The 72,089-nt window shown below is 35.4% G+C and overlaps 1 protein-coding gene across 1 annotated transcript; it reads right to left on the reverse strand.

The window, feature by feature from the left end:
- Window positions 1-13,184: 13,184 nt before the first annotated feature.
- On the reverse strand, window positions 13,185-54,640 carry LOC148948137 (armadillo repeat-containing protein 1-like). The gene is made up of 5 exons (XM_089095203.1): window positions 54,510-54,640; window positions 34,550-34,716; window positions 24,760-24,973; window positions 18,145-18,327; window positions 13,185-13,749 (listed from the first exon to the last, which is right to left on the reverse strand). Exons 1-5 carry the CDS (start codon window positions 54,591-54,593, stop codon window positions 13,567-13,569), a joined length of 831 nt encoding a protein of 276 aa, XP_088951329.1. The 5' UTR covers window positions 54,594-54,640; the 3' UTR covers window positions 13,185-13,566.
- Window positions 54,641-72,089: the final 17,449 nt, after the last annotated feature.

Genomic DNA, 72,089 nt, shown 5'->3' on the forward strand with positions numbered 1-72,089 from the left:
TCCCAAATTATTTAAATGTTATATAACTCCCAAATTATAACTTCTTTGTGCTGTTCGCTCAAATAATTAATCAAATAATCAAATAATGGTTGTTCGCACTTTTCGACAGGCCCGGCCAAGTTAGAGAGTCGAGGATTGAACGCGACAACCATGACACTAGCAAGCTCCTTTGCTTTCTTGCTGAGAATACCCCTTATGCAGAAGACCCGAGCTTGCGAAACATTACCTCTAGAGTTACGGCTGATGAAAAAGTCAACGTCGACACAGCAAAATCCGTCGGACAAGAAATCAGGGATAGCATGACAGGGGAAAACGTCAACACGTACATATTCAAGAAAAAGTCTGTAGCCGTAACGCTTGCTAATAAAGCTGCACCAGTTATTGACGGACAGTCAGTTGCCGTTCATCCAGAATTCATGTTTCAGCGGCTGGTGACAGTTGCTGGAAATAGCGAAGATGATTTGGAGTCACACTTTAAGTATGAATTGTGTTCACCACCTCCGTCACTTTTTGAAGCAAACGGACTTCCACGAACAGCCGATATGCCTGCCTTCGCCGATGCGATGTGGCGTCTAGTTGCAGAGCAGCAGCTGAAAACTGAAGACTTCGTCAAAGATTCCAGTGACAAGCATATAGTTCTCGATGGTGGGGCACTGCTTCAGCGAATTCTTTGGGAAAAAAAACTCAACTTATGATAGTATCTGCCAGAAGTACGTTGACTACGTTGCACGGAAATACGGGGCGCAAAGGACGTCGCTGGTTTTCGACGGATACGATCAAGCACCTTCAATCAAAGACATCACCCATTTGAGACGGAAAGGGAAACGATCGTACCCGCAGATCAATTTTAGCAGGAATATGGTCTGTTCTACAAAGAAAGAAGTGTTCCAAAGCAACTTCAAGAATAAGCAAGCAATCATAGCCATGACCAGTGAGTACCTGACCATAGCTGGGTGTCAGGTATACCAAGCAAAAGGGGACGCTGATCTTCTCATTGTTCTAACCGCAGTTCAATCTGCTTCCCTTATCCTTTCTGTCTTTGTTAGAGACAACACAGATCTACTTATAATCCTCTATTATCACGCAGAGACAGGTAACCCGGCGATCTACTTTTACTCCGAACCTCGAGCTGAAATCTAAAAGAATAGAACTTGGGATATAAATTAAACGAAACTCAACCTTGGATCTAGTATATGTAGCAAAATCCTGCATGTCCACGCCTTCCTTGGGTGCAATTCAACTTTTCGTGTCTATGGCATTGGGAGGTCAGTGGGACAACAGCTTCTGATAAAAAACGAGTTTTAAGAATCCGCTAAAGTTTTTATGGACCCACTATCCACCAAGCACGACATTTCAGCAGCTGGGGAGAAAGCAATGATGCTTTTGTTTAAGTGTCCAGGCTCAATTTCAACCCACAATCAGATGCGTCATCTCAAATTCATCGAGAAAGTTACAGCTTCCACTCATTTCGAGTTTATTTGCAAGTTGAATCGTGGAAAACCCTGGGATGTAATCTCGACCCTGGCCAGTTCGGTTGGGTTATTCAGAATGAACTTTATCGCCCTATTTTTGGTTAACTCCCAGCTGCCTCCATCTTTCTCCTTGGAGTTTTCTACTTAACTACGAAGCTGACAGCTTAAATATGCGATGGAATTGCAAAAAAAATGGCATGAAATGCATCTGAGCCAGTGGACCTTGCAAGGAAACCTGTTTTGCGAACTGCGTTACAATTGAGTTTCGCGGAGCTGATGATCTCGAAGATATCGAAGATCTATGAATATTGATATTTCGTTTTTTTATCACATTTGTATATTATATAACTGAAAAAGTTGAGAATGCTTTAATCGTTAATTAAACCATCAAAATGGGTGATAGTTGTCATTCTACATTTTAAGACCGGTTTCTTTCAGATTCAGCACGATTTAACACTAGATGAGAAAATTCACCCTCCTCCCGCATACTTCCCCTTTAAATATTGATAACCGTTGTCTATCCTTGCAGTTGGAGATCATTTTCAGATTCAGCATACTTTATTACCCCTAAATGCATATTGTTTTTCGTGGTTTTACGCATTTCTGCAAAAGACATATTTCTCCTCCTCGTTATTTACCTCAACCCCAAAAAAACGTATTTGTGAAACAGCAAGATGAGCAAACTTTGCATATTCGGAATCAGCACATTTTTCTGAGTCGGTCAGTCAAAGAATCATTTCTATTGCAATTTGTTCCGGGTTAGGCCCTTTTTTTCACACACTTCCTGGACTAGTCTGAGGACAAATGGGAAGAGGTCCAGGAGACAAATACACAGGAGCTAACGACTCCAATTGAAGTTCTATTGTCTTCAGTTTTGGCCAGGGGCTACAGCCACAGTAGACACTCTCTGTTGACACAAATGTAGGGTCTTCAAAGTTAGAAAAAATACATTAGAAAACCATTATTTTTCTTCTAAATTTAGGAACAGATTTCTTTTTGAAACTGATTACAAATTTACAAACTTTATAAAATCCGGACACAAAACGTGCACTAATAAAGACTTTCTGGGGAATTCCTTTAATTAAAAATATGTTCCAATTTAAGTCGTTAAGATTGTTAAATCCAAACTTAATATAATTTGTGTATCCTGAAATTATTTCTTTAATAAATCTTGAAAAATCTGAATTTTTAAATCAGTCTAAAAAAAAAAAAAACTTTTCTGGTTTATTTATAAAATTCAAATTTCGGTTACATTTCTTCCATTTGGGACCAAAAAAATTACTTTCGGAAAAAATTGGATCTTTTTTTTCCATAAAGAATAATGGTTTTAGATAACGTGTATAAAAAATTTATAAAAAATATAAAAACATAAAATATAAAAACAGAGAGAAAACGATTGGTTTGCCTTTTAATAAATCCAGTTTGAATATCTCCAAAGCTTTATTACTTATAAAAACAATTTCAGTCCCTGGTCTTTTTAGTTTCTTCAGTTCTATTACTAACGATTCACTGCAGCCCTACGCCACCAGTGTTGTCACATCTGCGAATCCTCTTCTTCCATCCTAGTCTATTCCAAGCTCACCTGTTTACACGTCCCAATGTAGTTTCAATTTCCTTTAAATCCTTTTTTATGACTTCTTTTCACCTCATTCGGGGATGACCTGTGTTCTTTTTTTTTACCCAGGATGGATAGCCGAAAAGCACAATTAAAAAGCACAAAAAGCACAATCTGTCATTCATCATTTGCAAAACGGGGCATACCCATTTTAATCCGTCTTTCATTATCAAACAGTTCGTGGTAACGAACTGTAAGTAAGGAGCGATGCGGCTCAATGGTAACCGAAACCCTAAGAAATAGAGTTTTGATAACAATTAAATAAAAAAACAAGTTTTTTTAACTGAAAGTGAGGAACGACGTTAAAACTTAAAACGAGCAGAAATTATTCCGTATATGAAAGGGGCTGTCCCCTCCTCAACGCCTCGCTCTTTACGCTAAAGTTTGACAATAAAAAACTTTAGCGTAAAGAGCGAGGCGTTGAGGAGGGGACAGCCCCTTTCATATACGGAATAATTTCTGTTCGTTTTAAGTTTTAACGTCGTTCCTTACTTTTAGTTAAAAAACTTGTTTTTTTTTTAATTAATTTGTGAACGTTTTTGAATTAATGCAGGTTTTGACTTTGGCTCACCGTGCATGAATAGTTAAAACAAAAATCTATTATGGACTATGTTTTTATTTGTTGTAACGACTTTCGCGGAACTTTCATGTGCGAACGTCTTTATTTCTGTTAAATATACGTAACTTACGACTCAATTTGTGTAACGAATATCCACATTTCAATGTATTTATCACGTATGTTGAGGGATTTGACCCCTAGTCAATACCTCGCTCTTTAAGCTAAAGTTCAAATTTTGTTCAGATTCTTTAAAAATGACCGCTTAATCACAAATGCCGTTAATTAGAATAAATAGCTCTTATGAAAGTACTAAAAAAATCTTTGACTTAAAGAGCGAGGTACAGACTACGGGGTGAACCCAATCATATATGTAATATTTTCTGTTCGTTTAAAGTTTTGATGTTGCTGCTGTTGCAGCTGAAAAACTTTTTTTTTTTTAATATTTAATTTCTGATCTTTTTTTAAATAATGCTGGGAAGTCCGGCGTCCCCTTCCTAGCAATGTCCCTTCCCCCATGAAAACTTCCTTCATAGAAAGATCCTCCCACATAATCCCCGACCAACCCCCCCCCCCCACTACCAGAAAAAATCTCCCCTTATAACGTCTGTATACTTCCCAATAACCAATACTATATATTAACATTGGGTAAAGTTCATAACTTTCAGCCCTCCCCTTGGGAACTTCGGGGTATTAAGTCATCCTAAAAGACATACTTATAATATTTTCGAACATGCTGAACAAAATGGCTATCTTAAAATTTTGATCGGGTGACTTTGGGAAAAAAATGAGCGTAGGAGGGGGCCTAGTTGCCCTCCATTTTTTAGTCACTTAAAAAGGGCACTAGAGCTTTTAATTTCCATTCCAATGAGCCCTCCCACGATATTCTAGGACCACGGGGTCGATACGATCACCCCTGGGGAAAAAAAACAACAAACAAACAAATAAACACGCACCCGTGATCTTTCTTCTGGCAAAAAATGCAAAATTCCACATTTTTGTAGATAAGAGCTTGAAACCTCTACAGTAGGGTTCTCTGATACGCTGAATATGATGGTGTGATTTTCATTAAGGTTCTATAACTTTTAGGGGGTCTTTCTCCCTTTTTTCGAAAATCAGCCAAATTTTCTCAGGCTGATGAAAATTATATATTTGAAATCAGCATTAAAATCTAATTCTTTTGATGTATCTATTTGTATCAAAATACGATTTTCTAGAGTTTCGGTTACCATTGAGCCGGGTCGCTCCTTACTTACAGTTCGTTACCACGAACTGTTTGATGGATAAACTAAAAGAATCGAATTTTCATACTTATTCAAAATATGTAAAATTCGTCAAATTTAATGATACACATCAAAAGTTACGAGCCTGAGAAAATTAATAAAATTTTGGAAAAGGGGGGAAACACTCTCAAAACTTCAAGTGATCTTAACAGAATAACACCATCACATTCAAAATACCAGAGAACCCTGCTGTACATGTTTCAAGCTCCTATGTACAAAACTGCGGAACTTTACATTTTTTGCCGGAAGAAAGATCAGGGGTGCGTGTTTATTTTATTTATTTTTTTCCCAGGGGTGATTACATCGAATCAGTAATCGCAAAAAATTGAGAGAGGGATCATTTGATTGGAAATCAAAAGTTCCTGTGCCCGTTTTAAGTAACCAAAAATATTGAAAGGCAGCTAGCTCCCCTCCCACACTCTCTTTTTCCCCGGAGTCGCCAGATCAAAATTTTGAGACAGCTGTTTTTATCAGCATAGTCGAAAAATATAATAACTATGTCTTTGAGGATGAATTGACACCCACAGTCCCCAGGGGAAAGGCTGCAAACTATGAACTTTGCCCATTGTTTACATATAGCAATTATTAGAAAGTGTACAGGTTATTAGAAAGTATACAGTTATTTCAAGAGGAATTTTACAGGAGGAGGGGGGATTACATGGAAGGAACTTTCCATGGAGAAATTTTACATGGGGGAAGGGAATGTTCCTGAAAAAACGATAAGAAATTAAATAAAAAAAACAAGTTTTTTCAACTGAAAGTAAAGAGCAACATTAAAACTTAAAACGAAAAAAAATGATTATGTTTATGAGGGGGTCACCCTCTCCTCAATACCTTGCTCTTTACGCTAAAGTTTTTTTAGAACTTTTATAAGAGCTTATGATTCTAATTAAAAGGCCTTTGTGACTCAGGAGTCATTCTTAAATAACTGGAACAAAAATCAAACTGTAGCGTAAAGAGCGAGGTATTGACGAGGGGATAATATACGTAATAATTTTGTTCGTTTTAAGTTTCAATGTTGCTTCTTACTTACAGTTGAAAAAAAACATTTTTTTTATTTAATAGTCCTAGAAAGCGTTGGACATAGTCCAACGCTTGGACTATGTCCAACGACATAGGACAACGCATTGAACAACGCGTTGGACAACGCATAGTCCAAAGCGTTGGAAATAGTCCTAGAAAGTTTATTGTTGGACATACAGTCAGTGAAAGGAGCACAAATATTCACAATAAAATAATTTATTGTTAGAAACTTGTTTTAGAAATTGTTAAATATATTGATTTTACAAATTCTGCCTTGCTGTTTCAAATACCCCAAGAATCAGCACTACACTTGATCACTTTCATCACTATGGCTTCCAATATTCTAATCTTAGCTTGCAGTCACATCTTTTGATTCTTTCAAACCTTCTTCAACAACAAAATTTCTTCATTTTTCAAATTTTCTTTATTTCTTTATTTTTCAAATAAAAGAACTTTAGATTCTATAGGTTTAGTAGACATGCTTTGTCTGACTGTCTCCGGAATCAGGATTGCCACCCGGTGAAAAAACTCACTAGATTTTTAGTGATGTTGGTTGATTGAGTGATTTTCCTCAACAATCTAGTGATTTGTTTGCTTATTTAGTGATTTTTTAGACAATATAAAAAAATATTAGAAATAGTCATAAGTCACTAGGGGTGGCTACCCAGCCTGGAAGTCAAAATTTTTCCTCTGCAGTGTGATCAGGGTATAATTTTCACGAGGCCACTTAAACATAATCGTGACGGCGAATAGCACCAATTGAGGACAAACTCTAGCCTAGTAGACGTCTAAACTTAGCACTGAATTTTGAGAATGAAATTGAGGTTGCAAAAGTTTGAGGTTGCAAAAAATCGGTGCTTTTTGGCAATTAAATAAAAAAACAAGTTTTTCAACTAAAAGTAAGGAGCAACATTAAAACTTAAAACGAACAGAAATTATTATGTATATGAGGGGGTTTACCCCCTATTCAATACCTCGCTCTTTACGCTAAAGTTCGAATCACAAATCCCTGAATCACAAAGGCAGTTTCATTAGACTAGATAGCTCTTTTGAAAGTACTAAAACAACCTTTAGCGTAAAGAGCGAGGTATTGACCAGGGGGCGAATTTCTTAGTATACGTGATTCCATATATGAAAGGGACTGTCCCCTCCTCAACGCCTCGTTCTTTACAATAGAGTTTGACTCTATCTCACATATTTATTTTAAAACAATAAAAAACTTTGGTGTAAAGAGCGAGGCGTTGAGGAGAGGACATCCCCTTCCTTATACGGAATAATTTCTGTTCGTTTTAAGCTTTATTGTCGCTCCTTACTTTCAGTTAAAAACTTGTTTTTTTTATTTAATCTTGGATAGGATGTAGATAATTATGATTGGCTTCTGCCACCAAAGCTATTCTAAAAAAAGAAAAAAACAACACATGATTTGATAAAATATTTAGGTTCGAGTTCTTATATTTACGTTGTAATATTTCTTTCAAATTTTCCTTATCATAAGGCATGACGAAATTTATTCTTCTTACAAATACCAGGCCTAAAAAAAACAAAAAAACAAACAAAAAAAACACCTTTCCAGTGGCCAGAATGAAAATCCCCTTGATTGTATGAACGTTCTTCGAAATAGACTTATTCATGTTAGTATATCTCCTGTATCACGTCAATAAATACTCGCAATCACCCTCATTTTTTTAGGGGGGGGGGAGGGAATCATAGACCGGGGCCGATCCAAGAGGTGATTTTAAGGGAACGCACCCCCCCCCCTTCCCCAGAGTATCGAAATTACAATAATTACAGGGTCAGAAGGGCAAAAAATATCAATTGGCGAACAATATTTTATTCGCCCCCCCTCCATACACTAATTCTGCATCCGTCTTTGACCATAGACTATGAGTATAGCTTCATTTAGGTGCAGGCAAAATAAAACTGAGAGGGCACAAACCTCTGGGAATAAAATTCTTTCTAAAATGCCTTCCAAAACGCAAAATCACTGGAATTTGGGCCTTACAAACACGCTTTGAAGTATGCACCATAATCTAATCACACAATTAAAGCCAATAGAAGACTCACATGACTGAAGCGTCAATTTAACCCGCAAAGAAAAATACCCATGCCCGTTTATTTCCACCTATATATTATTAATTATTTCTTTTTTTGACTGTTTCCCACAATATAAATAAATTTTATTTAAGTGTCAAGTCAGTTTTGTTATGTGATCTAAACGACTATAACTTTTTACGCCATCTCCCTTAAAAGTCTTAATAAAGTATAATGCCCATCTCTCTTAAATATTAAAAAGGTCCCTCGGACACTCCAAATCTATAGCATCTGGATCATGTCCCCCCCTCCAGACATAGAACTACTACAGGATAAATAGTGCTCATCTCCTACCTCTTGCTTAAACGTGCAAGTTCGAACGTTTTCATCTACCGAATACAAGCTTCTCTTGCTTATAGATGGCGTTGACTAAATTATATTTTCAAATGGAATACCCCTCATATGTCAACTCAGATATGTCAGTACGAAATCAAAGATTTTACTCTACGATTACCATTCTGTTTACTGGGTTTACAGAATGGTAATCGTACCATGATATGTCGAGACGATGATCTCGACATGATATGTCAAGACGTTCTTGTGTGCGAACCAGCTCCCTCCTAGAAACGTAAATCAGGAGGACAAAGAAAGAACCTGTGGCAAAAATTAATGGAGGACTTTGAACCGTGGGAAGGATTCAGGAGACACGGTCGGAGATGGGAAAAAACTGGCTGAAGATCACCGGAGAAGCTGCAGCCGACAGGTCCAATTTTTAAATACGATATCCTCAAGCAATAGGCTCCCCCTCCCCTACACCCCATAAAAAAATTGAGTTGGTGTCCTTTTGTGCAGTGAAGTCAAATGCATGGTAGTTCTGGGAAATAATATAGCAGCAAGTTTTTCTCGGATGACCAACCACATTCATAGGTTCTTATTCTAGTAATGTTTTATTCGTCGATAACAAGGTAATTTGTTTCTCACACAAAGCATTTGATTCAGTTAATTCTTTTCGATTTGATTATCTCCTTAAGTTCAAAAGTATGAAAATGAGAAAATAAGCATACTATTACTTTTGGATTTCTTAAGAGTTTTTCAGTAATACCACAACCCATACCCCCCCCCCTTACGGCGACAGGTCGTCGGAAGTCACCCCAAGATCCCTTGGTACCGGGCAGGACAATTCATCGTCTGGTTCCCGCCGAAAGTAAGTAAGTGTTATATTTATAATATAAATATTATATTTATATATCATATTATTTTGTATCTGTGCAAACATTCAAATTCCTAGGGTTGAGTTTCTTAGTATCCCTTGCTAATATCCTGGGTGTAAATCAAACACCTACTTTTGACCGAAAACTAGCCTCTTAAATATATTTCTCAAAGGCCTCCAGATAAATTCTTTTTCAACCTCACACAAAGTACCCCCTTTAACTTTTAAGTCTTCATGATTTTCCAATCTTAATTTTATACAAAATCTTTTCCAGAAATTTTCCAGGGAACTTTTTGAAAAACAGGCATAGAAGAAAAAAGTGACGAAGCCTTCCCTTTAGAACAGCCATTCTAGTCCTCCCCCCCCAAAAAAGAAAGAATAGATCACAGCCTTATGGAAGACAGGGCAAAAACTGTCTAGGGAAGAAAGTCGCAATCAAACCGAACCGAAACCGTTCATTCTAGAACCGCTATCTTAAATCAGGCCTGCCCCCACGTCCATTCTGATTATCAGAATGCTTATCAAAGTTGAAAGTTTTTCTGTGAGTGATATATTGACAGCTGTTTTTATTTGACAACATGAACATTTTTTCATTTATTAAAATTACTTCAGTTTTTGGCAATTAACCAAAAACTAAAAACTCGTCAGCCTAAGGAATAAACAAACGAAAATAGCACGACTTACAAGTTCCGCTTTATTACTGACACTTTCAATACAAAACCAAGATCACAAAATTCACATGATCACATGATCACCATCAGACCTGTGTTTTGGTGGTTAAGGATGAAAACTATAAGTAAGATAAAATCGACACCCAAAGAGTATGGAAAACTTACAAGAGTGGAAAACAACCACAAGATTGACCCCTTGCCACTCCAAAGAGTGGCACTAGTGTCGAAAAAATCTCCGAGGCTGGATTCCAAGGTTACCCTAATCAGTATTAAAATATCAGAATCGTAATTTTTAATAGCCTAGATTATATATATTATATAATATATTATAAGTATATTAAATTATGATATATAATATATTTCGATTATAAAAATCGAAATATATAAAATAGAAAAATATGTGAAAATGCATGCAGATTCCAGATATTTTTATAGGATATATAATACGATTCTGCAAGGAAAGAAAATTGGGAAAAAATAACAATAATTCTATCATGAGAGGTGAGGAGGAGGTAAAGAAAAGGCTTAATTATATGAGAAAAATTGCTGCATTAGCATATTCTAAAAAAAACACTCCATTTTTTGGATAGAATTCCAATAATTATAAATTCCACAAAAATCCTCTTATTTTGAAATGTTTAACATAAAGAAAGAAAACAAAACTTAAAGCTGAAATTACTAATAATGATAAAAAAATTTTAAAATAAATGATGTATAATAAAATAATAAAAAAATAAATTATGAACTAAAAGAGTTTTACTAATAGGGAAGGAGTGGCATCAATTACGGAGAAGGGCAGGTGGCATGATCCCCCTTGACTACACCCCCTCCCCACCTTCCAAGATCTTTGAATTTTTTGACGGGGTTGTTTAATTGAAAAATGTCTTTATTGTTTTTTCATTAGGAAACTGAAAAAGCAACAAATCCCCCCCCCCCTTCCCTCCGTAGATTTTCAAAAATAAACTTTGCCTCTACCCTAAATTTTCATGAACTGACGCCACTAACAGGGAATTTTAAAGAGAAAGGGGTCGAAATGCCCAAAAATTAGCTGCTACTTACTTAACAAAACAAGCTAAGGTAAGCATGATAGTCTGATGATTGGATAAGCCCCCAATCCAAAAAAAGAGCTTTTCGGGTAGTTACTGGGCTATATGCATCGGCCAAACAACAATGGGCATTATTTGATAGACAAACAAAAATTGGTTGTTTGGCTGGCTGTAGCCAATCAACAATGGGCATTACTTGGTAGACAAAGGTCTACTATTTTCATATGATCTTGACACAAAGAAAAAACAATCAGATGAATGATAAACAAAGAGACGTCAATATATAGGAAGCACGCCAGAACTCAGCTATAATTAATAATAATTGATTATTTTTGATTAACTTCAGCCTAAAATGGAAGATAACAACAAAGTTGGCCCTGCAACTGTTATAATATATAAAAGGAGTGACTGTCCTGCACTATAGCAATATAACTTGCTGATAGTTTTGGGTTAACATAAAATAGGGACGTCCACAGGGCTGGAGGTCTTAGGCCGTAGCCATCTGAATTCCAACATTTTCTTGAATTTAAGGGCACAACTTACTCAAACTATCAAACGAATTTTTTTTTATATTCTCCCGCCTCAATTTTTTATTATTGCCCCACTCACCAAGGAAAGTCATTATTACCCTCCCCAGCCCCTAAACAAAACAAATCGGCATAATCAATTAAACATAACAGTGACACATAATCAATTACCATCAATGATTTTGAGTTCTGGAACATATCCTAAGAGATAAAATATTAACAAACCGCGCTATATTAAAACACACCTACTGTACGGCCATCTCATGGTAAAGGTTGCTGGATGCGTCCCACAAATAAAGCATAATTATTCACTGAACATTTAAGAAATAATTAATTAATGATTCTCTACTCGCTGCCTAATCTGTTACCAATAGCGGGCATTGTCCAGTCAGAAAGGGCAAATATTGTATTTTTTGTACCAATGAGGGCAAATATTGTATTTTTAGTACCAATGAGGGTTTAGGGTTTATAGCAATTGAGTCAAAGATGAGCCAATGAACTATTAATTAATAATTCAATAAATTAATGAATTAATTTTAGTGACTTAATAAAATATTAATGAATTAATTAATTTAACGAATTAAAATAATTCATTAAATTAATTATCCTTAATAAATAATTATTAATCGTTTATTCTTTGTGCAATCTGCCAATGGTACATTCTGTCGCCATGAACAGCAAATATCTTATTTCTGTACCAACAATTCCCAGGGTCATCACTGACCCATGGATTTAAAAAACACAATTTTGGGGAATTTTCATTGAAACACTCCCTTTTTTGTGTCTTTAGTAGAACAAAATGCACCCCCCTCACGAAGGCTGATCCACGATTTTTTTTTTGGGGGTGGGGGCGCAAAATAGGTTGATCCAATAAACGCGTTAGGAGCAAGTTTTTTATTACCGCAAACTTGCGTTAATTATGTAAATTACACTACTTTAGACTACGTTAGGGGGGGGGGGCGCACCCCCTCGCCCCTCACCTGCATCCCCCACTGCCCCCACCCGTAGATTTCTATTATACGATTCATAAAACAGGCTTTCGTGACTTAGATTCTGCATTCAAACTCAAAATTAGGGTAAAAACTAATGTTTTCAAAGTTCAAAATTCATCTATGGTTTCTGAAACCTTGTAAATACTAGCTGCTATTCTTGTCTCATTATTTTAAAAATTTCAAGTAAATTTATTAATTAATAATTGTGACGGAGACACACAGCCATATTTTAACATGAGACAACCCGATTCAAAAGTAAATCCAAAGAGAAACAGAAAGACTAATTGTAAAACATCTTGTTTCTCAAAAATTTTCGTTCTAGGGTCAAATAATTTCATACAGCAGAAACAGTTAGTTTTTAGAATTTGATTAATATATAACTTAAATGAAATTTGTTAACTTAATTTTTATTAATTTAATTTTAACTCAATAAAATTCATAATATTTAACTATTAATAAATTTACTATTTAAAATTAAAAATTTAACCTATAATTTTATTTTAAATTAAATTAGTGTTAAATTATAACTTACATGTTAAAGAGTTTACTTTTCGTTTTTATTAAATTTCATAGAATTTAATTAGCATTAATAATTTAAGTTGAATGAAAAAAACAAATTAGAATTCAATTAAAGGTATTAAAATTCAATGAAATTTATTAGTTAATTTTAAATTATTCAATTTAAATTATATTTTAATCAATTTAATTTAAATTTTGAACTAAATTTTAAAGAATTTAATTTCAATTTAATTAAAAAAAATTTAGTTACACTATTAATTCCACTTTAATAAAATAAAATTTAATTAAAATTCAATTGAATCAATGAAATTTCAACTAATTTTCTTGGTTAAATTTTAATCAAGTCAATTTAAATTATATTTTAATTGTTTTAAATTTTGAACCAGATTTTAAGGTAAGTTTTAAAGAATTTACTTTTCGTTCTATTTACTGGATGAAACTTTGACACAAGAGATAATTATGTTTCAAAAGAGTAGGTTCATTGCTTTCCCTTTCTGGGAATACGCTTGAAAAGAATATAAATCGGTTTACGAAAATACGTCATAGACGTAAACCATTGAAATTCAAGCAAATTTAAAAATAAATTACAGGAAAGTAATCTCGCTTTTTCGCTTTCAAAATCTACCAATAAAACGAACGTTTGACAAAGCCAGCAGCCGAGGAGAGCCAACTAAAAGCAGATTCACCGACAGGATGCCTTGTAACAGCCTTGTCACTGACTGGAGGATCGTCTTCAGGCAAATATTCGGGTAAGTTCTCGACAGTTTCTGGAGTCTCTTCCGTCTTTCCAAGATCTTTCATTACCTGAAAAAACAAAGATAATTTACATCTTTCACACCGCATTTAAAACTACCAACATGCAAAATATCTTATTGTCGAAATTATATGCCTTTTAAAATTAATTAAACGAGAAATAATTGTGTATATATGTGTTTAGAGATTTTTTCTTGAAATCGGTTACAAAGTTTTTTTCTTCTTAAAACTGGCATTTTGACATTTAAGGCCACAAGAATGATCTAAATAGGTGGCAAATTTAAGGACGAATTTGTATTTTTGTCAGGGTGGTTGTATTGAACCTATGAAGAGGTTCACATAACATCAAGTTATAATATCAAGAACTATAACATCAAGAAGAGGTTCACATTCCCTGCATTGAGAAGACAAGTAACAATGATAATCAATATATATAAGCCTGCCACGTAGGCATGGTACTATGTTATATATATATATATATATATATATATATATATATATATATATATATATATATATATATATATATATATATATATATATATATAGATATATATATAGTATATATATATATATATATATATATATATATATATATATATATATATATATATATATATATATATATATATATATATATATATATATATATATACCTCTTTAAATGGAGGGATGTTAGAGTGACTGAAAAGTATTTTTTTAAATTTTGGTTCCACCGTGAATGGTGTACCCTGTTACGGGGGGATACCCCGGAAAACCGCTGGGCAGATGTTTGATATTGGTAATTGGTTATAGAAACTTAAGGATTAATGGATATATTGATGATTTTAATTTATTTGTTTTTATCTGTAGATGCAACACTGATGTAGTTATCCGTTTTAGTATTAAAAGAGGTTACTACCACTGATTAAAAGAGGTGGGTTTATTAAAAAAAAAAAAAAAAAAAAAAATAGATATTTCGCCTTTAAATCAACAAGATGCCAAAAAAAGCAGAAATTAAATCAACCGGGAAATAGTTAATAACTGAGAATAAGTGATATATAAAAGCTTCTGTCCCGTCTTGTAGTTAAGGGGGGGGATTTCTTTTTGTTTTTGATTTTTTTTTATTGAAAATACAAAAAAAAAGAAAATCAAACAGTGGGATGCACTGCTTCCACCCCCAGTGTGAGTCTTTCGCTATCTCTGTATATTTTTTTTTTTTAGTCTTAGCAGTATAACAAATAACACATTGATTTGTGAAAATGCAATGATAATCAATTTTTTTTTGGCAACTTTAAATAATAGCTTGAACTTGCTGGTTATTATTCATATTTCAAACAAACACTAACATTCTGAAAAAGATTTTTCTGAAAAATAAAATTTATAGAAAAACTGTTTGTTTATTCTTACTTTCATTTCAGATTTGTTGCCTAACGTCGGAAGAAAGTATGTAATCTAAGACTGGGAAAAATTGGAGGCTCCCAAACTTTATATATCTTTCTTGATTTGAATATACTATCATTATAAATATCTATGATAGAAGTCCAACTTTCATTGAAGAAAAAGAGAAAAGTAAGATAAAATTGCTTAACGAAGAAGAAAATAAACGTCACAACGAAAACATAAACAAAGAAAAAAATACGTGACCAATAAGAAAATTAGTAGAATAAATCATTCAGATCATGTAATTCTCAGAGGTCCAGCCCCCTTCCTACATACATACCCCCTTCAACATCTTATCTTATCACTAAAGAAACTATGTTTCGTCTTTACTCGTATTAAATAAAAAAAACAAGTTTTTTTAAACTGAAAGTAAGGAACAACGTTAAAACTTAAAACGAACAGAAATGATTCCGTGTATGAAAGGGGCTGTCCCCTCCTCAACGCCTCCCTCTTTACGCTAAAGTTTTTTATTGTTTTAAGAAATAGAGTTTTGAGAAAGAGTCAAACTTTAGCGCAAAGAGCGATGTGTTGAGGAGGGGACAGCCCCTTTGATATACGGAATAATTTCTGTTCGTTTTAAGTTTGAATGTCACTCCTTACTTTCAGTTTAAAAAACTTGTTTTTTTATTTAATTTTTGAACGCTTTTGAATTAATGCTGGTTTTGATTTTGGCTCACCGTACATGAATAATTAAAAAAAAATTTGCATACTAATTTTACTTTTTTTTTTGGCTAAATGGGTTTCTCGAAAGTTGTTTATATTTATTTGCGAACGTTTTTATTACTAATAAATATACGTAACTTACGAATTAACTTGGGTAACAAATTTCTAAATTCGTATATTTTTATTACGTATATTAGGGGGGTACGCCCTCTATTCAATACCTAGCTCTTTACGCTAAAGTTCGAAATTTGTTCCAATTCTTTAAAAATGATCTTAATCACAAAGGCTGTTAATTAGAATAAATAGCTCTTATAAAAATACTAGAGAAACTTTAGCGTAAAGAGTGAGGTATTGACTAGGGGGCAAACCCAATCATATACGTAATAATTTCTGTTCGTTTTAAGTTTTGATGTTGCTCCTTACTTTCATTTGAAAAACTTATTTTTTTATTTAATTTCTGATCGTTTTTTTTTAAATAATGCTGGGAAATCCGGCGCACCCTTCATTGCAACGACCTTCCCCCCTGTAAACTTCCTCCATGGAAAGATCGTCCTATGTAACCCCCGACCCATCCACCCCTACTACCAGAAAAAAAGCCCCCTGAAAACGTCTGTATACTTCCCAATAACCAATACTATATGTAAAACATTGGGCGAATTTCATAACTTGTAGCCCGTCCTCCAGGCACTGAGGGGGATTAAGTCATCCACAAAGACATAGTTTTTATATTTTTCGACCATGCTAAACAAAATGGCTATCTCAAAATTTTGATTGGGTGACTTTGGAAAAAAAATGAGCGTGGGAGGGGGCCTAGTTGCCCTTCATTTTTTGGTCACTTAAAAAGGGCACTAGAACTTTTAATTTCAGTTCGATATTCTCGCGATATTCTAGGATCACTGGGTCGATACGATCACCCCTGGGGAAAAGAAAATAAAACCCAAAAAACACGCATCCATGATATTTCTTCTGACAAAAAATACAAAATTCCACATGTTTGCAGATAGGAGCTTAAAACCTCTACAGTAGGGTTCTCTGATACGCTCTGAATCTGATGGTGTGATTTTCATTAAGGTTCAATGACTTTCAGAGGCTGTTTCCCCCTTTTTTCGAAAATCAGGCAAATTTTCTCAGGCGCGTAACTTTTGATGGATAGGACTAAACTTGACATAACTTATAAATTTCAAATCAGCATAAAAATTTAATTCGCTTGATGAATCTATTGGTATCAAAATTCCTTCTTTTAGAGTTTTGGTTACTATTGAGCCGTGTCACTCCTTACTTACAGTTCGTTACCACGAACAGTTTGAAAGGTCATATCAGACATTTTCACATCTCTGAGGTGATTGCCAAAAACTTATTTTTAAGCCATTCTTAAGGAAAGAATCAGCAGGATAATGTAGATGAAGTGGATCGAAATGTGACTGAATACATTGCCGTGCTGATTCTCGCTTTGAATGCAGCTAAGAAAAAGGTTTATAACATTTATTTCATAAGTAGACAGATGTCGTATATCACCTTTAGGAGTAAACGCGACGGTATGCCCACTGTTAATAATGAATTAACTGAATTATTAATTTAATTATCAATTAGTTATGTGCTTAAATTCAAGTTATATAATTAAATTATTTTATCGTCGCTGGTCGTGTCTGTAGGTAGTACGGTATTAACAAGTAATTAATCATAAATTAAATTTATCCTTTTAATTAAATTTAATATAAATAATTGAATTATTTTATCGTCGCTTTGATGCTTAAAATTATTTCAGAAGTTTGAAAATATCAGATACGACCTTTAGGCGTAACAGCGACGGTGTGATCAACTGTTAATAATTGATTAATTGAGTTATTAATTTAATCATTAATTGATTAAATAACTAAACTTAATGAATATAATCAAGTTATAGCATCGTCGCTGGTCATGTCTAGAGGTCATGATGATAATTAATTATTTAATAATTAATGAATTATTAATTAAATTTCATACAAATAATTGAATTATTATCGTCACTATCATGCCTAAAATTACTTCAGAAGTTTGAAAATACCAGGTACGACCTTTAGGCGTAACATCGACTGTGTGATCAACTGTTAATAATTGATTAATTGAGTGATTAATTTAGTCATTAATTGATTAAATAACCAAATTTAATGAAGATAATCAAGTTATTCTATCGTCACTGGTCATGTCTAGAGGTCATGATAATAATTAATTAATTAGTTAATAATTAATGAATCATTAATTAAATTTAATATAAATAATTGAATTATTTATCGTCACGATCATGCCTAAAATTATTTCAAAACCTCGAGAATATCAGATACGCCCTTTAGGCTTAACAGCGACTATTTAATATATACAAACCTCTGTCCCGTCTTCTAACTTTACTACAAGTAGTGGGTTTTCAGCACTGATTTTAGCATGTAATTGCTCAGGCCGTATATGCTCACGAACACGGAGTGTGACACGGTGAGTCACCACATCACAGACAATTGAAATTACTCCTCTGACTCTGATTAGATCGTCTTCAATACGATTTCTATCCTCCTAAAATTAAGAAGTTTTTGAGCTTATAGTAATTCACCTTTAGTAATTCCGCTATTATTACCATATACAAGTATATATTTCTAACTTGACTTACTAAGGGTAACTTAATTGCAAAAACCCTTTCCCTTGCACCGTGCAGGATTTGAACCTGATAACCCCCGAATGGCAGGCACAACTTCTTTCACTACACCACTGCAAACAATTAAACAATTTCAAACTATTGAACAGTTATTCAAACTATCGAACAACTTACAAACTTAACTTACGTTAAACAGATAAATAGGTTAACTATTAAAAGAATAATTGTTTAGATTAAAAACCCTTTAAAAAAATTAAAATAAAAACATTTAAAATGCTATCAACCAAAAGAAAAAAAAGAGAACAGAAAAATTGCGTGGCTCAACCTCACTTAACTTGGCGTGTCACCTAAAAAAAACACTACAAAAAAACTTTAACCAAGAAAAATAAACAGCTATAATAAACAAAAAACAAAAAGAAATAAAGTCAAATAATTCTTGCTTAAAAGGAACAGAAATTACTATCAAAGAATAAATGTTACCCAAAGGAACAGGAATTATAATGAAACTAACACAAACAGGTTAAAGGCTAACGTCTCCTAAACTTTCTAAAAGCCAAAGTGGCATATGAGCTTTACTTAAAACAGTTTTACTTCGAGCAGATTGTTTTTACTCGTCATGACATCAACAAAAAAAAAGTAAGACAACCACCGCGATAACCAAATTTACTGAAAAGAATCACTGAAATTAGAACGACTGTTTAATATATAATGATATATGATATATAGTGAATATATATAACAATATATTTATGTTAGCGTATATGCTACCGTTAATGTCCGCAAATTGCTTAATGTTGACACTCACCGGTGAATGTCCGAAATAACTTTTTTTCTCCTTGGATTTAGTCAGCGTTGCCAATCAATTTTTTCAAGGTTTGATGAGAACACATTAGGTTGAATATGTTTGGTTAGAAGAGGTTAGGTTAGTTTAGGTTAGCTTATTAGCTTAAGTTAGGTTTTTAATCCATTTATGATATTTAAAACCAAATTTAACCTAATCTAACTTAACCTAACATAATCTAAGCTAACCTAACCTTTACTTTTACCATCATAGCTTGCATAAGACTGAAAAAGCTGACTGGCAAAGCTAATTGAATCGAAGCAGAGAAAAGGGAATATCTAACCTTAACTGTAACATACATAATGTATATTTAATAGATAATATTTAATGAATAGTACGAGGGCATCCAATTCAAAGCTCTTTTCGGGTTTAATGTTTGCTGAAACGACACAGTAACCCACTACTGTATATTTCATATCATTAATCCATTTTCCACAGCTTGGAGGAGGAATATATTTTCCTCTGAGGCTTATTTGGAGAGACTCATTCCAGAAAATTTGCCAAACATGCCCTAGAGACCCCGATTGACCGGCAAATTGGTGCCAAGTGATTGTTCTATCGTTTAATAAGAGTGAAATGGAGATACTTGTATTTGACTCCCTTCATTTTTTCATTTTTAAATGTCTTGATTTTTCATGTTTAATTATTTTTTTTTATTTTATTATTTAGGGGGGGGGGGTTGACCCTAGCCTGGGTTACAAACATTTGTTGTGAGGGGTACTGAGTTTGTCTAATTTTTTTTTTGCGGCTTGGTTTCAAATATATATTTTGGAATTTTGGTTTATTTTATTGGATTGTCCTACATCTTTTTTTTTAATATTGTTTTTTTTCTCTCTTCTTTGTTTTGTAATTATGATGCCCATAAACTATCTATAGTAAATATTATTACATGGATAGCTGCCATTCCAGCTTTTGTGCCGTTAAAGTTTTTTTTTTTTTTTTTTTTTTTTTTTTTTTCGTGTCTTTTTTGTGTAGCATTGACATTTTTCTTCTATTGATTTAGGGCTTAATTGAAATGTATGTATTCCCCCTCTTTTACAGGCCTAGGAGCCTTTAGGGGATTAGAAGAATGTATTCATTGCGTGATTAATTAATTACGAATAAATCTTATCTTATCTATCTTAATAGCTCACTATCCCTTTTGTTCACCTTAGTAATCAAAATCGTACCACCTCTAGTAGCACTACCTTTCCAGGTTTCCTGATTTCGTCAAACCTTAAATCAACGCGCTTGCCTATTATTCGGTTGTCATATCTGCAGATTAATCATTAGGAATATTTTGTTGCTTAACGGTTGATTTTGGTTTCTTTACTACATAAGGGGATTCAATTTCTTAAAGGATCTCCCTATCCCGTTCATTACAAAGTTTTCACGTTGAGTGGCCAAACTTGAATTGATTGGGCAGTCTCGCCATAGCTTGTGGAGCTTGGATAAGAGATCCGAATAAACGACAGAAAACTGAAATTTGACACCTATTTTCCCAGAAATCTTAGAACAACCATTGAACTTCACCCGTTTTATGCCAAAGACAGAGATATTCAGTTTAAAATGAAACTTACTTCATTAAAAAGCCCAAAACTTGTTTTTTTACGATTAAATGGAGCAGAATTTTCTTCTTAAAGTTCATTTTTAATCCCTACAAATGGTCTAGCAGACCTGCTAGAAAATTCTAAAAATTAACTCAAAGGAAATTTCATTTGAGCAATTTGGTAGTATTGTGAGTTCCATATGGTTCTATTCGCTTTGACTGAAAACCTTGCCAAAAACTTGACATGAGATTTCACTGTCTTTTAAATCAAATTTCATAGTCAAACCACACATTCCCAATAGCTTTAGATGGTGGCTACTCCCCTCGGATATTTTGCAAATCGAACCTTTATCTTTGAGACGGCCAGCCAACACTGAGATGATAAATGATTTTAAAGTACCGAATCCCCTAACAATAGCGCTTAACAACCCCTTAGTGCGCCACCGTCTTTTTATCTCTGATCAAAATAATTTATCATCTTCGTAATACAAATCACATTCAAATTCATTTTACTCTCCCCGTCAGATTTCAATCCTATAACGGCGAGCTATATTGCATGGAATAAGATGACTTAATCAGCGGGAAGGTGCCGCTCGTTTAACCTACTCAAAAATATTGTTTAATTTTTTTTTTTTTTTTAGACTTTTTTTCTTCTTTTCTTTCTCATTCTTCTCTTTTAATGCATAGGACTCATTAGAGTCTATATAATTATTTAATATACTTAAATTTTTCTCGTCCATTTATATTTTTTCTTTTTTTGGTGAGTGCTATTTAATCTTTATACTGTTTTTTTTTTCTTTTGATTCAGTGCTTAACTAAATTTGCTTCCCTCTCCTTTAACAGTTTGGGGTATTTGTACCATGGATTCATTGCTTGTTTAATCAATTATAAATAAATCTTATATCTTAATATTTGTTTCTTACACACCTTTAAAGTAATTTTGTTATCCCACATGTTCTGTCATTTTCTCCCCTCAGCCCCACTTTTTAGATGGAAACAAAGAAATCTCTCTGTTCTTATTAGAGATTTACTAATTATCTTATTAGAGATTAATCTCTTTACTTAGCAATATTAATACCCTAAGTTAAAGCTACGGTCAAAATTTCCTGAGTCGCTGCTTCGATTAAAAGGGCTTTTATATTGATTACTATATATAAAGGTATTAGGTTGGGCAATTAGCAATACCCCCAGCCCCCCTGTGTTGTTGAGCTGGAACAGGTTGCATCACAGAGTTATGTGTATTTTAGAACAGATTTTACGCTACTGAATTGTGGAGATATGAGTTTATCTCCATATGACTGAATTTATTACTGAATAAATTAAGAGATAATTTGTTTTTTCCTAAAGAATAGCCCATCTGCTGATTTAACTGAAGTTTTTTTTAATTTATTGTGTGTTGTATATATTCAGTTATTTTTTATCTATTTTTTCCCGCTTTTTACCAATTTATTTACACTCTTTTTATTAACAGTTGAATTAAAAACAGTCCTCATTCATTTATTAAAATCAATTAGTGTATTAAAGGCTTTACGTCAATATGCGTCGAACGTTTATTCGTCATTAGACGACTAGTCGTCTAAAGATAACGTTTAGTTGTCAAGCTCGTTTTGCTTTGATAAAATTCGACCGAACCAATTCTTGCCAATTTTAAAAACTAAATATCCCTAGAGGCACCATATCCTTTCTTTTTTCAAGGTTTAATGGGGTTTAATTAGAAAAGAGTGGCATATAAACTTAAAATACACTGCTATATGGAAAAAAACGCACGCTTTGACCAATAAAAATCCTCCATTAACATACAGTATAGATCCCACTAAACTCTTCAGCACCACACACCTGCATCGTAGATGACTTAATGTAACCTGAACAAAAGGGTTCCTTCTTCCTCCCCCCCCCCAGCCGTACAACCGCATCACCTAAATAAACTAACAAAAAAATAAATAAATAAATAAATATTCAAATGGAAAAATATAATTTTAGACATCACCTAATTTAATTTATCTTCAACATTTTGACCTTTAACTAAATATTTCTTTACATCATTTCTGAAATACCTAAAAGAGATCCTACACCTAAAGTGTTGTGAACTTTGACATGTACTAAATTCAAGGAAAACCGTAACAGTTGGAGTCCGTATCATCAGAAGGTCAAGAGCAGATTGCGCGTTTCGATCATGTTGCTCAGATATCAACCCAAAGAGAATGTGGAAAGGAGATGGTAGAAGAAGAGCTTAGAGCTCAGAGAAGAGCTTAGAAACATAAATTGAGCACTACAGACAGTGAAGCGACCTAGGGGAGAGATAATTGTCTAAATTTCTAATAGTTCTCAGTGCTTGCTTCTGGATCCAATCAAATCATTCCAGGCTTGATTTGAAAGTTGATTGGTGGAGAACACGGGTCAAATACTCTCACTTTGGCCCAATAACATTACAGCAGGATTGAAAATTCTTGCATGACATAGGCCTGTCCACCATTTGTGAGATATATACTTGACATATTTAATTTTTGAGTGTCTATTTTTCAGCCAACAATTATAATAGGTCATTTTTAGCATAAAAAACAATTTATAAAACAAAGTCTATATGAGCCAAAAACAAAATTTCAATAATTCGGCTATTTTATAGCCATCGATCTGACCGTTCGGCCAGATCGATGCTGTTCCATGACAAATTATGGAACAATACTGCAGGCGAAGTTTCAGAAGCTCATTGTAAAGCAGCAGAGAATTTATAGAGGAGGTGTGTGCTTCAGTTTCTTCTGATCTCAAAATTACGAGAACGTTTCAACTCTGCAGCCTGCTTGTTGTGTAAAAAGAAGAGGTTTTCGTCCAGGATGACACCGAGATACCTCACAAAATCTACTTCTAGAAGTCTGATTAGAAATATTAATTTCTAGATCAAGAATTCCAGTCAATGAAAAAGAAATTAATACGCTAGAATTGTCAACATTTATTGCAAACTGATTTTTCGCCATCCAGACCTAAGTCTATTCTAAGACATCATTCGAAGTGCCTTCACCCAACCATAGTTTTAAGCACCACAAAATCCTGAAATTTAGATTCAGAATATGACTTACGTTATTCGCATGAATTAGAAGTTCCTAAGGTCGATCCCTATGGCACACCAAAGTTTTCAACGATATCGCCGAACAGATCTTCTTCTATGTACATGCGCAGGTAGCACCAAAACCATTTAATTGCCTGTCCTCTAGCACTGATTTGTTCAAAGTGGTCTAAGTGACCTAAATTCAATTCCATGAGCCATGTTGTGAATTATTTTTATTTCTAAGAAAAGTAGTAGCTCGCACATGTTCCAGGTCAGTGAAGTTAGTCATTAAATGTGAGTTCAGTAAATAACGTCAGTTACGTCGGCGCAGCTTCAATTATTTCATTGTAGCCCCATAGAGTGACCAAAAAGCCCTATTTTACAGATGTCTGAGATTGGATATTTTGACACCTCTGTATCCTCTTACATTCTGATACTTAAGATCTTAAAGTCGTGTTTACATTTAGCGTTTTCTCAAAAACTAGGACCAAAACTGATAATCTGGATAGTGTAGACAGCTACCACCATTCCAGCTACCCGTTTCTGGGTATGGTACAAAAAAATGCTGATAAACAGCCAGAATGCCATAAGATAGGAAGTGAATATGGGTTGTTCCGTCTCTGGGAGCTTTATCAAGCAATAAATTTGAAAAGGAAGCCACTGAGTTAACCAGTAAAGATAAAGAAGATTCTAAAATCTCTCAGAAATAGTCAAATGAAGAAACTTCCTCGCTAACTGAGATCTGGAAGGATGGAAAACTGAGAGACAGGTGGCAGTCTACATTAGCTGAAAAAAAAGAACTTTAACTGCTACCTGTCTGTCGGTTTTCTGTTCCAGTTTTCCCGAAACCCCCGAATGTAGACGCACCCAAGCTACAAGAAAAAAATTATCACATTAAAAAAAAGTTTTTCAGTTCTTTTTAAGATTTAAAAACAGCTCACCAGGGTTTCAAGCCCTTTTATAAACAGGGTTATAATCTTGGATCTTCTTGATTGTAGAAGATCTTGGATGTTGTAATTATTTTTGGTCTGTAAATTCGGGACAGTACCACGAGGAGCATCTGTCGGCACTTTTACAGCTTTGCTGTTTCTGGCAAATTTCAAGTCTGTCAATAAGCTAAGAGCTGCATTATTTATCTCTTCTCCAAGTTCCTCTCTAGAAGAAAATTTAAAAAAATTCAGAAAACAATGACAAGAAAAATATACACTAACAGACTTTGCTATACAGAAAATCGAGAGACAAAGAGCGAGAGGGAGGTAGAGAGACAGGGAGGGAGAGGATAAGAGATACAGGAGTGGGAAGAGAGGGGGAGGTAGGGAAGGAGGGAAAGTGTAGGTATACTTTCATAAAGAATACTGCCATTCCACCCACTCGCTCAACTGAAACTTCTGTAAGCAGAATGGGTCTCTTCTTTGACGTTTCAACCAAATACCTTTCCGTCAGCGTCAACAGTCAACTGGACGAAAAAAAGTATTAGAAACTGTTGGTTAATGTTCAACAATTTTTTCTCTAATCTTGCTTTAAACTACAAGGTTACATGTTCAAAAACACCCTAAAACAAAGATAACAAATATTACAAAAAAAAATACCAAAAATCCAGGTTTATATCCCAGAAAGACTAACTGCACTTTTCAGACTGAATTTGATAATTTAAAAACCTCCTTTTCTTTCTTAGAGAAATTTACAAAAACTTAATTAATATAAAATTCGTTTTGATGTGAACAATTAATTACTGAAACGCCACAAATTCAGGCATTATACTTGAAGTCAAAAGAGAACTTTAAATCCTACCATAGCTTAGGGTTTCAGAAATTTTCAGCAACAGGAATGGGCATAGCAAGTCGTTCAGTACCCTTCTAGCTTTGCAGACCAAAGTTCTGAAAATTTCTGACAGTAGTCAGTGAATTTCCCACCTTAGGAAAACGTAATTGACCTAAAAGACTTAAGCCTGTGATCTTTTCAAAGATATTAACCCATTAATAGATATAAATATGGATTAAAGCAGATTATGAGACTGCCAAGGTAAGCATTCTGAAGGAGATTAAGCTATTTGCATTGTGTTTTTAAGATCAACACCATATTAATTCATTTGCTTATCTTGTGAAATTTGTTACATTTCGTTGCATAGCCTTTTCTCTTTTTTCAAAATTCACATTAATTTACTGTTTATTCTTTGAAATAAATGCAATCTAGCCTATATCTAGATTTGACAAAATCATTACTGTAACATTGTGCAGAGAACAGTGGTCGTTACTTCAATGCAAAGTAACATAACTATAGGCCTTTTTGCTTGACAGTCTGGATTCTCCAATTAAACATTTGATCGTCAAATACAATTTCTATTCACAGTCCGACAATTAAATTCCGACTTGTAGAAACCAGAATTGTAGAAATCACGACTCAGCTTCGAATGAGAGTTATGGATTTGGATTGTCACATTCTAGGAAGAACTCATAAGCATACAACATACAGTGGCGGATCCAGTGGGGGGGGGGCGCACCCCACTAACATAGTCTAAAGTAGTGTAATTTACTTAATCAAATTTACGAAATAAAAATTCCGAATCCAAAAGCATACAACATAACATGTATGCATTTTGTTTAGCTCTTGAAGATGCACATTTTTTCCCAGGAAATTATATGGCTAGTTTTTAGAATATATAACCTATAACTTTCTTACGAGGGGGTGAAAAGAATTGGTCAGATGGAATAATAAAAATAAGTAATACTTCAAACAGATTTCTTCAAATTAACAATAAAAATAAGTGATAAATTTTTACCTTTTCAACTATTGCACCCTATTGATTTCTTTACACTATCCAGCAACAGAGATTTTTTACAATTTAGATTGTAAATTATCTTCCCTTTCCACAATCCAAAGCATGAATCTTGATTGTCAATCAAAAGTACCATACCTGTTTTATTATCAACAACAACAGTTTTTACAATGCTCGTCAAAAAACTTCGAAGAACGTCAATTAGCAAGAAACGTCAAGAAACATCAGGAGATTTCACCCGCATATTCTAAACTGAAAGTAACCTACAAACGCATTACGGAGTTTTTTCATGTGAAATTGTGGTATTTTGGAGTAGACATTTTCTTAAGTCTGTCCCTCTGATCTCAATGGCAATTGTTTTATTGGGAAATGGAAGTAGATCCTTCCGCGTTTGAAGAGTTTGATTTATTTGGTTTAGTCCAAATAAGCTATTCAGTCTGTTTTCATGAAAAATAAAACAAACACAAAGAACTTCACTGATTCGCTGCACCATCAGATACGTTAATTGATTAACTCTGTTGATATTAAGGTGGTCTGCTTCCTTCTGGTAACACTAAAGTTGGTACTTTGCTACCCGGGTCGGCTCTCCTAATAGCCTAATTACAAATTCTGGAGACGGCAGCTTGGATTTTGAGATGGTTGAATCATTGATTGTCAATTAAATACTTTTATTCCAATGCAAAAGTGGACGACGTCCAGCCATGCACAACTGTCCAGACTCGGTAATTTTGTAGAAAAGAACGGATGATGGCGTTTGCAAGGAAATCAGTGCAAGCTCTAATGAGGAGAAATGGAGTATCCCAGGGGCAGTCCCTTGATTTCCTTAGTGTTCTAATTTTTTATCTTCAACAGGGATATCAAAAGGGAGAGTTTTCATGATTCCCCCTTCGGCAGGTATTGCTAGCAAACAGCGGTGGACAAACACGAAGAAAAAAACTAAACATAATAATAAATGTTTTCCCAATTAGGCCTACTTGACTTGAAATATTGATAGCAGGTCTCCGACAGGAATATCAAAGAAAAAGAAGGGGGAGTTTGTCATGATTCATGACCATGCATAAATAAATTTCACAAATAACAAGAAGAAAACGTGTTCTGGAACTAAACCAAAGTCCCTGCCAAAATATCTTTTTGAAAAACAACATTTTGAAAAACAACAAGTCTGAAACCTAGCTGTGGGGTCTTGGAAGAGGGCAAGATTGGAAAATGAATAGAAAGGAAGAAGGAGGGTAAATAGGGGCTAAAAATTGCTTTATCTTCAATCCACCTAAACATTTTTACACTATATACCTCTTTGTGGCGCACAATGCACTAACAGTTAAGTAGCAAGGTAAATCAAAAGACATTATGCAGGCATAATGTCTGCAATGACAATTCATATTTTGGGGGGAGGGGCAAAAACAACACACAAGTCTTATTTGATAATTTGAATAAGATGTGCCTAGAAATTTAGTTTTAGTTTTGGAGAGAGGGGGCTGACCCAAAAGTCCCCCTCTCGCTTATGCCCCTGCCACTATGTAGTGCCAGGTGATCAAAATAACATATCTGCAACATCTTGGGAACAAATTTGGGGATCAGGTCGAGACTTTTAGGGACGGTGTAGGGAAGGGGGAGAAGAAGTGGACCTCAAATCCTGACTTAGAAGAGGGGCATAGAGAGTGGGTCTTAAGATGTCTCCGATTTGTATAAATTTTTAGTGGCAGAAATGTATACAGAAAGAAGCCAATTATGCGCAACTATATTATATTAGGAACAGCTCGGGAAATCCAGTTGAAATTTTCGGGGCATTGTAGGGGAAACAAAGGGACCTCAAATTTGAAAGAATCAATGTGTCTAGATTATCAAAAATGAAATTTTCGGAGGGCTGTCTGGCGAGAGAGGCAAAAAGATTTGTATAAATAAATGACAGCCAAAATTGGCCCCAATTTGTTTTGTCTCTGATTGGATAGAAATTTACTGGGCATAGATGCTGGACCAAAGAAATCAAAGATGAAAAGAATATTTATTTTAAATAAAGTAGGTTGCATCGACTTTAGGAACTCTAAAAAGGCCCAAACTGGTCCGTTTGCTTACAGACTTGTACGGACCGGTTGTACAAAACGGACCAAACGGTCTTTTGTTTTCTGTTTTGTTTTCAATTGGCACGAAAATTTTGGGGTAAGTGGAATCAATCAAAAGATCTAAATACGGAGCATAAACTCGGGGAGACTGTTTTAATATCTTTTTATGGAATGGGATATTTGTTTTCTTACCCTGAAAATGAACAATTGTGTTATATATTTCCTAAAGAGATCCCTGTCAAAAAAATTCTTCCTTTACACTTAATCTATTCAAAATTAGACACATACTTGCACAAATCAAGTATTTCCAAATCAAGTTTGACTTTTGTAAAACCAATATTGTCAAGACTTTAACACCATCCTATAGGATGTAATGTGTGGAAAAAAATTTACTTACAGAGAAAGAAAAGCAGATATTTTTTCCGCATCTCAATACACAAACAAATCAATAATTAGCGAATAAATTTAAAGAGCTAAAGGACTCAATTTATAACTGACTATTAATAGCCAACTTTTGGAAATATTTTGCCTTACACTGGGAAAATTTAATTTTAAGTTAAAGTCATGTGATTAGAATTTCAGTTGTGCAAAATTGATTTTTGTTGCAATTTTGTTGTAAACAAATTTTGAACTTTCAGCCAATCTGTATATTTTGGAGATTGAAAAAAGATAGAACAAAAATGAAAACACCAGTTCTTAGTTCTTCTCCTTCTTCTTCTAATTATTAAGGTGTCACTTTCTCATAACCTCATAACCAGAATCAAATTCAAGGCTCTGTATTGGGTTGCTGCAACTCAGGTTGCACTTTGGGTCCTATATCAAAAGCAAATATCAATCCCAATGCACCACAATTATCTATCTATAAATGCTGATATGATTTTTTTTCTATTTGATTAAAACCTGAAAAACTCTACCTTTCAAACATATTTTCTTGATACCCAGTTCAGCTGAGCAGAATAGTTGAAGAAAAAAAACTTTCAGTTCAATGCTAAAATCACAAAATATCAAGTCATCTCAATGAGTTTAATAATTTGAGTAGAGTTTACTGCTAAACAAAACTGCATCTAAAGCTTTAGCTCCTAGTGTAGTTGTAAAATATGTGGCGATATAAGTAATCAGATACAAGACCAAAATTCATAGATAGACAAAGGAACAATACATAATCAGAGGCAACGCTATAGCGTTGCCTCTAGTAAAGGCCATACGGCTCCAATATTTTATTATTATTATTTATTATTTTTTCCCCCAGAGGCACTTCATATGGAAGGAGTCGTCGTAGAAACTTCAAAGGGGGCTCATTCGATTGGAAATCGAGAGATCTGGTGCCCTTTTTAATAGTCGAAGGTGATTGGAGGGCAACTAGCCCCCTCCACGCCCATCATTTCCCCAAACACATCCAATCAAAATTTTAAGATAGGTGTTTTGTTCAGCGTAGTTGATTTCCAGATAGAAAATATGTATTTGAGGACACTCCCCCACAACCCTCAGGGCAAGGGTTGTAAGTTATTGCCGGGGGGCATATAAGGTTTTTATAGAAGGAGTTGTCGTAAAAACTTCAAAAAAGGCTCACTCGATTGGAAATTCAAAGGGCTAGTCCCTTTTTAATAGTCGAAAGTGATTGGAGGGCAACTAACCCCCCTCTCACGCCCACCTTTTCCCCAAACTCATCCAATCAAAATTTTGAGATAGCTATTTTGTTCAACATAGTTGAAAATTTAGGAAATTAGGTCTTTGAGGATAACAACTCCCCCCCCCCCTCCACAGCCCTCAGGGAAAGGGTTGTAAGTTATGCCCTGGGGGCATATAAGGTTTTTATAGAAAGCGTTGTCGTAGAAACTTCAGAAAGGACTCATTCGATTGGAAATTTAAATGGCTAAGTCACAGCCCCCCAGGGCCCGGGGGCAGGCGTTGTAAGTTATGCCCTGGGGCATATATGGTTCTTATGAAAGGGATGCTCGTATAGACTTCAGAGAGCTCATTTGATTGGAAATTGAAAGTTTGAGCTCACTTTTTAATAGTCAAAAGAGATCCGAGGGCAGCTAGCCACCCCCCCCCACGCCTTCTTTTTCCAAACCCATCAGATAAAATTTTTAGATAGACATTTTGTTAAAAATAGTTCAAAGGTCGGATAAGAAAAGCTCCGGTGTCAATACAACCCCCCAGGGAAAGGCGTTCTAAGTTGTGCCCTAAGGGCCTGTATGGTTCTTATGAAAGGGATGCTTGTATAAACTTCATAGAGGGCTCATTTGATTAGAAATTGAAAGTTCTAGTTCACTTTTTAAGAGTCAAGAGATTTAAGGGCAAATAGCCCCCCCCCCGCGCCCTTTTTCCCCAAACCCTTCCGCTACAAATTTTGAGACAGCTAGTTTTTTGGAAATTGCTCAAAAATTAGATAACAAAAACTCCCCCCCGGGGCCCGGGGGATAGGCCTTGTAAGTGTTGTCCAGGGGGCGTATATGGTTTTTATTAAAGGGATGCTCGTATAAACTTCAGAGAGGGCTCATTTGATTGGTAATTGAAAGTTCTAGTTCAATTTTTAAGAGTCAAAAGATATCCGAGGGCAACTAGCACCCCCCCCACCCCCACACACCCTTTTTCCCCCAAGCCCATCTGATAAAATTTTTATAATAGCCATTTCATTAAAAATAGTTCAAAAGTCAGAAAAGAAAAATTCCTGTGTCGACACTATGCCCCAGGGCCCGGAGGCAGGCGTTATGGGTAATGCTCTAGGGGCATATATAGTTCTTATGGAAAGGATGCTCGTATAAACTTCGGAGAGGGCTCATTTGATTGGAGATTGAAAGTTCTAGTTCAATTTTTAAGAGTCAAAAGAGATCGGAGGGCAACTATCCCCCCCTCCACGCCCTAAATGCATCAAATAAAAATTTGAGATAGACATTTTATTAGAAATAGTTCAAAGTTCAGATAACAAAAATTCCGGTATCGACAGAGAACCCCAGGGCCCGAGGGTAGGCGTTGTAAGTAATGCCCTGGGGGCATATATGGTTGTTATGGAATGGATTCTCGTATAAACTTCCTAGAGGGCTCATTTGATTGGAAACTGAAAGTTTTAATTCACTTTCTAAGAGTCGAAAGTGATTGGAGGGCAGCTAGCCTCCGCCTAAACTCCATTAATTTTTTTTCCAGAGGCACTTCATATAGAAGGGATCGTCGTATAAACTTCAAAGGGGGTTCATTTGATTGGAAATCGAGAATTCTACTGCCCTTTTTAAGAGTCAAAAGCGATCGGAGGGCCACTAGCCTCCCCCAAGCCCTTTTCCCCCAAATACATCTGATAAAAATTTGAGGTAGCCATTTTGTCAAAAATAGTTCAAAGATCATATAGCAAAAACTCCTTTACATATGGCCATTTCGTTAAAAATAGTTCAAAGGTCAGAAAAGAAAAACTCCTGTGTCGATACACCCCCCCCAGGGCCCGGGGCAGGCGTTGTATGTACTGCTCTGGGGGCATATATGGTTCTTATGGAAGGTATGCTCGTATAAACTTCGGAGAGGGCTCATATGATTGGAAATTGAAAGTTCTCGTTCAATTTTTAAGAGTCAAAAGAGATCGGAGGGCAACTAGCCCTCCCCCCCTCCACGTTCTATTTTCCTCAAACCTATCCAATAAGAAGTTTGAGAGAGCAATTTTTTTCAAAATAGTTCAAAGGTCAGATAACAAAAACTCCGGTGTCGACACAACCCCCCAGGGCCCGGGTGCAGGCATAGTAAACTATGTCCTGGGACCGTATGTGGTTCTTATGAAAGGGATATTAGTGTAAACTTCAGATAGGGTTCATTTGAATGGAAATTAAAAGTTGTAGTTCATTTTCAAACAGTAAAAAAGATCAGAGCAAAACTAGCCCCTCTTTCCCTTAACGCCCTTAGGTTTATGGGATGGACAATCCTATGCAGTAAAAATTTGAGGCGAACTATTTGGTTAAGAACAATTTAAACATCAGATGTTAAAACTCTGGAGTTAGCACAGCCCTCCAGAGCCCAGGGACAGGCATTGTAAGTTATACTCTGGGGATATATAGGGTTCTTATAGAAGGGATGATCGTATAAACTTCAAAGAGGGCTCCATTTGATTGAAAATATAAAGTTCTAGTTCACTTTTAAAGAGTCAATAGAGACAGAAGGTTAATTAGCCACCCCCCACCCTTTTTCTTCAAACCCATCCGATAAAAATTTTGAGATAGCCATTTTGTTAAAAATAGTTCAAACATCAGATAAAATAAACTCCGAGGTTGACACAAACCCATTTTTTCACTTTGATATTGTTACTTTGATACCAGTTTTGATACTTTGATGAAGATTTGATTTTAAGAAAAAAATTGATTTTGAAATAAGGAATTTTTAAAAACTTGAAACTTTTTATAATCAAAAACGAACAAAAATTAATTAAAAAAAAACTTTCCAAAAAAAATTTTTTCGAATAAAATTAAAAGCCATTTTAAACTTAAGATCAGGAGATACAATTAGTTTTTAAAATTCAAACTCAAAACGACCAGATATTACTATTAAAGAATAAATGAAACCCAAAACGAACAGAAATTAAATAAACAATCATACAACAATCAATAATGTAAATGAATAAATAGATCTTAAAGCGAGTAATGATTAGATTGAATATGAAAATCAAGATTTAAACGAAAAATAAAATTCCTATTGAAGTATAAATGAAACTTAAAACGAACAAAAATTAAACAAACAATCAATGCAAACAACCATACAATAGATATTAATGTAAATTAATAAATAAATCTTAAAACGAGTGAAGCTGTAATTTAATATATAAATCAAGATTGACACTAACAAAACTCACTACCCACACGAGGTTTTGTCTGACCTCCTTCTCTCTCTGCAAAAGTTTGAAACCTACTGCGTCAGTGGCGCGTTAATGATAAAAATATGCGTTTTTAACAGTATTGGAAAGTATAAAAAACCTCAAATATAACACTTTATTTAAAATTATATTAATTTTTGAAAAATCAATAAGTTCAAGAATCTATTTCACTGTAATTTTATTTTAATTTTCAATGCTGTGAGAACTGGAAAAGAAAATATTTGTAAAATAATTCGTTCTCACTGAAGCACTATGACGGAAAAGGCCTTTGGTTTTTATTTACAGTTAAGAAAGGAGGCAGAACCCAAACCCTAGTTTGTTGTGAAAATATGTTTATCTTGAACAACTTTAAGAAGACCTAATAAATTAAACTGTATGTGCCATGTATAATGGTCTTAGTTTCTGAAAGTTCATCAGTTCAAAATGTTACTATAATTTTAATGTTTATTTTCAATTAAGTACAAAAGAAAATATTTGTAATAAAATTGGTCTTCAGTAAAGCGCCAATGACGCAGTAGGTTTTATACTTTTAGAGTGAGAGAAGGAAGCGATGCCTAAGCTCTTGTTTGTAGTGGTTTTTATTCATTTCAAGCTTAATTTGCATATTCAACTCATGTTCCACTCGTTTTAAGATTTATTTATTTACATTAATATCTATTGTATGTTTGTTAGCTTTGATTGTTTATTTAATTTCTATTCGCTTTAAGTTTCATTTATACTTCAATAGGAATTTTTTTTTTTAGTTTTAATCTTGATTTTCATTTTCAATCTAATCATTACTCGCTTTGATGTATTTATTCATTTATACTATTACTTGTAGTATGTTTTTTGCTAGGATTGTTTATTTAATTTCTGTTCGTTTTGGGTTTCATTTATACTTTAATAGTAATTTCTGGTCGTTTTGAGCTTGAATTTTAACAGGTATTTGTATCATCTGAGCTTAAGTCTAAAATTGCCTTTACTTTTCTTTGAAAAACTTATTTTTCGGAAAGTTTTTTTTTAATTAAAAAATAGAAAATGGGAGGTGTAGAAAAGAAAACACTTACTTCTCAGCTGTAGCTTGTAGAGCTGGAAACACTCCAAAAATAGAGCCAAGCTTTAATTTGTGTTTCTGAGTATCTGCTAAGAAGGTCAAGGTTTCCAAAGATAGTTTGACAAGCTCTAAGTTGTTTTCTCCAAGAGCATAAGCAAGGAACTGGGGACAGGTTGCGTCCTGAACAAAATAAAAAACAAAAACTGAAATAAAATATTACCAAGAAATATTTGTAGGAAAGAGGATGACAATCCCCAATGACTACTTATACAACCCTGCAAAACGCAGAGTGCCAATGTGTCAGGGAAATGGGTATAAGATAATTTGGTACTGTTCTATGAGCTGGCTGACCACGCGAGACAGATAAAAACCTGTTAGTCTGCAATGATAAGCGATTGAATGAATATGGATTTTAAAATTACGTTTGGCATTTGCCAAGGACCGAAAAGATGCAGTTAAATTTTTAGGTTAGGTTAGGATTCTATAATTTTGTTCACAAACTATTATATTTTTATCCTATTTTGTTTTATTTTTACCCCTGTTTTATTCAGCGTTTCATAGGAATTCCCGGGTATCTGTCTCGCGTGTTGTGGACTAACAGGTTTTTATCCTATCTGATCTTCGCATTCTCGCGATGTCTCTCAGCTAATAGAACAGTGCCGATAATTTCCTAGATGGATGGGTATGGAACTACTGCTGAAATATACGCTTTATATCCCTAAATAAAGAAGTCGTAATCTTTCAGATCTATTTGGCCCACCCCCTACCTATGTACGTGTATGTACATAGTATATGCACGTGTATATACATAGTATGTACGTGTATATAAGGTTACCCTTACCTATGTATGTACTATGTACCCCTTACCTATGTATATCACAAAAAAATGGTGATATATAACATAGAAATATCTTTTTCTCTTTTGAATCTTACCTAATGACAATTCTACCCCAATCAGCAAACAATTAATGAAATAGGTGGACATATAAAAAGTACTAGATAAGATAACTTTATTTCTGGATCTTAGCCCTATATATCTATCTACAGTAAATATACAAACTAACATTTTATCAGACTGGAGTAAGATAAAGCCAAGAAAAATTAGGCGTATATCAAATAAAAGTACAGCAAAAAAGGAAGACAAAAACACTATATTGCTGAAACTGAATGAGCAAAAAATTAAGCATAGTTTTAAATCAAATGAAATTTCACAATCTTTTCAAGCAATACAAGAGACCTAACTTTGACAGCAAAATCTCTGTCAATTCCTCAGCAACAAACTAGCCTATTGCAAGGCCGTACCCAGGATTTTTTTTTTCGGAGGGAGTTTTACTGAAAAAAATTTTCGGGGGGTCTTCTACACCAAAAAACCTCAAAAAATGCATACAAAATTTGTTTATATCCATTTTTGTTAAGTTTTTACGAGTCAGAAAAACGTTTTTTTTTTTTTTTTGGGGGGGGGGGGGGTTAACCCCCCAAGTCCCCCCTCGAGGTACGGCCTTGGCCTATTGACATAATCAGAGCAAACTTTGATCTATCAGTATAATACTTGTTAATGTAGACACCTGCTTTTAGCCAGGTATGTAATTACAAAATCCTATGTTTATGAAACAGTGGCATCAATTCACAAGAATGTAGGGGGGAGGGGTAGTGCATTTCTCAAAATTTAGGGGGAAATTTTGTCTATTTATTCAATTTTTCAATGTAAATTAAGAAAAAGGCATTTTTCAATGGGAATACCGAATAAAGATATTTCTCAAATCCATGAGGAGGGTCTAATGCCTTGTCTCCACCCTTTGAAATTCCTGTCAGGGAAAAAATTAGATTTAAATAGTACAGTGTAACAGCCTATTTTATAAATGAGAACAATTGTTTGAAAGTAAACTGTTGAAAACTGGAAGCTTATCAAAATATATGTTTAACAATAATGCGGAGGATTTATTTAGAGGTAGCCTAAAATACAAGATAAAGGATAAAACTAAAGGACAAAACATTTTAGGATTATTATTGTATTATTTTACCAGATCTGAATTGGTTTAATATGACTCTTAAAGATTGATAAATAACCTTAAGAGCAGTAGTTGATATTAGACAAAAATAGAGCAAGTAAATATCAAATAACTACAACAACTTCTAACAACTCACGGCAGCACCAAACCGCCTGAGGCCAGCACAGCTACGCACGCTCCTCCTCCATCCCAATCTATTTAAAGCCTCTCTCTTTACACCCTCCCAGGTAGTTCCTATTTCCCTTCAATCTTTCTTAATAACTTCCTCCCATCCCAAACCTTTCTCTAATTATAGCCCTAGAAAGGGGGATTGGACCACTCTTTCCGTAAAACCTACTGTTTGAAATACGGTCAGTATTTCAAACACCAGTCTTATTCACATAAAGCTGGTAGTAAAGATAATTTCGAAGACCACACTGCCTTTCCATGACGATAAATAAAAGTTTAAATAGGGATAAAATCCTTTTAATAGACAGTAGCGGCGTTCATTTTCGCCGTTCTATGTAAATCCAATCCATGACTTTAGAATTAAACAGTTCGTTTTTACCTTTATTTAAAATATCGCATTTCTTAGCCGTCCTTTGGAACGCGGTTCTTCTTTTTTAATACGTCATTTTTAGAACACAGAGCTGAGCCACACACTCCGTTTAAGAACTTTAGTTTTACTTTTGAGCGTCAAGTTCTAAAATAAAAAACACATGACAGAAAACAAGTTTATTGATATTTAATTTTGTAGATTTTGTTGATAGGGTCTTTCATCTAAAAAATGGTAGTGATTTGTTTTTCGTATATGTGGCAGAGTTTTGAAATCTTCAGAAAGTTCTGGAAGCATTTTTGGGATAAATTGCTTTCCAAACTTTCAAAAATTCCTTAGGGGTCATCGGAAAAATCATCGGAGGAATTTCTAGATATCTTAGATTACAACTAATACTAAGAAACTCCAGCTAACCCCAGGTTTCAATACCCTTAGGAATATGTTCAATTGTTCAAACGTCTTAAGCTAAAAATGTAGAAAGGACATTTGGCTGACTAAGTGTTAGGCTAAGTGCCACAACTATGAGTATCGTCCATATTATGGAGTAAAAAATACTTTCTTAACATGTTTCCCTATGTGAAGTCCACTATTTAGGATTGCACCCCCATTTCAACTAATCTAATGTCTATGCCCATTCATAAGCATTCAAAAGCAAGAGTGCCCATTTGCACTCTATAGAATGGTGCAACAGTCACTCAACAGTCACTTTCCTCTAGTAACTCTATTGCTTGTTTTGCTACATTCACAAGTATATTTTCCATTTTTGTTGTGCTGGTTGATTGAAATTTTATCTGTGACTTTGAAATTTTATCTGGCTAAGGAAAGCTCTTATAAGCCGTTAAATTGATTTAAAGCAGTAAAATTATGAGAATCAAGCTGCAGTACCACCTGCAAAATGTGTATCAAAACACGGTATTTACAAAAATATCTTTTGAAATTTAAAGCTTCCAGAGAATATTGAGGGGATGTACATATCAATCAAACGACACTAAGTACATCCATGTTATTTTTGAATGAAATTTTTCCACACCCCACCAACCAAACACGCACGTAACACTCAAAAGTAGAAGAGTTTGAATAGTCAGAAATAAATAGAACTGATTGACGTCTCTGATATTTAAAAGAAAATTACACAATAGGCTTTAGGTTTTTTTGTTAAGGGGAGGGAAGGGGAGCAGTAGCCAAGCCCTTGTTTGTAGTAGTTATCGTTTGGTATAACTTGACCAAAGCTTTCGATTCAAGTTTTACTTGTTTTTGGTTTATTGTTTTTCCCAAAATTTGTATTAGTGATTGAAAAAGCGGATAGTGTATTGTTTCTAAAATATAATTCAGTTTTCAAAACTCATTCTATTTTTTTAATTTCTATAATCCAGTATTTTTATATGCCCCAATTTTTTTCGGTCACACATGCAGTGATTGTCATCAGTAGTAAAACTGATATATGAGTTTTAATACTGATGACGGTCACCGCATATGTGACCGAAATATCTAGTGTCTTTTTTTGAAAATGTTATCAATGTTTGTGAAACACTGTCTATTAAAAGGATTTTATCCGTATTTGAACATTTATTTATCGCTGGTGGTAAACAATATTTTAAACGTGGCATTAAACCGAAACACCTTGAAATCTTTCACCAAAGTTTTTGAAGATGTTTTTAAAACGTAAAACTTTAATCCTTTATGAGTCCAAGACTCCAAAGTACTTCATCATATCCATCCTAGAAACCGAAAGAAAATATTTTGAAGAATTAACTTGGTTATTATAATGACTTGCATTTAAATTTATACTAAAATAAACAGTGTTAGCTTTAAATTGATTTAAAGCAGTAAAATTATGAGAATCAAGTTGCAGTACCACCTGCAAAATGTGTATCAAAACACGGTATTTACAAAAATAGTGAAGATTATAACTTAAAATGAAAAAAGCAGAAGATCAAGGACAGAGCCTTGAGGTTCCCCAACATTTAAAGACTACACAAAAGCCATTCCGCTCTTGTGGTTAAGTTAACCTGATACAATTCAAGTAGGACCAATGCAGTTTCACGATTACCACAGTTTTTCAGCTTACAGAAAAGAATATCAGATGAGATAATATTTATTTTCAAAGGCTATCATAAGCTCTAATAGAGCCAAATTCACTTTATATGTCCAGCAAAAGACAGAAAACCAAGAAATAACCAAGACAGCAAGACAAAAGTTAAAAAATCAATCAAGCATAAAAATGGTCAATAAAAATTTAACACAAATTAGTTAAACATAGCATTAAAAAAAATCCATGTCCAACACCAAAAATGAAGTTTATACGGCTAATAGCAAAAGAAAAAAAAGAGGGGGAGGGGGTAAAATGATACTTGATATTACTTTAAGATAAAAAAAACTATCACAGCCTAAAAAAAAAAGAAAAAAAGAAGAAGCTGAACTTGCATTCCAAGCTAAGTACTGTAAAAATCAAAACAATTGAAATCAAACAGTCAAAATTACTGAAGACACAAAAAGATTCAGAAATACAAGAGCCAATAAAAGTACAAGAGCCAAAAATTTCTGTAGCAACTTTAAAGCTAGACTCATCCGTTCTAGCTGATTTATTTGGATTTAAGTCAGAAACCTTTTTTTTTGCATTTTTTTTTTAACTGAGACATCAACCTTAGAGATGTAAAAGAACTAAGAACTAAGAGAGAGATGTAAGAAAAATATTTGTTACTAATTGTTTCAAACCGCTTCTTTAATGATGAATCAATTTTTTTAACTAGAAGTAATAATGTACCAATTAAGTTTTATTTAAGTCAAATTTCTTTGCATAAATAAAAAAAACAATAATTTTCCCACCTAAAAGTAAGTTAAATGCAAAAAAAGTTTTAAAAAGAAAGTAAAATTTAAAACCTAAATCAGTACAATAAAGCCAAATATCCTACCCTTGTTTTCTTCAAGTAACTGTTTGTTTTATTACTGCACCTTTAACCTATACCCATTAGTGGTCTGTTTTTATAATAGTGGCCTCTTTGTAGAAATGAAATTAAAGTTTATTATTTGATGTTGTAAAGTGGCCACCGTAAACGGAGACTTCCTGCAACGGGAGGACGTCCTCTCTGCAGGAGAGCATTTTTTTTAGTGTGGTATAGGGGTAGAAGTACAATAATGCAAAGACCCTTTTCCGCTGCAATTTTTAAGTAACTTAAAGTGTAGGTGGTATTTAGCTTTTTGTAAATATTTAAATAGCTTTTGTTTTGAATTACTGGTGCCACTGAGAGGAGAGGTCGGATTTTTTTAAAAAACAACAAAAACATTAGCAATCTATCAAATTCAAGATAATCTTCTCAGGATAGGAAGTTTAAATATTATGCCAATTTTTGAAAGGACCAGAAACTGTGTCCTGGACAAAGCTTCTGGTTATTATTCGATGTTGTAGAGTGGCCACCGTAAACGGAGACTTCCTGTAACGGGGGGACGTCCTCTCTGCAGGAGAGCATTTTTTTAGTGTTGTATAGGGGTAGAAGTACAATAATGCAAAGACCCTCTTCGGCTGCAATTTTTAAGTAAATTAAAGTAAAGGTGGTATTTAGCTTTTTGTAAATATTTAAATAGCTTTTGTTTTGCATTATTGGTGCCAGTGAGAGGAGAGGTCGGATTTTTCTTAAAAAAAAACAAAAACATTAGCAATCTATCAAATTCAAGATAATCTTCTCAGGATAGGAAGTTTAAATATTATGACTATTTTTGAAAAGACCAGAAACTGTGTCCTGGTCACAGTTTCTGGTTATTATTTGATGTTGTAAAGTGGCCACCGTAAACGAAGACTTCCTGTAACGGGGGGACGTCCTCTCTGCGGGAGAGCATTTTTTTAGTGTGGTATAGGGGTAGAAGTACAATAATGCAAAGACCCTCTTCGGCTGCAATTTTTAAGTAACTTAAAGTGTAGGTGGCATTTAGCTTTTTGTAAATATTTAAATAGCTTTTGTTTTGCATTATTGGTGCCACTGAGAGGAGAGGTCGGATTTTTTTTTAAAAAAACAACAAAAACATTAGCAATCTATCAAATTCAAGATAATCTTCTCAGGATAGGAAGTTTAAATATTATGCCAATTTTTGAAAAGACCAGAAACTGTGTCCTGGACACAGTTTCTGGTTATTATTTGACGTTGTAACGTGGCCACCGTAAACGAAGACTTCCTGTAACGGGGGGACGTCCTCTCTGCAGGAAAGCATTTTTTTAGTGTGGTATAGGGGTAGAAGTACAATAATGCAAAGACCCTCTTCGGCTGCAATTTTTAAGTAACTTAAAGTGTAGGTGGCATTTATCTTTTTGTAAATATTTAAATAGCTTTTGTTTTGAATAATTGGTGCCACTGAGAGGAGAGGTCGGTTTTTTTTAAAAAAACAACAAAAACATTAGCAATCTATCAAATTCAAGATAATCTTCTCAGGATAGGAAGTTTAAATATTATGCCAATTTTTGAAAAGACCAGAAACTGTGTCCTGGTCACAGTTTCTGGTTATTATTCGATGTTGTAAAGTGGCCACCGTAAACGGAGACTTCCTGTAACGGGAGTCCTCTCTGCAGGAAAGCATTTTTTTAGTGTGGTATAGGGGTAGAAGTACAATAATGCAAAGACCCTTTTCCGCTGCAATTTTTAAGTAACTTAAAGTGTAGGTGGCATTTAGCTTTTTGTAAATATTTAAATAGCTTTTGTTTTGAATTATCGGTGCCACTGAGAGGAGAGGTGGGATTTTTTTAAAATAAAAAAAAACATTAGCAATCTATCAAATTCAAGATAATCTTCTCAGGATAGGAAGTTTAAATATTATGCCAATTTTTGAAAAAACCAGAAGACCAGAAACTGTGTCCTGGTCACAGTTTCTGAATATTATTCGATGTTGTAAAGTGGCCACCGTAAACGAAGACTTCCTGTAACGGGAGGACGTCCTCTCTGCAGGAGAGCATTTTTTTAGTGTGGTATAGGGGTAGAAGTACAATAATGCAAAGACCCTCTTCGGCTGCAATTTTTAAGTAAATTAAAGTGTAGGTGGCATTTAGCTTTTTGTAAATATTTAAATAGCTTTTGTTTTGAATTATTGGTGCCACTGAGAGGAGAGGTCGGATTTAAAAAAAAAAAAAAAAAAAACATTAGCAATATATAAAATTAAATATAATATTCTCAGGATAGGAAGTTTAAATATTATGCCAATTTTTGAAAGGACCAGAAACTGTGTCCTGGTCAAAGCTTCTGGTTATTATTCGATGTTGTAGAGTGGCCACCGTAAACGGAGACTTCCTGTAACGGGAGGACGTCCTCTCTGCAGGAGAGCATTTTTTTAGTGTGGTATAGGGGTAGAAGTACAATAATGCAAAGACCCTTTTCCGCTGCAATTTTTAAGTAACTTAAAGTGTAGGTGGCATTTAGCTTTTTGTAAATATTTAAATAGCTTTTGTTTTGAATTATTGGTGCCACTGATCGGAGAGGTCGGATTTAAAAAAAAAAAAAAAAAAAAAAAAAACATTAGCAATCTATCAAATTCAAGATAATCTTCTCAGGATAGGAAGTTTAAATATTATGCCAATTTTTGAAAGGACCAGAAACTGTGTCCTGGTCAAAGCTTCTGGTTATTATTCGATGTTGTAAAGTGGCCACCGTAAACGGAGACTTCCTGTAACGGGAGTCCTCTCTGCAGGAAAGCATTTTTTAATGTGGTATAGGGGTAGAAGTACAATAATGCAAAGACCCTCTTCGGCTGCAATTTTTAAGTAACTTAAAGTGTAGGTGGCATTTAGCTTTTTGTAAATATTTAAATAGCTTTTGTTTTGAATTATTGGTGCCACTGAGAGGAGAGGTCGGATTAAAAAAAAAAAAAAAACATTAGCAATCTATCAAATTCAAGATAATCTTCTCAGGATAGGAAGTTTAAATATTATGCCAATTTTTGAAAAGACCAGAAACTGTGTCCTGGTCACAGTTTCTGGTTATTATTCGATGTTGTAAAGTGGCCACCGTAAACGAAGACTTCCTGTAACGGGAGTCCTCTCTGCAGGAAAGCATTTTTTTTAGTGTGGTATAGGGGTAGAAGTACAATAATGCAAAGACCCTCTTCGGCTGCAATTTTTAAGTAAATTAAAGTATAGGTGGCATTTAGCTTTTTGTAAATATTTAAATAGCTTTTGTTTTGAATTATTGGTGCCACTGGTAGGAGAGGTGGGATTAAAAAAAAAAAAAAAAAACATTAGCAATCTATCAAATTCAAGGTAATCTTATCAGGATAGGAAGTTTAAATATTATGCTGCTGAGACTTGGTCGCTGACTCAGACACAGACGCTGAAGGTAGATGCCATCCAGACAAAACACCTCCGAAAAATCAAGCGCTCCAGATGGTCCGACAGGGTATAAAATTCGAAAATCCTCGGATCCTTCAAGCTCTCACCTCTGTCCAAGCAGCTTGAGTTTCGCTCACTGCGTTGGTATGGTCATCTTTTCTGTCTGCCGGGCCATACACCCACTTGGCTCATCTTCTATTTTGACCCAGCTACAAACGGCTGGAGGCTTCCTAGGCGAAGACCAAGCACCAGATGGGCGGACGTCATCCGTGATCGGCTCGCCTCCAGAAACATCAACCCGGCTGAAGTGACAACCCTCGCCCTGAACCGACCACTCTGGAGAAGACTGACGGCGCTGACGACTGGTTCCCTCTACGCTGGCGACGCTGCCCAGCAAGAGCTTTAAGTAAGTAAGTAAGAAACTGTGTCCTTCATTATTAACCTATTATTCCAGTGTCTGGACTCAATAGGTTTGACTCTTTGCAGCCAACAGTGACAAGTTCTTCTCCAAAACAAGTGATGTCGTAAGCAAAGTCTTCCAGGGCCCTGTCTTGGACCCTACCATATTCCTAATATACAACAATATGGCGAATGGAATTGAAAACAATATCACTTTCTATGCTGACAACTCCAAACTGTTTAAACATATAAATCAACAAAACCTAAAGTGTGACCTTCTTAAAACATAGGTACAAAATTGGCTACTGGAAATTAGCAGATCAGAGTACAGTGTCCTTCATTTTCGTACCAATAATCCCCATCACCAGTACAACATGTCTGAGCTCAAGCCACTCAAAGTCAGTACTAAAGACAAGTCCCAAAGAAGAAGATCTAGGAGTGCTGAAAGATGTACAACTAATGTTCCATGGCTATTGGCAACAAGTAGTCTCAAGAACAAATTCAAACCTTAGTACCCTCAAACGCACCATAAATAGACACGCCTCTAAAGTCTTTTTAAAGCTACAGTCAGGCCTGTTTTGGACTTCCCTCCCCACCCCTTCCTATCAAGTGATAATAACCGAATTGATGGAGTTCAGAGACGTGCCACAAGGTACAAAGCTCACCTACATGATCTTCCTTACAACAAGAGACTTGAATGCTTACAACTGCCAACACTCCCTCTTTACCAAAAACTCAAGCCAGTACTGTATAAGAGGCCACTCACATAAGCTGTCAAAACATCATTTTAATACACAAACATGGCAACATATTTTCTCTAAGTGTGTTGTCAACAATTGAAGTAGTCTTTATGCTGAAACAGTGATTGTACCCTCAGCTACATCCTTCAAGCCAAGACATGACAAGAAATAAAATAAAAGTCATGGAAATATGAGTGGGACTGTCCATTCCATTTAACTTCCCACTCATAACAACTTCTTTTACGTGAGCTTCTTGCTAGGATAAAGATGTCACTTGTCACATCCAATCATTTCGCATAATATTCCTGAAGTTGTTGTTGTGTGGTGGTGTCAGCTCTATACCACTGGAGAATAGTCATCATGGACCATCCTTTCCTTGTTATGTTACCAAGTAGGCATCTCTCCAGCAGACCTCTCTTACAGCATGTCACTGGGCTCTAACACAATGACAAAATGTCACTATCTTTGACAATGAGCAGAACAGACTGACTATGGACATTAATTTTGCTCTGAAGTGCAAATTAAGGTAAGGTAAAAGCATCATATCACTGTCAAATAGTAAGAAGAAGAGGATTAATATATAATCTTAAAACGATTTAAAAACCTAGATGAAAATGGAAGAAAACAAAAAAGTCTCCATGACAGGAAATTTCTACATATTATGAAGAAAGAAATTCATTATTATACTTTGTCTTGGTAACCTGTTTTTTTTATATAGAATAGGGCTCATAGGGAGCCTCCTCATCATAGGGAGGAGGAGGGCAATTGTCATGGTAACAGCCATATATTCTGAAAGAGTTCTACTTTTAACTACCATGCTCTTTTGATATTATAGTGTTTCAGTTAAAATCTTAGATTAGGGACTTCTTTCTATCTAGGAAAATAGTTAGGTTGGGTGAATGAGGCACTCAGGAATGGGTCTAGAGCCTCAGTAATCCCCTGGAGAGGGTATTTTGAAGTACCTACATCTGCCTTTTCCCTATCCAAAGGGCTCTGACCTTTGATGACCTTTAACAACCTTTATGTTTTAAAGTGAAAACTTGAGAAATAGATCTACTGCACAGATGAGATACAGGAGAAGTATCTTGAGCCTTAAATTTTAGCCTAGTCCTGATTAGAAGATTATAAAGATTCATAAATTTATTTTTTAATTTAGGAGAAAAAAGACATAGATTTGGCTTAAAATCCTGCTGAAATAATAGGAATTGCAGATAACACTACAGAATTAATGTTTTCAGCTTCAATCTAGCTAGACAAATTTATCACAAAATCAATTTAGCAGTACACCCATCACACACCCCTGAAGGTGATTTTGAAACATCTTCATATGACCAAATATAATTTTTAGATCCCGATAGAGATGTTAAAGAACGCATTTCACATCTTTAAAATTATTAGATCAGTTGCAACCCAACAGATCTATTGAAACAGATATTGCAGGACACATACAGCTATACTAAAGGTTAAATGACAACGCGATATATATATATATATATATATATATATATATATATATATATATATATATATATATATATATATATATATATATATATATATATATATATATGCTGGATTGAATTTTACTTAAAAACTTAATATATAGAGGGGGCCCAGCAAAAAACATTCCAATCGGGCCCCCACACCTAGTCCATTCGGCCCTACCCCTAGGTCCCAGATATAGCCCAAGGTAATAAATTTCTCCGTTGTTTTGTATCTCTTGATGCTCTGTTAATAGGTAGCTACATTCTTGACCTTTCAAAAGCATTAGCCAAGACCTCTGTGATTGACAAAGAATTCAGATAATTTATATAAATATATTAGCCTATATATGAGTATGTCTATTTCAAAGCTGATACAAATGACCATAAGAAATATTCAGATACAAAAAAAAAAATTTACTATTTTTGAGCCTTTAAACTTTTTAAAATAAAACTGCCTATTGTCACTATGTATCTGGAAGTTATTGGTTTAAGGATCCCCGGTAGCAGCTCATCATTTTCACCATTAAACAAATGCAACTAAAAAGAAAATGTCCTATGCCCCAAAATACCACGTAGAAAGAAATCTATGCCCCAAAATACCACGTAGAAAGTATATATACAAGTGATTTTAAAATGTGGATAACAGTTGAAGGAAACAATACAATTTGATTAATAGAAATATCTTCTTATCATATAATAAATTAAAAATCAAGTATTTTGCATTAGGCATCAAGACATGACTAATTGTAGAAAAAGCCAAGACAAACAAAGATAGTCCAAGTAATTGAGAGGTAAATCTGGGATAAGTCCTTCTTAGGATTGTATGAAAATGATGTTATTTCATTTGTTAACTAAGAATTTTTTAATTTTCTTTTATTCTTTTATCTATCCTAAGGCTATTTATAGGGCCATCAGGGTGGGCACATCGTCAGAAAAGTAAATATTATATTTAGAAATAGCATCAGTTGGGGAATCAAATGATATTAATCTTTTTACTGTAACCAAATAAAACTAATGAAATAAATGGTAATAAACTAAAGTACCACAAGTACATCTTTAATAATTAAAGTACATTTTTAATGAGTCTGCTTGAGTGATTTTAATTGAATTGCTGCATAAATGGAGTAGTATCTCCGATGCTCCCAATTTATTTGTATTGTAAATGAATTTATTAGATCAGCTTTGTTATTTTAGAACTGAAGTATAGGTAACTGCAGCCTCTGCATTCTCGGGTTGTATGGTAGATATGTTGGGTAAGGAATGAGGTTGGTGGTCCTCTGGTGCACTTTTTGACTCTTGCTCTGTCTCCCTTATTAAGAGGACACCATACATATAAACAATACTCAAGTATTGGACAAATGAAGTGACATCAATGAACAAATGTTGAACTCAGAGAATGTATGCCTTAGACATAATAATTGGCAATGTGCTTCGTGGGTTACTTCTGAAGCTTGCTTATCAACCTAGATTCAAAGAGAACCCCATGGTCTTGAACATTCTTCACCCTTGAATCTGATTTAGCATCAATATAATAATGATAATATTGAGGGAGTCTCTGCAAATAGTGCTACACTTGATTTCATTAATAAATATGGAATTTACAGTACACCACCTACACAGAGCATTCAAATCATCTTGAAGTAGCAAAATCTCCTGCTCATTCATAATTGATCTGTATACTTTCACATCATCAGCAAACATTTTTATATTCAAAATTTTCACAGCATATAGCAGATCATTGATAAAAAGGGGGAAGAGTACTTGTCCAAGATAACTGCCTTGCGGAACCCCACTTATCACAGGCATAGGGAATGATTGAGCATTTCCCATAGCAACTTCTTGGGTTCTATTTGCTAGATAGTCTGTTATCCATGCTTTAGTTTGTGGGCCAATACCATATGTATGACATTTCTTGATCGGAAGTTGGATAGAAATTTTGTCAAATACTTTTGGAAAATCGACATAAATACAATCAAACATTACTTCATTATCTGTGATTGAATGAAAATCACTAATCATTCCTAGGAGTTGCAAGAATACCAAAAGCCATGCTGAGCTGTTTCCCATAAACTATTTTCTTCAAAGTGTGCCTGGATTCTGCTCACCCGAACTTTCCCCATTATGCAAGAGAAAATGGATGTTTGAATAACCTAAGCAACCCCCTAGGCCACTCTCTGCCGTAGCGGTGTGCGTTTTTATTATTTACCTGGTCAGCCCGCTGCGGCAAGAAAGGCTTTATGGGAGAAGCAGCTCCATAATGAGGTAAAATCAAATTTCACGAGTGCTTTCCCAAACGTGACTAATTCTGTTCTAGTGATAAACCCTACGTAATTTTAAAATAAAGCGACTAAGGGTGATCTTAGGTAAGTCCGACCCAGGGGTAAATCCGACACACCCGTCTTATTTGGCTCAATGATTACAAATGTCTGTGGTTCCATATGCCATCTTCTTCCTTGAGCTTGGGTACTTGACAACAGCGTTCAATATTTCCGCCATTTTCATTTGCTTTTGTAATAAAGGACCTTCGAAATTTTGTGGAAGGCATTTTTGTTTGCTACGAGGTAGGTAGCAATTTTTAATTGATAGTGAGGAAGAATAGAGAGATGATTAAACAATTCCAAATGGCTGATAAGTGAATAGGGTAGTTTAAGTAACTACTGTAATTTAGTACTATTTTGTTCTCAAATCAGTCAAGAGATACTAGGGGTGTCGGAATTACCCCGGAAAAACACGAATTTGGGGTAAATCCGACATGTCGGACTTATCCCATACAGGATAAATTCTGACACGGGGGTCGGATTTATCCCGTGTATACAATGTGGCTAGTTTTTCGCAATTCTAGCCTAGATATCAGTGTATTTGCCAACTATTCATAATGTTAACAATGCACACACACACACACACACACATATATATATATATATATATATATATATATATATATATATATATATATATATATATATATATATATATATATATATATATATATATATATATATATATATATATATATATATATATATATATATATATATATATATATATATATATATATATATATATATATATATATACATATATATATATATATATATATATATATATATATATATATACATATATATATATATATATATATATATATATACATATATATATATTGTTTTTTCAAATGTTAGTTGATAATTTGCCTCTTATTTTAGTGTTTAGCCAGTGTTTTGTTTCTCCCAAAAAGGAAAAAAATTTTCTCCAAAAGTAGCTGTCTACAAGCATACCCTGGACACAAGCATACAAGTATACCAAAAGAATTCCTAGACTAAGTGCAAAAATAAATCAGCGTGAACAAAATTAGTATTCGTTTCACAAACAATCGTCCAGGTGAAGACTGGTGGCTTGGGTTTAATAAAAGAAACAACATCTCGCTTAAGAAGCCTGAGCGACTTGAAAACCTGAGGGCTGTGCAACAAACAGACTCTTTCATCATTCTTTGATTTTATTACCTGCTACAAAAAACAGAAGAAGAGCTTGACATCTTAGATAAACCAGAATGCTGGTACAACTTGGACAAAACTTCGTTTTGTCGCGATCCTAATAGCCTTCAAATCACTGGCGCGAAAGGATCCCCAGTAACGCGTCGAACTGGTAGGACTGGGCGTGATAACACAACTGTTCTTGCCTACATTAGTGCATCAGGTGAGAAACTACCACCACTGGTAGTTTTCTCGGGGGAAAACACATGGAGTTCATGGCTACCCGTTAAAGACCATCCATATGCATGTTTTGCAGCTACTAAGAAAGGATGGATGACAGCAGACCTCTTCTATAACTGGTTTAAAGATGCTTTCCTCAAGAGACGAAAAAATAATTTGTGCCTCCGTTCTGCAAAAAATGCCATAACAAACCCTCGGACGGCAAGTGTTTTCCCCAAACGTCACTCCCCATCCAGATTACGGCCGCGTTGAGCTGTTTCTGAGCCCATCCCTGTTTTGTCCCCCATTTGCTGCATTACTTCCAGATACGAAAGAACTTTTGTCCCCTTTATTACGGAAAAAATGAATAAAATGTCCCAATAGTTTCTTTTATTTCCTCTTTTTTGTTTATTAGCTGATGGTGCTGCCCAGGTTCTTGCACTCATTTACTTGTCCCCCCTTTTTTTTCCTTTTTTTCAGTTCCCCCTTTAATTTTTATATATCTTATTTTTCGTTCTTTTTTTTTTTTGGGGGGGGGGAGGTGGCTATTTATTTATTTTTGTACCCCCCCCTTTCTTGACCAGTTTTTATTTTTGTTAACTCTTTTATTGACTTACTGTAGTTAAATTATTGACACTTTCTTAGTGTCCCTTTTAATTTATATGTATTTATGTCTTGCTCTTTTTTTTGTGTATATTCGCTTATCCTCCCCTCCCTTTTTTTTATGTCCCTTCTAATTATTTTTCTGATTCGTATTTGTGTAAGTTTAGTTTGACCAGTTTTTATCTTTTTAACTCTTTCATTGAATTTTTACAGTTTTAATTATTGACTGTTAAATGATTGTGCATTATGATTTTTCTCTTTTGTTGTTGTTTTTTGCATTTTTGCCAGTTTTAGCGCAACCATTTATATTTTCGACTCCGAAGTCTGAATTCGGCCCTTTGTGGGCTTGTGATAGTGATCTTTTTGAAATAAATATCTTATCTTATCTATCTTATCTGTCTTGGGTGAAAGGAAGAGCACTTCTTATTCTTGACAGCCATGGCTCCCATTTATCCTTACCTCTTGTGGAACTTGCTTCACAAAAGAACATTACTATTCTCAAGTTACCAGCCCATGTTACATCCCATGTTCTGCAGTCACTTCACAGAGTTATTTTCAAAGGGCTGAAATCGTCCTCTGAGCAGAAGCTCGTGAACTGGCAACGAGCATACCCAGGTGAAGTCTTACCAAAACAAGGACTCGTGGAAATTTTATGTCAGATCTGGGAGACTTACCTTACCCCTCCACTGATTACAAAATCATTTTAAGCGACATAAATTTATGATTCTTCTATTCCACCCCGTATCAACTGCAATGTGATTGACAAGGCAAAGTTTGATCCATCCAAGTTCAAAACAATATGTTGAGACAGAGAAATCAGAGATTCAGAATTTAACAAGAGTGACAAACACAGTGAATACTGCAACTGATCAGATTACTGTTTCAGTGTTGGTGAGTCCAAAAAAGATTCATATGCAGGATAAATCCTTTGAAGAGCTTCTCTTGGACTCAGCACGCCGCCCTCCTCTTGATGTTTCAGCACCCGGGACATCCGGTAGGCAGAGAATTACTCGGGAAGCTGAAATAATCACTTTTGTAGATGCTTTGAGAGGGCTTGAACAAAAAGAGAAAAAAGAAAAGCTCAAGAGCAAAACAGAGAAAGTAAAAGAGAAGACAAACAAGCCAAATCTAAAAAAAAGAAACATCATCTTTCCAGTGAAAACTCTGACATCTCTCTGGGTTCCTCAACTGATGAAATGGACATAAGTTACACTGTTGATCTGCCCAGGGATGTCAGATTTACCCCAGACTTGGGGTAAATCTGACCCCTCTGAGATGGGTGCAGTAAGTCACAGAAACAACAAAACTTGTGAACTTTCTAGATTGTGAAGAATATTAATACTATGACCAAGAACAACGTCAAATGGCTTTTATTGTGCCACCAACTCCAGAAAAAAACTCGATAAGGGAGCAGAATTACCCAAGTTCACCCTATAAAACATAAATTGCATCTAATACAAAAAGGTCAAGAGAAACAAGCAAAACAGTTGGCAAACCAAATAAAATGGAAAATCAAATAGGCACAAGAAAATTACTATGAAAATGAAGTTGACCATCTTTTGGAGTCCAAGCCTTTGCAGTTCTTCAGTAAAGTAAAAAATCTGACTGGCAAAAGTTCTCAACCAGTTGACTTCATAAAGGAGGAGCCTCTAGAGAAAACTGCAAATGATTTAAATACCCATTTTGCTTCAATTGTGCAGTCTTACCCCCTCCCCCTCTTCCATCTGAGGATCCTCCAGTGAATTCAACTACTCCTTTAGATGATATTTCATAGGCAATTATAATCCGTAAACTCTCTTGATTAAAAAGAACTTCTGTTCCCCCTTTGGACAATCCAGTTGCTCTCATTAAAGCATTTGCTAAGAAATTATTATTTACCCTTCAGATAATTTTCAATAATACAACAGAAACAGGATATTTTCCAAAGAAATGGAAGAAAGGGTTTATTATCCCCATTCCAAAAAAGGAGCAGTTAATAATTTCTCTGGTGTCCAGCAGACCATAGTTAAGTCAGTTTTTTAGCAGAATATATGAAAGCTTTGTTGCCCCATGGCTGAAAAAAATTTCTTTTGAAAGTAACTGATCAAAAGCAATTTGGTAACATCCCTAAGAGTTTAACAGTTCATTCCCTTGTTAATTTAATTGATTTTATTTTAAAACACCTGGATGACCCATGGAAAATGGATAAATTTAATTACAATTGGTTTCAGAAAAGCATTTGACCTTGTTGATCACAAAATCCTTTTAGAAAAAATGGCGGAAAAAAACCCAGCTTTATTATTAAAATCATCAAGAGCTTCTTAACAAATAGAGAGCATACTGTAAAGAATAAAGACCAATTTTCAACTTCTCTGCCAGTTTTTTGAGAAATTCCACAAGGAACTGTGATTGGGCAGCCAGGCTTCCTCCTCAAGATAAATGAAATTGCTGCTGAGCTGGAGGACAAATGGAAATACGTTGACGACTTGTCCTTAAAGGAAGTTGTATCTGAGGATTTGAAGAGCAATGTTGCTGGTTTCATCGACCAAGTTACCTCAGAGGCGGCTGAACTAAACATGGTTGTGAATAAAGACAAATGATTGGTCATGACATTTTCTTTTCTTTGGAATCTCAACAGTCTTTCAAACCTCCTATTCCTTCCAAGCTAAAGTCATAAAATAACTTTACTTGGTGTGGTGATTTCTTCTGACCTCTCATGGTGGGAGAATACAAAGACAATTGTAAAAAAAGCTAACAGCACAATCCAGATGCCTATGTTAAAGAAAGTACCCCCAGAAATTGATTATTTGGTAAAATTCTATTTTAGCTACTTCTGGAAAGAGGTTAAGTCCTCTTTCTAGAGAGGTTAAGTCCTCTTTCTATCCTGCAAAGAGGTTAAGTTAGGAAAATGAAACTTTTTTATGGATGGGTCTACAGGCTAAAGTATGTCCCAGGAAGGTATTTTGAAGTACTTACATCCACTCCTTCACTTATCAGTTTCTTTTTCTCTGGCTTTTGTTCTGAAAATGCAATTCCTGCTATTTTAGTAGAATTTTAAGCCATATCAATGTTTTTTCTTTCAAAATTTAGGAAAAGCATTTGTATATCTTTAAAACCTTACAAATTGGGATTGAGCAAAGGATAAATTTGCAGTGGGCCATATAATTTAGCTAATATGAAAGTGAAAATGTCATTGGATGCCTTTTTTTATGCTCTTTCATAATTCAAGAACCAGGGGCAGATCCTGGATTTTTTAAGGAGAGGGGGGGGGGGGCAAAATAGGTTGATATAATAAACATGCACAAGGAACAAGTTTAATTAATGTATTCTTGCATTAATTAAGTAAATTATACTACTTGAGACTACATGGGGGGAGGGGTGCATACCCCTTGGCCCCCTGGTTTCACCATTGTCAAGAATTGTTTCTGGGGTTAGTTGTATCTTGAGCCCTTAGGGCCTCAAAGGTATTTCATTTTTGTAACAACACAAAGAAGTTATCAACACTAGTTAAGTTATTGAAAGGTGGTTGAAAACATGTCACAAATATATAAATAAGTTGTTCAAGAGTAATATATTCTAAAAATACTTATTTATAACATTTCAAACATCATTTATTAAGCAACTCAAGTATAAACCATTTTCCTACCATTTTAAGTTTTTCAAATGCCAACAACAAAAATAGCACTGAATTTAGCAATTCAAAACTTTGCTGTAAACAATTCAGGGTATATTCCAATTCTGGTTACATATTTGCGCATTAGGGGGATCAGGTGGGTAAACTTCAAGGTAAATTTGCATGGGGCCATATAAGTTAGCTAGGATGAAAGTGAAAACAGCATTTAATGTTTTTAATGCTCATTCATTATTCACATAAAATAACTTCAGGGCCCCTTTAAGGGCTCAAGATGCAATTAGCCCCAGAAGCAATTCTTGAATTATAAAAGAGCATAAAAAAGGCAAAGTTAGGAAGCTGAAAACTATTTGGTTATGCTTCATTTTAGCAGAAGATCTATTTTCCAAGGTTCACTTCTAAAAAACACAGATTTTTTAACATCATCAATGGTAAGAACTCTAAAGAGGGATAAGAAATGGAGGCAGGTACTTCAAAATACCTTTCCAGGACACACTTTAGCCTTTAGACCCATCCCTGAAAGTTACATTTTCCTAGCCTAACCATTTTCCAAGATAGGTAGAAAAAAGTAGAATTTTATCGATTGTTTTACTATACCTGTAGGAGAGTCCCTCGGTTAATTGCGTCTTTAGCTAGAGAATGAAAAGAGTGTATAGCTTCAAGAGCATTACTCATATCCATTTTTCCAGTTTTTTTCTGACCTCCTTTAAGATATTTCAAATATCTTGCCGTTAAGGTCCAAGCTAGTGTTGCCAGGTTTTTAGGATAACGTATAGCCCAAACAGTAGTAATCACTAGCCCAAAAATAGCCAGAAGTAGCTAAAAAATAGCGAACGCTATTTCAACCTTATTCTAGCACTGCTATGAGTAAAACGAGGAAGAAATGAAAATGGTATGTCAGATAACCTACACATAAACATAGGTCAAAAGCAAAAAAGAGCTCTGTGAACGAACAAAAATAACAAACCCTCCACGTATGCCGTCGTAAAATTGACAAGTGCTTCATTGAAAACTACAATATATAAAACTAATAAGGCAAATTGTTCTTTACACACTCGGTTTATTGCATGTATACCACAATCAAATATTTCGTGGTAACGAACTGTAAATAAGGAGCAAACCGGCTCAATAGTAACCAAAACTCTAAAAAACGGAATTTTGATACCAATAGATACATCAGAAGCTTCAACTTTTCATGCTAATTTCAAATATATAAGTTTCATCAAGTTTAATATTACCCATCAAAAGTTACTTGCCTGAGAGAATTTTCTGTATTTTCGAAAAAAAGGAGAAACAACCCTTAAAAGTCATAGAACTTTATTAAAACACAAAGAACCCTACAACAGAAGTTTCAAACTTTTATGTGCAAAAATGTGGAATTTTGTATTTTTTGCCGGAAGAAATACCACTGATGCGTCTTTATTTCTTTGTTTTTTTTTTCTCTCCCAGGTGTGATAATATCGATCTAGTAGTCCTAGAGTATCATGAAAAGACTCATTTGAACGGAAATTGAAAGTTCTGGTGCCCTTTTTAAGTGACAAAAAAGAATTGAACGGCAACCTGGCCCCCTCCTACGCTCAATTTTTCCCGAAGTCATCCAATCAAAATTTTGAGAAAGCCATTTTGTTCAGCATATATGAAAATCTAATAAATATGCCTTTGAGGATGACTTAATCCCCTAAAGTTCCTAGGGTAGGGGCTGCAAGTTATGAGCTTTGCCAATAGTATTGGTTATTGAGAGGTTTACAGACGTTTTCAGGAGGGATTTTTTTCTGGTAGGGGAGGGGGAGGGAGTCAGAGAAAGGGGTTACAGGAAATTACCTTTCCATGGAGGATGTTTCCTTGGAGGACGGGACATTTGTAAGAAGGGGGCACCAGATTTCCCAGCATAATTTAAAAAAAGATCAGAAATTAAATAAAAATAAACACAAGTTTTTTTCAACTGAAAGTAAGGAGCAACATTAAAACTTAAAACGAACAGAAATTATTACATATATGAAGGGGTTCACCCCCTAGTCAATAAGTCACTCTTAACGCTAAAGTTTTTTTTAGTACTTTCAAAAGAGATATCTTTTCTAATTAACCGGTGTTTGTGATTCAGGGTTAGTGACTCGAACAAAATTCGAAATATGGAGTAAAGAGCGAGGTTTTGCAGTGGGGGGCGAACTACCTAATATACTTAATAAAAACATACGAACATAGAAGTTCGTTACGTTATTTAATTCATAAGTTACGTCAAAACAAAAGCTATTAAGCCTAAAAGAGTAAAATTAATATACAAGTTTTGATTTAATTATTCATGCACGGTGACCGAAATTGAAAACTGCATTAATTCAAAAACGTTCAGAAAATAATTAAAATAACAATTTTTTTTTATGAAAGTAAGGAGTGAAATTAATACTTAAAACGATTAGACATTATTCCGTATATGAAATTATTAAGGTTTACACCATTGCTTACACGTTATGAAGCTTACTGTCACGCATTTGCAGGTAATTCAAATTGCCACTTATTCTTTAACCACATACTCCCTTGTTCTCGTTGCGGCATATCTTTCAACCACATATTTCTTTGATTTTTCCTTTTGTTTTTGAGCAGTTTTAATTTTTCCTGTAGCTTATTTTTGAACCGTATGTTTCTTTGCTCTTGACTTTTGTGTTTTACTCGTTGCAACTGTTGCTAATGAAAGTATTCTGACTCTATATACTTGTTCTTCATTATCGTTTATTATTACCTTAAACATTTTTTTCCCCAGACACCACTAACCCTATTAACAGCTCTATGTACAGTTACAATTAAGCTAAATTGCCTGTTCCTAGTTTCGGTCTGACTCCAAGATCCTATTCCGTGATTGAATTTTTCAAACTAACAAAATTCACCCTGTCTGCCTCACTAATTTCGTTGTGATTCCGAAACGTTCAGAATGCAAAGCTTCATTACATTTTTCGATAGCTTTTCACTCTGATTTCTTGCGCCTAACATTCAGAAGCCAGAAGCGGATGCTCAGAAAATAGGTTTCAGGGTATTATGCGTATATATTATGTTTATTGGGATGGTAGGGTAGACGTTCTACATACTTTTATTTTCAATGGATCTTGATGAAGATAGGGGGTAGGGTACCCAAAAATTAGAAGGGGATAACTATAGTCAAGACACATTTTATTTATGTTGTGGTTCAAATATACAAAGAAGGTGAATAGCCAAATGAGTAAAGTTTTCAATCATGATTTTTTTTTAATTTTAAGCAAACTCAATTTCTAGTCAAAGAGTGGCGAGATTTAAAACATTATAGCCCGAAAACCCACCTCGCGGGTTTTTAGTAACTTTTCCCGCGAAGCTGAAAATTTTATAGCCCAATTGGCAGGAAATAGCCCAACCTGACAACACTGGTCCGAGTGTCGGTGCTGCGAATAATGAAGATGCGCTGCTCGTTGTTCGTACGCTTGCAATTCGTGAAAATACATTACCAAATTCGTCATGACAAACCTTAAGGTGTTTAAATCAAGTTGCCACTTGAATTAAAATCAAGTTGCCATTAAGCCATCGCCCAATTGGAGACAAATCCAAGACAGGTAGTCTGAGAGAGAGGCTGCAAAGCAGGCAGAAACATTTTTCAGTATTGTTTAAGAAATTATATCAATTTCACTTGTTAGTTTTTGTCTATCATCCATCCATTCATCCATCTTAGGTTAGAACTAAGGTAGATAGCCATAGAACTAAGGGATGCTTTAAAATTTTTGGTTTGACTCATGACGGACAACGTCGACTGGACTTGTACAAGGGGAACAAAATTTACTTTGAGTCAGAGGCAAACAAGAGACCAAAGCCAAATAGGATTGCTCACTTAGAGTTTCAGGTGAACTACCGTGTTTTAGGATTGATATATGACTGACAACTCTTCTAGACTCGCAGAAAAACAGGTAGACATATGGCTTTCCAAGTGTTTTGGTAAATGATTTAGGGCAACGGCAGGAGAAGCTATGAATCTCCAATTGGACCAATTCTCTTGTGTTGGCTTTTGGAAAGGCACGCACACCTAGAGTCATGGACAGGTTGACCAAATTTTGGAATTGACATATAACGATTAAGTAGCCTAGAAATGAGGCAAATAAGTGTCCAATCCAAAGCCTAACAGGACTTGCCTGCCTGCCTAGAGTGTTGTGCCATGTTTAGCACCCGATTCATAAGCTCAAACAGTTGGGCTAACAAAAAATAAATGAAATATTGCATTGACCGAAAAGTCTCCTGAACTCATAGGCCAAAAAGCGTCTATAGTCTATTAAGGGACTCTGCCTAATTAGATTGTGAGGCAAGTGACCCTATTCACAAACTCTTATAATTGCGGTAACAAAGAATTATTTAAATATTGATTGACCAACAAGTCACCTGGAATTGCAGAGTAACATGGTTCAAAAGCCGAATAGTGGTGGCCGCCTGCCTAGAGTGTAAGGCGAGTCACCCAATTCATAAGCTAACTTGAGGTGTTTTCTTGCGAACACGTTGTCGACCAAAAACTGTCAGAACAGATTTGTTCATCAGAAATTGTTAATCAACAATACTTTTTGCCAAAACACAAATTTTTGTTATTGTTGCAAAAAAAGTAATATTTTCAAAGTCAGTTGGACAAATTCGTTTTTTCATTGCACTCACCTTTACTGCAATAACCTTTACTGTTTATGCAGCTTTCCAATATTTGACCGGAATTCTGAATGTTTTAGTTTTATATAAATAGATTTGCCCTGTGCCCTATGGAGGGAAAAAAGAAGATAATTGAAAGTAAGTGCCTTCTCATGTTTCTTTTTACGTAAGAGATCAAGCAAACAATAAATACAACAAGATTTGAGGCAAAGTAAATTAAAAAAAAATCCCACAGTATTTTGTTTAAAAATTAATCACTAAATTTGGCCAAATAGCGTAACAAACAACAATTTCAGTTGTTGGTCATTTTCATCCTCAGTGCTGATCAACAAAACCTTTGTTGATTACTAGAGCATAATTTTTCATCATCAATGTCTCGCCAGAACAAATTGTTGATCAAAAACGTCACCAGAGGAGCCCTTATAAGATAGCAGGGAGCAGTTCATGATGTGAGGTCCTAAAATGCTGCAAAAAGAAGTTTTTATGATAATACATAAATGAAAAGAGTTGACTTTTTGTGGTAACTCTAAATATGTAAAATTCGTTATGCTTCAAGATACAAGCCTGGTAATTGTTTACTTCTTGAAAAAGATTCAAAACATACCAAAGAAATGAGTAATCTTTATGAAAGTCATACTATCAAGTTCGAACATAAATCAGAGATCATTTTTCGCATTTGACCTGTGAACATCAATTGATATTTAAGCCGGATTAAATTTGGAATTAATTACAGTGGATTGCAGTCACCGTCAGTTTCGAAATAAGTGAAATAATAAATTTATATTTAAGGCCTATTTTACCATGTGGATATATTTACTCACTCATATAAGGTCAACTATTATTTTACTATATTTCTAATTAGGTTTGATAATCTGATTATAATTCAATTTTGCTAATAAGCGAGCAGAAGAGGGGAGTTTCTTGTCGCAAGGGCCGTTGTACCTGCCGGGAGTTTTACTCCCTTAAACTGCGGGGATCTGGTAGCAGGAAACTACGCTTCCTTCACTTATTGGTATCTGGTTCTTATGATATGTAGGGTGAATAATGAATAATGGACTTGTTTTTTTGCCGGTTTTAATTTTTTTGCAATTTAACCGTGATAATGGAATGAATGAAAACCAAATACTGAAATTTGGAAAGGAGCTTTTTCTGGAATTGCCGAGTGTAATCGAAGCTAAAAAAAACTCCTCTACGATGCGGCTGTACCTGGGACTGAGCTTCCGAGAAGACAGGGGCCGAAGGCTTTGGAAAGCCATCTGAAGGATATGTTAAGTATATTCCAGAAATGTGACGATGAAGACATAAACCTACCGATGTTAGTAATTTGTTCTTCAAATGATGTACCTGTCATCCCTGCTTTGGTTTATTCGAGTTTGAACGCAAAATTGAATAGAATGGAACACTTCCTAAAGACTGTTACAAGTAAGTTCAATTTGTATGATAATCACTTTCCACCGCAGCCTGCCCAACTAACGCCGTCAACTGACTCAAACCTCTGTTGTTGTCTCTTATGTGCCACAAACATTGAACTACCGGATAAAAAGAACAAAAGTACTTGATAAACTGAGCTATCATGACGCAGTTACCAAGCTGAGTTTGCGAGGTGACAAATGGCTAATCAATTTTAAAAAATCTGCTGCTGAAGAATTCAAAGACTCTTTTTCGGTGATTTTCGCAGAATCTCCATCCAAGGTGATCACTAAGCGGTTTTTTGGGATATTCAGAGGAATATTGAAGGACTTAGATCTCTCATTCTTTCAAGGATATCCAGGTGTGGTGGAAGTTATGCGGCTCGTTGACACTGGCACGATTAAGCTTGAGTTTTGTGACTCCATGTCAAAAGCCAAGGCTATCCAAAATGGTGTTAAACTTGGACATGAATATTTATCTGTAAAAGAATATCTTTCGGCACCTATATCTAAAATTCCGTTCGGAGTAGCTGATTGTGCAAGTTTGGTTGCGAAGTGTGCACGCTGTGGGGGCACACATATTTCGACCAAGGATTTTCCCTGCCAGCTTGATGCAAGATGTGCCAATTGTGGTGAAAATCATGCCTCCTTTAGTCTTAGATGCAAAGTGCTGAGAGATATCATTGCCAAGAAGAAATGATTGTGCCTGTTTCGATTGTTTCGCTTAATATAAATGGTACTCATTTAAAGGAGCATATGATCGATGATTTGTGTGACCAGTTTGACATAGAATGCCTTCAAGAACACCTCCTGACTTCTACTAGTATTAACGTGTTAAAAAGAAGTCGTAATCATTCCGTTTTTACAACTAATGCTGAGGTCACTTTTGGTAGACCTTCTGGAGGCCTTTCGTGCATTGTTAAGAATAACCTGAGTTTGCTCTCTCCAGTGTGTTTTCAAAGTGATAAATTTATCCTTGCGGTTCGGTTTGTTAATACTGTGCTGATAAATGTGTATCTCCCGTGTAACAAAAAAACTATTTCCGCTTTAAACGCGTATATGAAAGCCTCGGCAAATCTTAAGGCTATTCTTGCGTCTGTTTTATCGACTGGTTATGATTTCATAGTGGTTGGTGACTTCAACACAGATATTATAAGTCAGTCAGTTCGATCCGATATAGTCCTTGATGCTTGTTCTGCTTTTTCTCAAATAATAAGCAGTCTCTAAATGAATAATATGACAAAATAATTGGATGCTCAAAACAAGTAGAGGCGACTGCTGTTCCTCTCGAAAACATTAAAGTTGAAACTGGAAAACCAGCATAGGTTTTGGACAAAGAATTAAATGTTGTAAACAATAAAGGTAAGTTTTGGCTACGATTATGGGTGTCTTGCGGTCAGCCAAATCGAGGAGTTGTCTTCGATTTGAAGCAAAGTACCAAGCTTGCTTATAAAAAAACGTTGACGGCAGTCTAGGGTATCTGGTTTTGATTTTCCTGTGTCAAGGAAGGAGTGGTCTCATGTTCTGAATTCGGATAAGCTTAGTAGTGATTTTTCTGAAAGTCTTATAGCTGTTCATACTTGGGTGTCGTATAATAATGATATTTTCGGCAAGGTGAACCGGGAAGTTGAAAAGCTTTTTAGGAACCTTTTGAGTCGTGTTTGCCTAATCGTATTTCTCAGAGTAATGTATTACCAGTTTCTACTGTTGATATTGGTCAAGCTATTAAGAAAATGCAATCTAGCTCTGTTGATCAAGACGGAATTTCGTCTTATAATCTAAAAGTATTTTGCCCAACTTTGATAGATCACCTTCAGCTACTGTTTCAGATGTGTTTATCTACTTCTATGGTTCTCGACAGTTTTCTCTGTGGCACAGTCACCTCGGTTTTGAAGCGTGGAAAAACTTCGTCAGAGTGTAGTTCTTATCGACCAATGTAGTACTGTTTCGTGCACTTTTAACAAAATTTTTTAATATATTCTTCTCCCTTTCATTTCAGAAAATATTAATTTTGGTGAAAACCAATTTGGCTTTCAAAAAAGGCTGGGATGTCAGCACGCCCATCGTGTTCTAGCATCCCTCCTGTTGCAATCTGTTAATGATAAATCCCCTCTTCATATCTGTGCTCTTGATTTTTCGAAAGCTTTCGATAGTACTGTCCACTCACATGCACTCTATTGCCTTTTTTCCAACAATATTAACCTTTCTATTGTTGTTTTGTTACGGTACTGGTATTCTAACTCTTTTATTTGGGTAAAATGTAATGGAGTAGTTTCTGATTCAAAGGTGTTTCTTTGGCGTGGGGTCCGTCAAGGTGGTGTGCTTTCTCCAACTATTTTAAGTTATGTATTGCTCCTATCCTTTCATCTTTGCCTTCAAATTTCATTTCTAATGGAATTGATGTATCGTATCTTGCTTATGCGGACGATGTTCTCCTTGTCAGTAGTTCTAGGGCTGGACTCTCACATTCTGTCAGCTGGATCTCAGACCAATTCAGTCGGATTGGGCTTATGTTGAACGTTGATAAGTACGAATATATTTCATTTAATTCGAGTGCGAGTCTCCCTCTTAACTGTGGTTTTTTCTCTATTCCCTGTGTCTCTTCTTTTCGAGTATGTATTTTAACCATATAATTGGATAATTATAATAGATTTACTATGTGTTCTTCCCACACAAAACTTTACCTTATTAAAGTCTTTGGGATGGGGGTGGCGTAGTTGGCAGAAGGAAGAAAACTAGCGTAGACAGTAGGAGAGGGGGAGGGTGAGGTTTGAGTCTCATCCAATACGGGGCGAAACTTCGCGTATCTTCTCCGTTCCTGATTTAGAAGATTAGACAGACTCCTTGGGCTGTAGAATGTTGGACCGTTTGATTTGTAGAAGACGTTAAAATACTCAAAAATACTTTATATCTTCAGTTATTGCAGGATTGATTTCATAGATTGTGGAATGGTGAGCCCCCTGTTCCATCATTTGGGTGAGCCTCAACTCATAATATGTAATTTTGATTAATTGTTCCGTGTTATGTGCATATATTAGTCTAAATATGCTATTTTGAGTTATACTTTTATTGCATTACGTTCATTTTTAAAGCATGAGATAAAAACTGAAACTTTAGCGGAGACAGTGGTGGGAGGAAGTCTCCCCCTTGCATGCACAATTGAGCAGCCACAGAGAAAGCAAAACAAAGGAAATTATTCTGTCTTTTGAAAATGTCTTTTTTCAAAAGACACGAACAAAATCGTCTAAAGAAACCTGAAATGCTATCTCTGAATTTTCTGTTGATCCTTTATTCCCGTTATTTTCAGATGTAAAATTTAGAATATTATTGAATGGGTTTAGTTATCCCCTCCCTGAATAATTCACATTTGGAAAACCCACCCCTGGGAAATTCCTCCCCCCTCAAAGGACATGTTCTTTTCCTGCTGATAATTCCTCTACGTTAAATTCCACCCAGCAGAAATTTCCCAGGCTCCCCAAACATACTCCCCTCAGATAATTTCGGATATTCATAAAAATGGAAGCTGAAATTTCTACTCAACTTTTTAGGTAAGAAGCAATGCTATAGCCTTACCTAAGTGAAGAGCCATAAGGGTTCAATGAATTAATACTTATTTATTTTTCCAGGGGCACTTTATGTGGAAGGGGTGGTCGCATACACTTTGTAACGGGGTTCATTAAATTACAAATTAAAATTTATAGTGCCCTTACACCAGGGGCGGATAAAGGATTTTTTAGGGGGGGGGGGGCAAAATAGGTTGATCCGATAAACTTGAGTTAGGAGCAAGTTAATTAACGCAATATTGAGTTAATTAAGTAAATTACACTAATTTAGGCTACGTTAGGGGGGGGGGGTGCCCTACTCTTCCCTCCCCTGGATCCAACACTGCCTTACACTCTCTGTTTCTGTCCTTGTTAGGGAGGAGAGCAGATGCCTAATAGGTGTGTGATAATACGAAAACATTCTAACTCTCATTGGGCCTTTAGGTATAAACAGAATTAGTTCAAAGGGAGGGGGTGGGGAAAAGGGTGTGGGGGTGGTATTTGCCCTTCGATTGATTTTGACTCGTAAGAGCTGGACTAGAACTTCTAGCTTCCAATCAAATGACCCCTCTTTGAAGTTTCTACGAGAATCCATTCCTACCCCCGGACCCTGGGGGGTTTTGTCGACGCCAGAGTTTTGTTACTTAACCTTTCAACTATTTTTAACAAAATTTTTATCTGATGCATTTAGGGCGTGGAGGAGGGGGGAGGGGCTAGTTGCCCTCTAATCTCTTTTGACTCTTTGACTTGTTCACTTAAAAAGTGAACAAGAACTTTCAATTTCCAATGAAATGAGCCCTCTCTAAACTTTATACGAGTGTCCTTTCCATAAAAAATAATATGAATGATTCGGAGAATCCTTAAATTACAGCCCTTGCCCTGAAGGGTGTGGGGGAGTTGTCATCCTCAAAGACTTAATTTCCAGACCCTAAAACTCCGTTTAATAAAATGGCTGTCTCAAAATTTTGATTGGATGTGTTTAGGGAAAAGGTGGGCGTGAGAGGGGGGTTAGTTGCCCTCAAATCATTTTCGACTATTAAAAAGGGCACTAACCCTTTGAATTCCAATCGAATGATCCTTTTTTGAAGTTTCTACCACACCGCTTTCTATAAAAACCTTATATGCCCCCAGGGTATAACTTAAAACCCTTGCTTTGGGGGGTTGTGGGGGAGTGTCCTCCTCAAAAATATATTTTCTATCTGGAAATCAACTACGCTGAACAAAATGCCTATCTCAAAATTTTGATTGGATGTGTTTGGGGGAATGATGGGCGTGGGGGAAGGGGCTAGTCGCCCTCCAATCACTTTTGACTATTAAAAAGGGCACTAGCCCTTTGAATTTCCAATCGAATGAGCCTTTTTGAAGTCTCTACGACAACGCCTTCTACAGAAACCTTATATGCCCCCAGGGAATAACTTAAAACCCTTGCCCTAAGGGTTGTGGGGGAGTGTCCTCCTCAAAAACATATTTTCTATTTGAAAATCAACTACGCTGAGCAAAATGCCTATCTCAAAATTTTGATTGGATGTGTTTGGGGGAATGATGAGCGTGGGGGGGGGGCTAGTTGCCCTCCAATCACTTTCGACTATTAAAAAGGGCAGTATCCCTTTGAATTTCCAATCGAATGAGCTTTTTTTGAAGTTTCTACGACAACACCTTCTACAAAAACCTTATATGCCCCCAGGGCATAACTTAAAACCCTTGCTCTGAGGGTTGTGGGGGATTGTCCTTCTCAAAAACATTTTCTATCTGAAAATCATCTACGCTGAACAGAATGGCTATCTCATAATTTTGACTGGATGTGTTTGAGGGAATGATGGGCGTGGGGGGTCTAGTTGCCCTCCAATCACTTTCGACTATTAAAAGGGGCAATATCCCTTTGAATTTCCAATCGAATGAGCCTTTTTTGAAGTTTCTACGACAACGCCTTCTATAAAAACCTTATATGCCCCCAGGGCATAACTTAAAACCATTGCCCTGAAGGTCGTGGGGGAATGTCCTCCTCAAAAACATATTTTCTATGTGGAAATCAAATACGTTGAATAAAATGACTATCTCAAAATTTTGAGTGGATGTGTTTGGGGGAATGATTGGCTTGGGGGGGATAGTTGCCCTCCAATCACTTTCGACTATTAAAAAGGGCACTAGCCCTTTGATTTCCCAATCGAATGAGGCTTTTTTGAAGTTTCTACGACAACCTCTTCTATAAAAACCTTATATACCCCAAGGGCATAACTTAAGACTCTTGCCCTGAGGGTTGTGGGGGAGTGTCCTCAAAAATTTATTTTCTATTTGGAAATCAACTACGCTGAACAAAATGGCTTTCTCAAAATTTTGATTGGATGTGTTTGGGGGAATTATGGGCGCGAGGGGGGGGGGGCTAGTTGCCCTCCAATCATTTTCGACTGTTAAAAGGGGCACTAGAACTCTCGATTACCAAGCGAATGAGCCCCCTTTGAAGTTTCTTCGACGACTCCTTCCATATGAAGTGCCTCTGGGAAAAAAATAATAATAATAATAATAAAACATTGGAGCCGTATGGCCTTTACTATAGGCAACGCTATAGCGTTGCCTCTGATATCGTAGTTTAAGCAACTTGTCTTGTTTTACAAGCCAATGGCTTTTCCTCGTTATTTAAGCCACATACTAGGTTGCTAGCTACCACTCCGACCCGGAAAAATTGTTCAAGCCAAGAGACTGTAAGTTTCCTATATAGGAGTTTTGGACAAGGCGGTTCTAATAATATACTTTGTGTTTCAATCTTACACTATTTTTAGAAGTTATGGGTTATTCCATTTCTTATTGCATTTCTTAGTTTGGGATGAGATCGTCTCTTAAAAGGTGACTAGTTACCGCTGTAACCAGGATCTTTACTAAAAAATTTATCATTTACTGTGGTCAGAAGTTAGTTTTTTAATATTATATAAACCCTGATTACAAACAGGAAAAAGTTTATGACTTTTTTTTAGTTGGATTAGTAAGAGACGAAAAATGGTATGGCGCTATACCCCAGACAAGTATCTTCTCAAAAGAGGCTTGCATTATCTCAACTTTTAGTTATTTCAGCTATATCCAATAAAACTTACTTAGTATCCATTTATACTTGGCTATGTCGATCCTTTATGAAGTGTTAATAATATAAGCCACTAAAGTGTTATAAAAAATGGAGTTTTTCTAAAAAAAAAGTTTAGTTCGAAAATTATTTGTTTTAAATGAGAAAAGGTTTTTAACCATCTAATTTTTTTTTAAAAGAGCCATTAAAAAACTTTTTACGATGTTCCACTGTCAAGCTATCTGAGGAGAAAAAAAAAAGATTTTTTTTTATTTTCAAGCCAATATATTTTCTTGTTGTTTAAGCCAATGGATGGTAAGTTTCCTATTAAGGGGTTTCGGACATGGCGGTTCTAATAGTGTACTTCATTATTTCATCTAATTTTAGTTTTAGGAGTTATGGGCTATTTCCTTTTTTACTATGGGGCGTGATCATCTATTACTAGGTTGCTAGCTACCGCTGCAGCCCGTATTAAAATGAGATATTAAACTACTCTATTCGACGCACAGTTTATATAATTAGACATTATGATCATTCTCTATCTCTCCCATTATAAAAACCCGGACATTATAAAACCCATTATAAACAGGCTAAACAAGCTAAGGCAGAAAGAAGTGGGAGGAGCTTTTTGTTCACGATGACCAGAAATGATCTGCGATAAGCTTACTGGTACAAAAACCCGGACAAAAACCCATTATAAAACAGGCTAAACAAGCTAAGGCAGAAAGAAGTGGGAGGAGCTTTTTGTTCACGATGACCAGAAATGATCTGCGGTAAGCTTACTGTATATTCTGTCTACTGTGATTCGACGTTACAGTGCCAAGCTATCTGAGGAGAAAAAGAAAGAAAGAAAAGATGCTGTATATGTAGAATATCATGGTTTCAGCCACGTTTCTTGATTGTCAAGCCAACATATATCCCTTGTTGTTTAAGCCAAAGGACGGTAAGTTTCCTATATAGGGTTTTCAGACAAGCCGGTTCCAATAGTGTACTTGTTTGGATCTTACTTCGTTTATATCAGTTATTGGTAATTATATTTTTTAATTTTGGACGTGATCGTCTCTTACTGGGTTTGCAGCTACCACTGCAACCCAGATCTTTCATAACACACAAGTTTCGGTAGCTTAGTGGGTAGAGTGTAGGTCTCTTAATTCTAGCTTAGAAGCGATTTTGAAAATAATTTATAACGAAAATGAATGTCATATTTGGATTCAGGATGAAATTACGATGCTAGTTGTAAGTTTTTCCTTAAAAAATAAATAATTCAAACTGTTTTGTATTTTTGATATCAAATCACCGTTCAACAAGATTTAGTATATTTCATATCAAATCACCACTCAACAAGATTTAGTATATTTCAATTCAAATCGAAGCTTTCGGCAAAATAATTAATTTTCAAATCGAATCGCCGCCATGACGTTTCTGTAAGAAAAACAAGAAAATTGAAGAAACTTAAAGAAGCTTAAGAAGCTTAAAGAAGCCCGATTGTATTGGTTTGCTTAGTCTAACCACCTCATCCCACATACCCAAACAGCATTTAGGAAACATCATTCTTCCATTGATGCATTTGTTTGCTTAACCAATGCCATATTTGACTGTCTGAAAGATAACCAAATCCTAGTTGCAGCCTTCTTGGACTTTCAAAATGATAATATCCAACATCCACTCCTACTGCAAAATTATGAAAAATGGGTTTTCCACTGCCTGTAGTGATTTTTTTTTTAATTTTACCTATCGTCGTGCCCAAAACCAAAGGGCGTATCTAACATTTTACAAATTTTACAGGAGAGCAAAAACAAGGTTTGTGAAGCTGTTTTTAAGAAGAGATTTTTTTCTAATGACGTAGTCGCAATGTATTAATAGGTTCTTCACTACGAGAAATCGATTGGTGAACAGTAAAACTCTCAAAAGTTCTTAGAACACTAGAAAAACCAGATACGCCCTTTGGTTCTGGTCATTCTAAAACATTTCCTTTAGTTACGACCAAGTGATTTTTGAATAAGTTTGTGTAATTTTGCTTCAAATATTAAAAAAGAGTACAATAAAGCTTCAATTAAATTATCAAAGGAAGGCACAAATTCACATTACTCTCCGTTGTCACTTTCGTCATCAATATCACTGTCTTGTAGGACATCCTTCACGGCTTTGCCATGGGGAAGGTTTCGGTAGAATGCATGGAAGTCTGCATGGATTAGCCGTTGTTCGCACAGTGAAAGCAAGTCTTTAAATTTTGCATCACTTATTGGCAACTTTTTCTCGTAAGCTGGCATCAAGCTTAACATTGTCCCACTCTGTCCAACTGATCGTTTTACCTTGTCAACATCAATTGCCTTGTATTCCCCGCTGTAATCGTAGCTATAGAATATTTTAGCTGCATCGTCCACTGTGTAACGGAGAACTTTGATATCAAGCCACTTAACTTTTTCTCCACAAGTGTTCACCTTAACGTTCTTTACGACCTGGCCAGTCAGCTTCTTGAAGTCCTTGAAGAAGGAATAATCGAGTGTTCTCACAGTATACAGATTGTTCCTCCTCGCTAAAATGCAAATGTTTTTCCATTCAACTTGAGCATTTATAGAGGTATGCCTGGAAGCTCGTTCAATGGCACTGTGCATACTATCCCCCTCTTGTTCTGTGTGCCCCTTTTCCAGATAGACGTGAGTAATCGATCGGACATGATGTAAGGTGCGGACTGCTCATAAGCACATTCCAGAAAAAAATTGATTTCGATTCTGCCCTCCGCAAGAGTCAGACACAAAGTAGAAGTCAGAATGATCTTTGTCATTCGAAACAGCATTAAACACTATCAAACACTATCGATGCAACCTCGTTTGCTCCTCTTTGTCCATCTGTTTCACACTAGATATTACAAAATCCGGCGTGGCTATTCATATTGTATAGGGTTAAGTTATAGCAAGCAAGCTTTCACTTGTAGAATATAGGACCACCTGGCCCTTTCGGGGTTTCGAGAACGCGTTGAAGATCAAAATTAATGAACGTAGCCTTTTCAAAGCCCTCCTCTTCTTCTTTAATCTTCCGAACGATTCCGTTTTTCAAAGCTCGCGCTTTGGCCTTTCTTTCCTGGTGTTCTTCATACTGCTTCACATCTTTTTCTGATTTGTCTGCGAGCTGGTTATACCTAAGACAAAGTCCACACTGGTCTTTTTTAGGCCTGTGAAACCCAAGGTTGAATTTCTTGAACTGAAGACGGTAAGTTTCTAATGCAAGGGCTACTTTCTTCTCTTCCTTACATTTTTCCTTATACAGATCATACATTTTCCGCAATGAAAGATTCGCATCCAAATAGAATTTTTTTGTGCTCTTGCGACAATGGTGACTCTCGACCGCGGGAAAAGACTTGATGTGATCATGGATAAATCCAAGTTGTTCTGTTGTGACCCGTTTGGAATTTTTATTTTTTCTTCGTTGATCAGGTTTCACAATTGATGTACTTGGTTCTTGAAACTCTGATTTCACGCAACGTCGTAGAAATTTTTCTGATATTCCGAAAGTCCCAATAAATTTCTTGCAAACTGGAAAGTAGTTTGTCTCGGACGGTAGACTGTAAACAAGACTGTTAGATCTTCTTGAAGAATCTGACACAGTATGTGGCTTTTTAGAAGCTTGTTTACACAACCCAGCGATGAACTGTCGTTGCTGATCGTGGTTGCCTGCCTCTTTTCCGAGATTTCAAAACGATGCAAACATACCGTTCAACATCTCGTCTGTAAAGCCTTTCTTGCATTTTTCGTGATTACAGGGATTTTCAGACCTCGCTTTCGCCTTCACAAACTTTCCAGTAGCAGGAGATACGTATTCTTTGCCTGAAACCCGTTGAGCCTTTCTGTGTGCTCTTTTGGATGTCGAACCCATGGCCAAGAGACTTTCATTGGAGGAAATGATACCTATAAGATTTACCTCTGCAGGATCATTCTCTTCAGAATTAGCTGAAACTGTCGCATGGGGCTCAGTACTAATATTCACAACCAGCGCTGGTGTCAACTCACTGGGACTTTCAGAGTCACTAGACGGCAGAAACGAAGGGTCACCATCACCTTCACTGTTGGACATATCTTCTGGCTCGTCAGATTCATCCAGATACTGCAATGCTTCTTCTCTCTTGAGAATTTTCTTCTGTCGCATTTTTCTGAAAGGCAGGTTTGAATGATATAGAAAACCACTAAGAACTGCTAATCATGAACTGACATCGATTAAATAGTGTCACGGCTTAAATATGAGCCCACGTTACTCAAAATCACTGTTAGTTCAATCCCGTGGTGATCGGATTAAAATAACCGTAAAATTTCCAATTCTTGATGTCAATAAAACATGCAACTTTGACCGAAAAAAAACTTAATTGCGGTTTTCACATTAAAATGATTCTTGCATATTCATAAAGCTCAGACAATTTGTAATAAGATAGACACAAACAAATATTTCCTCCGAAAATTTTAAATTTGACCCCGAGGTTGACGTTTTCATGGAATTGCCCTTAACGAAAGATTAATAAAAGTAAAAATAAGTCAGGCTCCAGGCCCGTACAGCCCAATTTGGGATATTTCATAAAATGAAGGTTGTGTATCCATGGTCAACAATAATCAACATAATCAGTCTGTTTTAACACTAGGCAATATAATCAGTAAGGTAAAACCGGCCTCTCCCTAACATTATAATGTCCAAAGTACTGGAATCATAAGAATGATAGGCCTAGCTTACGACTGTGGTGGTGGAACAACTTGAAGCTCCGAAAATCGATGAAAATTTCACTAATTAGTGTTTCGAGTTTTCCTTGTTTTTCGCGGCGTATCTGTAACTTAAATCTTTTCTTCAAAAAGTGACCACAACCAAAGGGCGTATGTTCAGATACGCCCTTTGGTTCTGGTCAGTGTTTTCAGATACGCCCAGGTGCCTATGCTGTAAATCAAAAGTGTGTTAATATACGTCCCTGCAAATGCACCCACTGGATAGTACCCCACTAGATGACTCTTTGGAGCACATTAACTCGTTTTCGTAAAGAATGTCAGATACGCCCTTTGGTTTTGGGCACGACGCTATCAGAACGATGTTTTGCACTCCAAGTAAATTCCTACATCTCTTCTAAAAAATCTGTCTCCAAAAGCCTTCCTCAGGGGGCTATCCTCAGCTGTCTCCTGTTTTAGCTATATTTATAGGATATGAATTTACCCCATACAACAATTCAGTTTGCAGATGATATAGTCCTATGGTCTACCTCAAACAACTTTGAACTGGCCCAATCTAACAAAAGTCACTTTATGCCTTCGAACGTCTCTCCAACAATTTATGCCTATCCACCGCCCCATCAAAATCAGCTATAGTACAGTTTCATAATATGAAAACCCCCCAATCTGTCCTATTAACCCTAAATGGTGTTGTCATCCAATAGCAACAACACAACAAATATCTAGGCCTCACTTTAGACCAAAAACAAACTTTCAGGCTCCATATTGAAAATGTGAGAGTAAAATGCCTCAGAAAATTGCGCATCTTACGAAGGCTTCTTAATACGCCTTGGGGT

The sequence above is a fragment of the Artemia sp. Qi Xiang Cuo genome, chromosome 10 (assembly GCF_049724085.1).
Source record: "Artemia sp. Qi Xiang Cuo chromosome 10, ASM4972408v1, whole genome shotgun sequence".
Lineage (NCBI taxonomy): Eukaryota > Metazoa > Arthropoda > Branchiopoda > Anostraca > Artemiidae > Artemia > Artemia sp. Qi Xiang Cuo.

Excerpts from the sequence above, each read along its gene's own strand:
- LOC148948137 (XM_089095203.1), bottom strand. The coding sequence starts at position 54,593 with ATGGATATGAGTAATGCTCTTGAAGCTATACACTCTTTTCATTCTCTA. Across the intron at positions 34,717-54,509 it reads ACCGAGGGACTCTCCTACAG|GACGCAACCTGTCCCCAGTT; the intron begins GTATAGTAAAAC and ends TATTTTGTTCAG. Across the intron at positions 24,974-34,549 it reads CTACAAGCTACAGCTGAGAA|AGAGGAACTTGGAGAAGAGA; the intron begins GTAAGTGTTTTC and ends ATTTTCTTCTAG.